Genomic DNA, 72089 nt, shown 5'->3' on the forward strand with positions numbered 1-72089 from the left:
ACAATGCATCATGATCGAGGTCATCGCAATGAGCGAACCAGCTCTCGATACTAGAATGAGAATAGCTAATAAGTAGCTGCTAATTCATATGTACGTTGTGAGTTGGGTTATCCCCATCGCATATAGGCCTACCTGATTAGTATTGTTGACATCGGTACAATGGGAATCTCTGATAACAGAATCTCTAGACATCAAACTGATAAACTGAATGCAACTTTTATACACTGGCTGCATAACTGCATTTTGCAGATGAAACAAAGCGTACTGAAGGTATTTCGACTGCCCTCATCGAGGCGGAATCGATCGTCAATTTCAACGAAAGCAACGCATCTCACAGTCGAAAAATGTGGGGACGGCATGCGTACCTAGCCACACAAGGAAGATGATTACCGACTTCCGGGTTTCGAAAAGAAGAAATTTGGATGCTACCGAAAGAGACTATTATTAAATGGGCGCCAAGTATGAGCACCATTTGGATAAGGTCACCATACCGGCCGAATCGACCGACAATCGTATATCGTGCATTTATGTATGAAGGAGGCAGAAAGGCATCTCCGATAATTGTGTTTACGCATCTTGAGAATTCGGAAGTTGTTAACTTTGGTTATGGTACGCCACATTCCAATCCGGAAATATAAACCAATTACCTGAATATCAAAACCAGCAGTTCTCAACCGTTGGTCTGCGGACCTCTAGGGGTCAGCAAAGCATTTTCAAGGGGTCCGACAAGCCTCTAAATTTGCACAAGGGTTAATACCTTAATTTGTATTTCTTTAAATTAGGGAAATAATGGGGCAGTTTCACTTCATCGCTGCTGAAACCTGAATACTCACATCTACAGAATGGACGTTTTGTTGGGATTTATGGTAAAATATAAAGGTCACAGTCGTGCAGGTCAATCAGAGTGACTTCAAAACGTTTGCAAAACCCAAAAAGACAAAAAGGTTGAGAACCACTGATCTGAACGCTTACATCCAATAATAAAAATGGGAATATTGCTGCTTCTATTTCTCCTGGTTAGCATCAGTAGCAATTTCAACATGTATTTTTGCAGCGAAAAACTGCAAATGGAAACGGAAAATTCTTTACTATGTGTGTACACGTTTTGAAATGAACAATGTTTAATTAGCAGCACACCTATGAATGTGGCGCGTGTGAATGCCAGGAAGCGTTTCTTCGCCCGGGTATCGACGTTATCCCGGATCTAAAGAGTGTTTTATGTAATATACATTACCTCTTTACACAGTGATCGGAACTCCGTGTGTCTTGTCTAACATTTTCTTCTATAAATGCCGGTAGCTGTGTTCAAATTTACCGCAAGTGGTAAAAATGATAACGTGATATTATTTTATCGCTTGCTTTGCGTCTACTGCAGAGGTGGCCAACCTGCGGTCGTAGAAGGAAATTTGTGCGGCCGTGGACACGTTATTCAATTTGTATGTGTTGGCGGCTGTCGACATGCAATTTTAATTTACGAATAGACTACCGATTTCTTGAGAGATTTTAACTGATCTTGAAATTTATGTCGCGCTTGGCGCGATTCAATGCGACTTAATTTTTTTATTTTGATTCATAGTAGCGCCATTTCCAATCATCAGCACAGATTCCAATTTCCAATCATCAGCACAGATTCGAACAGCAGAAGAAAATGCTGCGCTCCATTTTGAAATACAAACTCGCAATCGTGTGCTCCTCACTATACCGACAATCCTGATGGGAGGTCAAGAAATAACGGCATGCAACAAAGTGACCATTTGACCAATAACAATTTATAACTTGCCCTAAATTTTAGAAAACACCCCCCTCCATCAACTTTACCAGTGATACCAGTGAATCTGATCACATGGGCTAAGGAAGGATAATTTTTTTACAGCAATCAGTGTTGGGATCAAGTCACTACCTTCGGGTCACGAGTCATTGCACATTTTGACTCGAGTCACGTCAAGTCAATGGATTTTCGAAGGTGACTCGAGTCAAGTCAAGTCACTCGAATTTTGGAGATGACTCGAATCAAGTCGACTCAAGTCAAGTCAAGTAACGAGTCAAGTCACAATCCAAGTCAAGTTGCCTTTTGGAAGTAGGCCTATGAGGCATGATTACGTCATTGCAATTTGATACGTGTCTGAAATACAGATTGAGTGGTCATTGTTATTTTGAGCCGATGAACGAATATAGAGTAAAATATACACGAAATAAGGCGCTGTTTCGCTCACATATACGCATAATTTCTAACCTACGTGAGTAATTGCATAGCCTCAGTTTAAAGTTACCAGCCAATCTAGAGAATAGAGAAACTAATTGATAAGATGCAATACATTTTCCATTTACAAATAGATATGATACAATTCGAGCCTGCGCCAATGGTTGAGGACTATAATAAATAATATTCGAATTCAATTTCAATAAAACAATAGGTTTGGTTAAGGGGCTAAGCTACCCCTCGAATTGCAAAATCAGTCATACACCTATAACTTCGAAAATAGGAAATCGATCTTTCTGAAATTTGCACACAATGTGCTTCAGTGGATATCCTAACATTGGTTAAAATTTTGTGTGAAACGGCCAACTATTTTTGACGTTTACCGTGTTTCCGTGATTTTTGAAATCAATTTTAGAAAATCTTTTCGCAGAAAAATTTTTTGGTGAAATTTTTTCACGGTGCGATTTATAGATTCTAATTACTCCAAATTACGGACTCAAAAGGTTTTTTGATCATAATGTAAGTTCTTTTCAGGAAAAAAGTTTTTGTTCCGATTTTTTTTTTAAATCATCAATTTTTGACTTCGATGAACCGAAATGGAGGTAACCCTTACCTAAACGAAAAAATCAACCTTTTCATCCTGTTTCCACGAGGAAGGTCCATTACACTGTTGACAATTCACCAATGAATTAACAGTGTCCAAAAAAACAAAGCCCACTAGTTGAAAAGTTTCTTCACGGCAGATTTCATCAGTAGCAGATCTCATATGATGGAATGCCATGACTCTTTTTTCAACTGGGGTTACCTCGACTTCCTTTGGCTTCTTTCTTGTCCCATCACCAATTTTCTTCCCATGAAATTTCTTTTTTTTACGACCATAAGCTTTTACAGTCGCCTTCTTCCCACCCATCTTGCAAATAATAACCAATCTTTAGTACCAACATGCAGATATCGCAAAAAATCAGTCACTAAACCTGTCTCTCTGCACACAAAAACCGACTAAAATAGCCAAGCCTGGCTCCCAGCCTGTTGTTTTGATGTTACGCATGACCAGCTACACCATAGATACCCGAAATACCAAATTTAGTGACAGAGAACAACGTAGAGCCAAGGAACTTGGGATATTGTCGGCGGCTGTTGCTTGAGATGAGGAGGGAGGGGGGTTGTATAGGCTCAGAAAATATCGAATTTAACAAAGTTAGGATTATCCAATCATTAAAAGATTTGGATAGATGAAAGATCAAGTCGAATAGAAGTTATTTTACCAAAAAAAAAGAAAATCGAAATTTTTTCAATTTCGTGGGTAGCTTAGCCCCTTAAGGTAAGAGCAGAGTACAGAAATAGACATTTTGCTATTAAATTACTTTACTATACTGATTTACGACAACGTAAGCTGTAAGCTTCGATAACTTCGTTTACGGTCAATTTATTCGTGAGAGAACAATGGAGGCTCACTAAAACGCACGATCACTGAGCGATTGGTCGCTCTCACGGGTTACACCAGCGTTTCGCGAACAATCCTAACATAAGCAAGATACAGTGATTTTTATCGACACTGATTGCTTGATGACTTGAAATTGACTCGTGAATTTTGCTCCGAGTAACGAGTCAATCCACATTTCTTATACGCCGAGTCAAGTCAAGTCATACGAAAAAGGTGACTCGAGTCATCCCAACACTGATAGTAATATATAAAACTACTAATAATAATGACGAAATTCATTAGTGAAACTGAAAAAAATTTCGCGCTTCTCGCAATTGTGACCAGTATGTTACATGACCACGCAGACACCACTCTCGACTTTGTTTCGTATAGTAAGCCTGCGTGATTAAATAGCTTAGTTCGGAGTTCCCCGGAAATGGCCACAGACCAGACACTTTAGCTAGTTCATTTCGACTATCCCCTGGATTGCGGCCGTAGGCTACATCAGTAGACGAAATACAGCCGTGAATCGCAAAAAGGTTGGTCACCCCTGGTCTATTCGAAAGGATGTGGACTGATGAAGCAATTCATTATCGCTAAAAATTTATTTTGGCGAGTAAATGTTAACTCGTCGTTTTATGTGGAGCGCTTTGACGGTACAAATATTTACAGCCTGCCTGGGGTCATAATAGTTATGCAAATTGTCGTTTAATTATACGCCAGAGCCATGAACAACATATAATCCTATGACATACCCACAGTTCGCTGGAATAATGATACAAGCAAAACTAAGCTTTTAACCACAGTCATATTTTCCCAAATAGCTCTAAAGATTTTGCAAACCCCCGGTTCAAAACTTGTTAATTTATTCACAGCTGCTGATTGGACATGCATTGATGGATGTTTTATATTACTATTCATTTTCAATTGCTACCAAGATTTTGTATATAGCTCTAGCCGTTCTTTCATAACCTTGTCGGCTGGAATTTTCGGAATTAGCTCTATTTTCACGAACAAGAAGTTCAGCACCATCTTCCTATGTTTTTCTTGGTTACCGTTAATGATTATTTTATATCACCTGAGCTCAATTACGTAGCGTCATTACGACCATGAGGTTAAATGGGGGTACCCGCAATAATTGTTGCCCAATTTATCGTATTTGTTGCACACTTTCCATGAAGTATTTGAAAATACAGTGAAAAATTGCTTTTGGTGTTAAGGAACGGCATTTCGTATAATATACGACGTATGTTATTATTAATTTGCATGAATAAAAAAGAATAAATAATATACCCAATGTACTGCAACCGTTTCGTATAGGCATGCCAAGTAAGTATAGTCAAGATATATGTGAACATACATCTATACATCTATTCCAAGGCGAGGGAGCCTGCGACTTGCTTTATTAATTTGGCTTCAGTGACTATCTTAGTCAAGTCTATAGCAAAGCAATAACTTCGAATGTTGGGCGATTTATTTCTAATAAACATACCTGAGCTCAAGTTTATAATTTAGTCGCACTACTTATAACATGGATACAATAGATGTCGGATTATTAAAGGTATCATCGTAACGAGTAGACGGAAATATCCGGAACCAGCGTCGTGTGTATTTTACAGTGTTGGGATGACTCGAGTCATGACTTGACTCGAGTCAGACTCGAGTCACTTTTTTCGTATGACTTGACTTGACTCGAGTCACTTTTCTAAAATGACTTGACTTGACTCGGCGTATCAGAAATGTGGATTGACTCGTGACTCGGAGCAAAATTCACGAGTCAATTTCAAGTCATCAAGTAATCGGTGTCGATAAAAATCACTGTATCTTGCATATGTTCGGATTGTTCGCAAGACGCTGGTGTATCGCGTGAGAGCGACCAATCATTCATTCAATGATTGTGCGTTTTACTGAGTCTCCATTGTTCTCTCACAAATTTAACGTGATTTAAAGTAATTTAAGGTAATTCCATAGCCAAATGTGTATTTCTGTTCCCTGTTCTTGCCTTAACCAATAACCTCTTGTTTTATTGAAATTGAATTCGAATGTAGTTTATATAGTCCTCAACCATTGGTGCAGGCTCGAATTGTATCATATCAATTTGTAACTGGGCAATGTATTGCATCTCATCAATTCGTTTTCTCTATTCTCTATTTTAACTGGTCACTATAAACTGAGGCCATGCAATTACTCTAAGTATTTGTGAGCGATACATCGCCTTCTTGCGTGTATATTTAACTCTATATATTCGTTCATCGGTTCAAAATCAATAACCGATCAGTCTGTATTTCAGACAGCTAGCAAAATGCAATTACGTTAGCATGCCTCATACTTCGAAAATGCTATTTGACTTGAACTGTGACTTGACTCGTGACTTGACTTGACTTGACTCGAGTCACCTCCAAAAATCGAGTGACTTGACTTGACTCGAGTCACCTTCGAAAATCTATTGACTTGACTTGACTCGAGTCAAAAAGTGCAATGACTCGAGATGACTCGTGACTCGAAGGTAGTGACTTGATCCCAACACTGGTATTTTACCAGTGTATCACGATACTCAAAATTATCCCGAAACCATTTTGTATAATATGAAATCTATGATGTAAAAAGGAATTTATTTTATTCAGAAACAGCAAAGTAAAGTATAATCGAAAATAGATTCCGTAACTATCAGCGACAAGACTATTGTTTGCGGTTGCGCATGTTTTAGTTGTTCTCTGTTTGATGTTTTTAAAGGAATCAGTTTCCAATTCAACTGTCTTTTATTTCCATCTCGCTTTTCTAATCATTCTAATTGACTGATTTTGATCCTGAATATTTAATTATTACTGTTCTACTTTCCTATTCTCTTGCCTTTATATTTTCCTCGTGGCCGTTGCATCATTCTCCATTCCATCGAGCAACGGACGAGAAAGCACTATTGCGAATTGTTTCGACGCGGCACTGTTGTCAATTGCCAATTTACCAGGCGTCGAATCCTGTCTGCTCAGCTAAATCTGCTTCCCAGACTCAGCAAACCTTGCGTATCAGTCTTGTATTTTGCAGCTCGACTAGTAGGAATAACTCTGTAAATGAGTAGTTGCTTTCCACAATGATGGGTATCATGCATACCTATATATATTTGTAGCAGTTATCATGTTATTGCATAAACTAACATCCATATACTATTATTACTGATGTTGCCGTTTTGAAATCACACAGTAAAGAATTGTTTTCTCGGAAAGAAAATCGTTGAAAACGAATTTGCATGTTCGTCGTTGCCTATATACCGCTGTCACTAGCACCAAAGCCATTTGATAGGATGCGTGACTGTCATAATTTATTTTTTATTTCCTCGCTACGAGACATATTAACGGACTTGGCTTTTGGTGAATGATAGGGAGGGAATTGAGATTGAAAGTAATTAATGACTAATGTGCGACCAAGACATGAGACTCAGTCACAGTTTGTTACGAAAAAGTCAGTTTTAGGCACAGAAAGTGATATATGTTGCCTTATTGTTGTCGGAAACGCATATTTTATCGCGGAATATAGTAGTATTTCAAGCCAATTATATCATTAGTTACTTTGCTATATACCCAAAGTTTTCGGGTGTTATGTCATTTTCATTTCCCAAGAAAAACCCTAAAATGAAATAATTTACTAAAGATATACCAGATTCGTTATGAACGGGCGATATATCGGTTTTGTTAATCATTAGGGATGGTGCGAACCAGGGTTGTAACCAAGTCACAAGGCTCCTAGTCCCATGTCAATCTAACTTCTATAGTTTTGACTCGAGTCTAGTCGAGTCATTTTCAATTCACCTTTGAGTCAAGTCCGAGTCCAAGTCATCAAGCAGAGGGTCGAGTCCGACTTATGGTATTATGACTCGAGTCCGATCACAAGTCATTATGTTGACTGCTCAGTTTCGAGTTAAAGTATTGGTAAACCCACTTATATAACTGTGTTAGGCGATATAGAATGGTTCGCATTTATAATATACTAATTTTCCTCATTTTTCGCAATTTTGGTGGCGTTTTCAAGTACCATTACCAATAGACGAAATCCCAATAGGGTGGTTACTTTACTAATCTTCGAAATTACAATGAAATGTCGGTTTTGACCATCTGAGTCTCGAGTCATATGACTTGGTTCGAGTCATGCGCAATGACTCGAGTCCGAGTCGAGTCAATACACAGATTGACTCGAGTCAAGTCGAGTCATCAGAAAACCGTGACTCGAGTCATGACAACCCCGGTGCGAACCCCTGAAGGTTCAGGTTCGTTTGAACACGAACCTTTTTGAAAGGTTCTGTGTGAACGCGAACGTGAACCTTGTGACGTCATATTGCTAATTCCAACCCTACATGTCAGCGAAGTGATATATTATCAACTGAAGCAATCAAATGCTATAATAAACCCATAAAATTTATAACTTCTGCCGCTTTGCCAACAATTTGGACGAGGACCTGCGAGGGAATATGAGCTTACGCCTTAACGCTTCATTCCAGACCGGACAATGTATTTGGCATCTGACTATTACGACATTGGTATTGAGCAGAGTGTAAAACGGGTTTCTATACTTAACTGATATTACCCCATAAACGAGTTACACAGAAGCCAACACCCTAATCGCACTGATTTGGTTTTTATGATGCTGCAAACATATCAAATCAAGATAGATCCCGTATACCTGCTGGATTTTTCACATTAGACAACGACGTATTCTTTATATCAATTTCAATGATTGGTTGAATGAAAAAGCATCATTTGCTGACTACCTACATGTCCAGTATTTCGTTATTGATATTGTGTGATTGCGGGTCATGCTCCCTGCAGAGATTCACTAAATATTCACAATAGGAAGGCTGAATATTTCGAGCGAACCTTAATAACAATGCAAGTAAAATTTCTGAGATTGGCAAGATGTATGCTCGTTTCGTGTTGATGTTTTTATTCTGCCAGCGCCTTGCATAGAGTGGTCTGAAGTTGAAATTGAAAGAATTTAAACCAAAGATGTAATATTTATGTGATAAATTGTAATACATGAAAAAGGTTCACAATGCAGAACCTACCAAGGTTCGTTTGTGAACGCGAACCTCTAAATATCTGAATATCTTAGGTTAACATACATAACGCGAACGTGAACCTCACGTTCACACCATCCCTAGTAATCATAACACATAGTGCTAAATGTTCATGAGACGGATTAGCCGACAATTTCTATTCAGTATTCATATTGCAATCGCGACAAACTGGGTGTTTCGGTTCGTGTAGCGATCCCACCGTTACCAATGTCGCGACTTGGGCTCGGTAAATGTAGCGGGCTGAAGAAATGTGGTCATTAGCAATGGATGGGTTCCTCCATATATCGCCAAAGATTTATTCGAATAATTCGAAGTATAATGAGATGATTGCTAAAACTTTGGGCTGTGAAGATGTATATCATTGGATGGAACTAAATGCAGGATTTGGAAACGATAAACAGATTAAAATGAATGAAGCAAGCAATAAACAATAAAGCAAGCATCTTGAATGGTAATACCGATAATACCGATAGATCTAACGCCAAACTCTTGCGGAAAAATAGTGCATTATACTTGTGTTTCGCTATCCGCATAATTTTTAAACTGCTCTATCCAACGAGGATGACACGGAACTGGGATACCTGCTGGCTAAACCCGTTGTCGTGTCAATGGAATTTGGTTTTACAATGAGTTTGAGATTAGTAGTAGGCCTATTATTATGAGGATTCATATCGTATATAATGAATGCATTCACCAGTCAAAATGTAAATTGAAGTGATAACTATATGTACCTATCAATATGTAGCTATATCGGAATGATATAATCGATATCCCTACGGCCTACACACTGTATTATGGATATTGTTGATTGCAATCACAGTGTGCGGTGTTTATACGGTCAGCGGCACCTCTTCCTCATTAGCAAACATGTTTTGATCACTGAGAAGATTGAATTATTCGGTTACTAACCGTTGAACTAATGATTGAATCATGTTATGATCGTAGTGTTCCATTGGCAACTCATAATCTCTTATTGTAACTTGAACTATTATCCTGCTGTGCTCTATACTCTGTGATCGTATGTCCTATTTTCCTATAATTATTATATGTAATGGGCACGTGGATTAATTTCCGAGGCATTTTCTTACAGGTGGTAATGCAGACTGTCGTACACCAAACCATTCTGGTGCTTATAAGCGCCACTAGACTTTTATACAATAGCACCAATAATTATACCCGAGTACGCGAGAGCTAATCTAGCTGAAAGATATTTGCTTGTTGTGTGAGTTTTTATAACACTAATCATACCCGATTTTAATTGTAAGCTATGATTTTCAGCAAACATATATATATCGGGCATAACACAGCCCCTTGACCATAACACAATTTATACGGTGCGTATATGTCGGATCAATGCTTTGCCAGCACTATGAACGAAAGCTTCCACGAGTACGAGGAATATCAAGCTCCTGTTTGGATGCGGGCTGGAATCATAGCTTACATATCGCTGGTTACAATTTCTGGTACACTAATGAATGGTGTTGTTATTATTGCCTTCTACAAAAATAAGGTAAGTAAAGTGTTTCTGCCTGGCGTTACTAAAATTATATCTACAAACAATTTTCAAGCTGCATAAAACATTAATACTTGAGATTCTCCTATTAGAAAAGTGGATGGTATTATCGGATCTCAGCCTCTGTAACCACGCGATTTGGAAAACGGAAGTATAGTTGGCCTATGAACCGTCAAACGTTAGACACCAACATCTCGCAATGTCATAATAAGATTGAAACCGTGGTCGGTGCTAGGCTCAGTATAGTTTAAATCGTGGTTCCTAAGATATTCTGGTATTTGAAGACGATAAAACAAATATTCAGCGGGAATTTTAAAGCCTGCAGTTTTCGGCCATCATCCGGTGGTAAGGCAACAGTGTTTTGGCAATAGGTATGAAGTAATACTCTTATATCAATGTGGCATCGCCATACCTCAATTGCTCAGAATCAATTGTGTTCGAGAACCGGGATGATAAAATGAACGACTAAGATGTGACCTGCTGACAACAATTTGTCAGTTTTACTGATCAATGATCCAATTCGCCGGTGGTACCACAACGCTGCGCTACAACCCCACATTTTATTAGGGCTATCTTAGCAAGTTATCTAACAATCGGGAATAAGGATGCCTCTGTTCCGAAATTTTAATTTTGAAATGTGAATTAGGGTTGTCCAAAATTTGGAAAATCTTACAAATCCTCCGTTGTAATGTCTTATTTTATAGATTATTGATAAAAAAAACGACACTGGGTCTAAAAGAAGCTCAGAGGAAGGCCGTTAAGATTTCGTGCAAAGCGTTAGAAAGTAGCTGCCGAAGAATGGGCGTGCCACCGACCATGGAACGGCGAGAATACCAGTAATCACGAAACCACGGCTCTTGATTGGCTAATCGGCTATGCTTCAATGACCGCGACAGCAGCAGCTTGCTGATTAGGTGATCAAGGAGTCTGCTAACGGCGGCGATTGTGAAAGCGCATTGTATGTAGGTTGACAGATAATGATTTAAGATTGATTCAGAGTATGTTGAGGTACGAGATACATGATGAACAAACAACAGCTGCTTCACAAAAACGTCTGAAGCATGACCGCTTTATAGTGAAGGATACCGCCGTAGCCTATATGCCTTGTTTTCAACGAGGGAAAGCATAGGCGCTTAAGCAAGTGGCGAAAGATTCCTAGTTTCAGAAAGGATATATCATTTTTGAATACAAATATAAAGCTTAACAACGACACTATAATTTCTGTGATCTTATTGGGCTCAGGTTGTAGTACATGGTTGAAGTTTTGAATGCTCTAAGGATCGGCTGAATCAGCGGGTTTTGCTTGGCACTTATCAGATGCTCATATCAAAATGTATTCACTTGCAAGTGTTGTCAAGGTCCTTAATGATGACGCAGAAAAGAGGTGTAAAAGTAAGCACATACTATGCTGGATATGATATGTTAATGATATGGCAATTAAGTCCTTAATAATCGTGCAGAAAAGGGGGGTAAAGGTAAGCACAGAAAATGCTGCATAGTGCATAGTATCCAGCATAGTTGGTATATTATATCAAACATATTATGTGCTTACATTTACACTTCTTTTCTACGTCATCATTAGGGACTTTGACAACACTTGCAAGTGAATACAATTTTATGTGAGCATCTGATAAGTGCCAAGTATAACCCGCTGATTCAGCCAATCCTTACAGCATTCAAAACTTCAACTATGTACTACAACCTGAGCCCAATAAGATCACAGAAATTATAGTGCCGTTGTTAAGCTTTATATTTGTATTCAATAATGATATACCAATTCTCAAACTGGGAATCCGTCGCCACTTTTTGTGAAGCAGCTGTTGTTTGTTAGTCATGTATTTCGTACCTCAACATACCCTGAATCAATCCTAAATCATTATCTGTCAACCTACATTCAATGCGCTTTCACAATCGCCGCCGTTAGCAGACTCCTTGATCACCTAATCAGCAAGCAGCTACTGTCGTGGTCATTGGAGCATAGCCGATTAGCCAATCAAGAGCCGTGGCTTCGTGATTACTAGTATTCTCGCCGTTCCATGGTCGGTGGCACGCCCATTATTCGGCAGCTACTTTCAAACGCTTTGCACGAAATCTTAACCGCCTTCCTGTGAGCTTCTTTTAGGCCTAGTGTCGTTTTTTTATCAATAATCTATAGAACAAGACATTACAACGGAGGATTTGTAAGATTTTCCAAATTTTGGACGACCCTAACGTGAATGTCTCTTCCAAAGTGGTTAATTTACCGCCCATGATAATGAAGACAGTTAATATTTTAAAACTCGGCTGTTAAACAGAATCTTGTCTGTTTTAACTTCGGTAAATCAACCAAAAGCTTTTTCCTTAATAATTCAATGCGAGCAGTATGTCTGTAACACAGAATTCACAGATTATCGTCCATTGCCGGGATGAAAGAAACTCTGTTTTCTGCAATTCTTGCAATTTATCATTGAACCTGATGGATTCGATTTTTCCGCCGTTATAGAACCCGAAGTGCTTCTCTCACTTTTGCAAGACGAGAGATATATCGATGAAGAAAAATAGTTTTAGTCATTTGCTTTGTGTCAGCGACAACAACTCTTTGTATTAGATTCAAGATTTGTGACTGGTTTTTGAACTACATAAAAAATACTTTATAATCCACATACAGCCTACCCCAATCGAAGTGAGTCTGTACTGACTAATAAATGCTTAATTATTACCATCCAATATTTGATGTAGAGATTTGGGTATTTTGAAAATGTGAGGTCTGAACCACAACCACTACAGGATAATCAACTGTCTCAATCACGGCGCGTGAATATGTTGTCGAAGTCACATGGGGTCATATCAGCACATTCATTTCATACCTTCGTCTGAACCTAACTCATAATTATATAGCGATTATAAATCCTTCGTGACTACGTACATACCTCCGTACTTCCGTACCTGCATGTATATAATCTGGATTAAAATGTTGTACTCGATTTATACCGCAGTATAATTTGTGGTTTCGTGTAGAATGGGTGTATATTCACATCCGCATATTAGGAGTGGTACACGGGTGGAAAGACGCTCTATTCGAAAAGAGTCTACCTATTGGAAACCCATACCTCCACTTCGACCAGAGTAGCGAAGCTGACTATAATTTGACCACTTATGCGTTATTAATGCGCGATATGCCCAAATGTCGACACCCATTCTACTCGCCATTATCCTCACCATTACAGAGCCTTCGCACACCGCTGAACTACCTCATCTTAAACCTGTGCGTATCGAACCTACTCGGCACGACTGCGAGCGCGTGCTTGGTCATCCCGGTAAACGCGCTCGGGGAGCAGATTTTCGGAAATTTGGGTTGTATGATTTACGTTTTCACCTGTGGAATGTTAGGTGGGTGTTACCGATATATATATGGACAGATAAACCCTTAAGGCAGGGGACGCCAACTCAAAGCGGGTTGTGGTTCACTTTTCCAATTTCGCAATGGCCGCGGGGCGCAAGAATGCAATATTGAGAAAAAAGCAACAAGTTTAGCAACCACGTTTTTAAAACTTTACGCCAATACAGCGCTGATGTGCTCCTCAACATTGGCGACTGTAGTACATTTATAAAAGTAGTACAAATACAACAAGAAACATCGTGATAATCACTATCGTTTTATTTTGAAATATGAGCTGCGCACGATACCTGACAACAGTTTTCATCGAATAAACACTAAGGAATCAATATTGGGGCTGGCGAGATACGTTACTATAGCTGTATAGCAGAAAGATTGTCTCCTCCTAAAGCTTTATCATATGTGGGAAAGCCCTATGCCGTTTTCTTTGCGTCTTGGTCTTGGCATTGTCTGGGTCATTAAACTTCGAGGCAATATGCCAATTGATATCGGCAGATCCTCCCTCGATGGCATGCCGTTGGCAGCGTCGAAGCCGTTTCAGCTAGTGAGGAATATTGATATTTGGCACAGACGAATAGCTTATTTTGGGACAACAACAACAACCTTTTGGAACAAAAATAAAATTTAGTATTTCAAAATACTTTACTTGTCGTTCTTCCGAATTTCTAAATCAGCTGGCGGGTGACAAAATATGACCTCGCCGGCCGCGTGTGGATGACTCCTGCCATAAGGAAATATTTAGTAGTAGCGATGCTATGCACGTTCGGTTCATGCTCGTCTTCGGTATGCTGACATCTTCAATTCCAAGGTTGGCATTTTCAATAAAACTCCCATAACTCATCTTACCCGGTGAATAAGTTGGTGAAATATTATAATTATACAATGATGGTAACATTTTTATAGAAAATTCTTGTACTTCAACTTAATACCGCTCCATGCACGTCGATGACAGAGAAAAATAACATTAGACAAAAAAGTGAGCACTAATTAGCAAAACACCCTAATATTCTCGAGAATTTTGCTTGCAATAGCACACCTGATTTTGGTTGTAAATGATAGAATTAGTTCCCTTCCGTCACGGCTATACGTGCTTTACACATAAAATATATGCAACCGAAAATGATCGCTGCAACAATGAAAATTCAACGACTGTCTCCGGAATGTTATTTCGTGACGCGGAGTCGTTCTGTCGTGTGTCAGATATTTGTCAATCTGTACTGGCCCGCATTGTGTGTCAATAGTAGCGGTCTTCCGATCGGTAAATTCTCGAAATTAGTTTTTGCAAAAATAATTGTCGCTAATTTTGTCTACCGCTCGCATCTTCTAGTCCGTGTAGCACCTGGCGTTACTGGCGAAATGCGTCACTCTCTTCTGCAATAACAATAACAATAACATGCAGTAAAGCGATCTGTGTTTCAATTGGCATTGTGACGCCGTGCGTTGAAGTTCACACAAATCCACACATTTAGGTGGTTGCATCATTGCTACTTGGTAGCATTGAATACCTACGGACTATGTATGTTCAATGACTTTTCTCGACAACCAATAGCTATCCAAATATTATTTTTCTATAATTTTATTGGTGTTCTACATCTTTGCTTTTCAAACTGTTGGATGATACGGACGTGCATGGAACAAAAATTCCATCGAGGATGAAAAACGTGGTGCTGATGAAATCGTGCATATATTTCGTAATTTTTCTGACGTGGAATGATCTAAATAAACTTAATAGCAAATTTAGGTACAGTCAATCCCAAAGTTTTTCTTTGCGACACGAAGACTGTAATTTTGGGTCGCGACGGCACCAGAGCGATATTTTAACATGTATGTAATACTTCTTTAATTTCCTGCAAAAAAATATTTCTTCGCGTGATTTCGTGTGACATAAAGGTATGTCGTTTACGCCGACATGCGGATGTGCAAAGCGCGGTACCAGAATGATCGGTGATGATAAAACTTTAGCCAATATTGACCGTCGCTGGTGGGTCAAAACCTTCGATATTGATATGCCTAGTTGCCGAAATGGTTGCCACCGATGTATAGCGCCAGCCTTGCAATCTGAATAGACGGTAGGGTCTACACATGCAACCTTAGAGAAAAATGATGAACCCAATTTTTAGGGCGGAGATAATAAAGTTGGATTAGCAATGAAATCGATTATCCCGTTCGTCAGGATTTATCAACCCAGGATTAAGGAAATCGGTAAATCGCAGCGCATAAAGTTGGTGTTAATCTCATGATTTAACAAACCGGATTAAACTATCGATAACTGCGTACCATTCCTACGCAAAAATATTTCCGATAATGACCTACCGATTGTCAACTAGGTAATGGCTTCACCAAACAATCAACGAATTAAGTACCCGCGATTGCAGAGCGATATCAATATTCTATAATCCGTTTCTTAGCTGTACCGTACTAATTTGACACGACTTTCGTTTGGCGATGATGATAATTGTACCTATTACAGTGGCAGTATGGTTATCAGCAGGATGCTGTTTCATTCAACAAATCGACAACTGCCAGCCTATTACGCGTTTTCGCATTATGATGTAACGGATAACGCCACTTGATTGAAAACTCGGGACATATCGATTAGACGACTAACCATCGCGCGTAACCTTTTCCAACTTCTTGGCGTCGCGATTAGCAGTATTTATTCACGCGATTAGCATTTCTCCGGATCAGCCAACTTCATTATCTCCGCCTAAAATGCGACCCGATTAGCAGTGTATAATCACATGATTAGCATTCTCCCGGATCAGATAACTTTATTATCTCGGCTCTTAATCATGCCCTTCATTTATGTTCCCTTGAGCTGCTATTGGCTTGCAGTTAATCATTTTCGGTAGGTTATAGTGCGAACGATGTTTTTTTGCATAAAAAGTACGCATAGTGCTCAAAAAGGACTGTTCTATCTCATGCTATCCAACGATTGTTTACGGTGGCGAAAAACAATTTTTGCTCGCCGTGGTCTCAATCTCATTTTTATTGCAGAAAATCACAGCTCCCAAGCCCACCACAGAAATTTTATGTAGTCTTTAATTGCGAACCGTTACTTTAACTCGTTTGTGCGCGCACGATCTTATGAATTTTGTGTCATGAAAACATTGGAAAGCTTTAAATTATTATCGGAGTTTTAATTTGGGATGTATATCTAGTGATTCAGTGGCTAATATCGAGTAATAAGATTTAAATCATTTTGCGCAACGCTGAATCACATATTCGCCATTTTTAGTGTTGAAGCGGTTATATGCTAAGTAAGTTGCGTTGAAGCCTTTTCTAGTTTTATGCGTGCCAAGACAATGTGCCTCTTGGGTCGTAAATTGACACCCCGTGTTTATGCCAATGCATGCATGTCGGCGCTATAGGGTTGTAAATGTAAATTGATCGTACAAGGTAATAGAAACGTGAAATAGTAAATAGCAATATCATACGAAGATCTTGGATGAAAGGACGATTCGAGATTCAGATGAGTTATACTTATTCTCTCATCCAATTTCGTCACTCATCACCAATTCGATCTGGTATGGGTTGACGCTATAAATTTTGTCTTACCAGCATACCAAACTAAACCATCCAAAATATTTATAGGGGTCGCAAATCTATGGACGATTACGGTGTTGTCCATTGCACATTATATCGTCATATGCAAGTCCAGGCATTTCTCTCTTCGGCGACGTCACGTGATCTCAGGTGAGCAGCATAACATCGATTACGTAACCATGAAGACTATAGATTATCGATATAAACCATTGGAAGTCGTGTGCAACTGGGTAAGTTGATTCCAGTAAACATGATTGTTGCCTTTCGAGTCCCTGTCGCTGACCTCAAGATAGCATGATGACTCGGGTAAGTTGCTCTGGTGTACAGCCTACTGTGTTGAGTTCTGCTTTTGTAGCGGCCTTCGGAAAGTAAATAGGTCATATTAGCAAAGTGACAATCGATTACTTCGTCTTCGGGGTGCTGTCAAGAATCATAAGTCATGCAAATAAACTTGGCGTTGTTCCAATTCCTAAAAATAGCACAATTAAACCAGAAGTATATACTGCATTTTTCGAAAGTAGGTGACTCCCCTACTAGGCAAGCCAACTTGCTGTCACTCGGAAGTTGAAATAGCTGTTATGAAGAGAAATTCGTGACGAGCCGATTGACAATTTTCAGTCTCAGATATAAATCCTCTCTAGAGTGTTATCATCACCTTTTGAAATTTTTTTTCAACTGGTCTCGCTTGTTAGCTGCATCGTGGTCGGTTTTGAAAATTTAGTTATTGCCCTGAATTCTTAATTTTAGTCACATCATAGTTAAACATCGCTAACGCAATTATCCAGTCCGAATATATCGGTTAATTAGCGAATTTAAGGACTATAAGGACTATAATAATAACGCGGAACGCGTCCGACTACACATATCGGTATGATCGCAACAAATATGACACCAAAATGGACAAACAATTTTTTTTTATCTGGCAGCTTATCTTGAAATTATTACGGGAAAATCGCTATCTATCACAGTGTTGGAGGAGGAAGTGTTGGAGGTTTACCTAGGCTCCTCCTTGTCTCCTAATCCGCGTAAGCGGTGTCTTAAAAAAGCCTAGAAGCTGATCGTGCTAAAAGTCGGCTGTTACGGAATAAATATGAAGAATATTAGCCTGGTGTAAATGACCATAGTAGTCGACAAACACCATAAATACCTCAAAACAGACAAACAAACAGGAAAAAATGGATTGTTGTAAGCATTTCGAAGTCACCGTTATTGACCTTACTCATCTAACTTTTCTTCCCCACGATCCCCAATTAAAATCTTTAAACAGCAAAATATTTGTATCAGTGGGCAATTTAGTAATTAAAATGGAAGGAAGGAAGGATGGAAGAACGTAGTTTGTTTTTGTCCTCGATGTTTCTGCGGCATATACACCGACTCATAATATACATACGCACAATCTGTGCATATGCATACCATGTGTTTATGATGTGCATATGCCGCTGGACAAGGAAGGTACAGATATAGCCTTTTACGGCTTTCAAGGTCTTGCACCACCCCTCCATGCTATCCCAATGCATGAGCGCCATCCGGAAAGTCATGTATACCAGTGTTACTAGTCAGGTCTTTGGTCTGACCCGGCCGGGGATCGAACCCACTATCGATAACTAACCTGCGTAGGTTAGTTATCTATAAACCCACGATCTACCGAGCAAGAAGCCGGACTCTTCACCATTACGCTATCTTGTCGGTAAAATGATCTGCCCAGTAGGATATTTCATCTCAGACGGCCATTCTGTTGATTTGAGCTCTGGATTTGGCTTGGTAACAGATAATTGTCGACGGATACATCAGATGGGTAAATATCGTGTTCCAGGAATTTTCTTCGTCTGGATTTGGTCCGCCATATGGAATGGCGTGCTTGTCGGCAGTGGTGGATACGGATCCGACAAAATGAAGTCGGACTGCGGAATTGTTTGGAATTCTGTTGATAAGAAGATTGTCCAATATACGCTGTATATGGTTTGCTGTTTCGTCGTGCCACTGATATTTCTCTCGTATTGTTACGGTTCGATCATCTACGAAGTAAGACAGGTATACAAATATCGGTATAGAGTCGCATCTACATACGTAGGGTTGCATTTAAAACAAAAAACCAATTTAAAACAGACAGGTTTAAATCAAGGCCATTGTTTAAAACTTTTTTAGGCCATGACGTCATGAATATTTAATTGTGACGTCATAGTGGATTGACATTGACAATTGAAGATATAGGGTAAATATAGCTACTTTGAAGAAATATCTGTACCATGGCTGTTGAACCGAATATTTTGAGGATTCCAACCATCCCGCATATACGCCAGCTATATCGGGTGATAATTGTCCGTAGGTTCAAACAATATGTTTGTTTTTTTCGAAAAGCATTTACACAATTATGGCATAATTTTACAACTTAAAAGTGACACAATTTTTTAAAGGCCCTAGTTTAAAACACTGTTTAAAACATGATTTAACAGAGTATTTTAAAACACCGTTTGTTTTAAATGCAAACCTAAACAAAAGTATATCGTCGTAATAAGTTCTGTAGTTGTGGCTAGGGGTGTATATCAACTGGATGATATATGAATAGGGCGACAACTCATTTCAGTGACATAAATACAATAGATTTTAGGTATATAATACTAAGTGTAGGACATTAAATCGTTTGAATGATAAACGATGGAGCGAACGAATACTGTTCTGTGGCAAAGACATTGGATATTGGTTTAGAGCGAGACTTTGGCACGTTCCGCTGTAATCTCCGAGTATAAATCCTGTCCTAACCAAAGTTGAATTATTCGTAAATCAAATGATGATCACCTGCAACGTTGCGCAATTGAAACTGGCCTCAGCCTGAATTATTTGCCACTCGATTATGTTCTTCGGCATTGTCACTCAAATGAACAGTAAGTCAAATAAAATTTTACAGTAAGAGTGATGTTGTCGAAGGATACACTGGTCATCATTTAGTAGGGTTGACCGGCTATTATTTTCCGCATCTTTGAACAGCAAACAAAGTCGTCCAAAGCGTCCAAAGATGCCCTACCAGAAGCGGCGAAGATGGTGTTCGTGATCATGGTCGCGTTTCTGGTCTGCTGGTGTCCATACGGCTGCGTCGCTATGCTGACCATGATCAAGCCAAACTATAAGGTATGGCTATCTTGAACTGGTTGGATTCAGCCAGGTCAGATCGGCTCTATTGATCCGTCTTGCGAAATTTTGTTAGTTCGACGGACCGGTTAGCATGACTGTTTTACTTTCGAAATGTGTAATGATCAATTTTGAAGTCGGCAGGTAACATTCCTGCATCGTGTTAATTTATATAATTGCAGCAATTTCCCATTTCAGATTTCCCGTCGCAAAATGGAAGAGTCGCATCATAAGTACCATTTATGAGACGGCGTCTGCTTTTTAGGGTGACTCTTAACATTGATGAAATTCAGCCAGTTCGCCTCGATGCGCTGGAACATTTAGTTACATCCAGTTCTTGTAACTACTTTAGTATCGAAAATTTGGAATAACGTTAACCACAAAATTACTTATATCTCGGAAATCGAAAATGGCTTGCTATTCGTAAAACGGTGTTATATGGCATATCCATAAATAATATTCGGCCCATTTGCCAGAAAATATGAAAGCTGTACATTTCGACTGACGAACAATTTCAATCGTATCGATGCTTTCTTCCATTTAGCTGACTTATAATGTTGCCTGCTAACACGACTTACTTGCTTTTCAGACGCCAATTTTCATGGACACTGCGCTGTCTTTCTTTGCGAAATTATCCTTCATCACCAGTCCCGTTATCTATGTGGCTATGAATACCAAGGTATATACCATTCTGATTTAAATATATCCTACAAATACAACGTGCAGACAAAGAACATCATTCAATTGACCTCAAGCAACCAATACTAAGGTCTGATCGAACGTCATACATTGTTGGTGACCGTTGTAAGTTCGAGTTGAATGGGGCACTTGGAGTAGCGCCGATTACAGGGCGCAATAAATGCTATCTTTCCTAGTCCTCGTATACATTAGGGTTACCATACCTCCGCCTTGTCCTCTTTTTTGACTTTTCTGAAAGTGTCCTCGCAAGACGCCCCAAATGTGCTAATTTTTGAGATTTTGTCCTCTTTTTTGAGTTACAGTAAATCAGCACCGAAGTAACGCTCCGGCGGGTATGTCGGGAACTGAGCCGGAAGGTTTACCTTTTTTTTGTTTAGTCAGCCAACTGATAACGTGAAAGAAAAACTGTATTTCGGGACTTAAGCTGGAAAGTTTACCTTTTTTTGTTTAGTCAACCGACCACGAGGTGGGTAAAATTTAACATTTTCTCATGATTTTTTTTCCGTTTTGCAAGTCCTCTTTTCACATTTCCAAAATATGGTGACCCTATTATATATCTGTGTTTTTAAATAAATCATTGCTGTGGCATCCATAAGCATGTCGTGGATATAATATTACGTGACACAAGTTGCAACGTGATGTTGTAAGGTAGATATTCTCCGAAACGTAGATAGTATAGTCTTAAATCTTGTGTTAGCCTTAATCATGACGGGGCACGCCTAATGTATTTCAAATGGGTGGTAAACGGCATCAGGAATCGGGTTTGTCTATTTAGTATGAATGAATAAATCAATGAAATGGAGCACACTAGGTGCGGTCGCGCATAGTAAACTGCATCTAGCCTATGCTTATGGCCTATATTTGAACACTTTCAGATACGACCAATACGACTGCGGGCATTTCATGTTAATTTTAGGAGGTTCCATAATTTAGGAGCCATTACTTGTATTCGCTAGATGGCGTATGCTTGACGACGCTTCTTGTTCTGATCTGAGAGAACCTTTCTGGATTTAGCTATCATCGGGTACAGTTTGTCAATAGTAATTGGCCCACCAGGCGTTCCCCACTGTATCTACCGATCTTGTTGAGTCAATATCTTATTCGTGCTACTGCTGTGTCGTATTATAATTTGAATATAAGGAAACTCGATCAATTAGAACTTCAAGCAATATACTGTTACTACCGTACTCAAAGAACGCGGTTATTAGCATCATGAAACTTATAAGACTTTGCGGCGCTGTCAGTTGAAGGGGGGACAGCTTACATATAATCATATAGGCAGTTTAACGACCAATGACGTAATTTTGATCAAATCTACTGTCACATTAAATCAACTGACTTAAATTAACCGCTTCTTCTTCATGATATTCCATTTTCAAATCTGAAGGACCTAACTTGCGACATTAAATAAATTATTGAGTGACAGACGACGTGACGGATTTCCCGTTGAACATAATTTACTCGTGTGCCTTTCCGTAACACTTCCAATAATATATTGACTCGTGGAGCAGTGTCAAGATGTTTGTAAGTGTAAATACATAGTTTGCTATGTTTCGCCTTTCCCTTGCGTACACTTTTTGCAACATCATTTTTGAAGTGTACTCACATGTGCAGTTCATTCGAGAGGTTTGACCACCCCTGGCCAAGCGAGGTGACCAGTTGTAAACCATCCGCGACCGCATCATTTAAATTGGTGCGAACTTCAGTTGGACATTAAATTACTTCATAATCTGTAAACCGCGGTGCGCATCGACAGAGTCTTCAGAGTAGACCTGGATAGTCGGGAGTCGCGACCAGCTTCCAGTGTTGGGATCAAGTCACTACCTTCGAGTCACGAGTCATCTCGAGTCATTGCAGATTTTGAATCGAGTCAAGTCAAGTCAATCGATTTTTGAAGGTGACTCGAGTCAAGTCAAGTCATTCGTTTTTAGGAGGTGACTCGAGTCAAGTCAAGTCAAGTCACGAGTCAAGTCACAATTCAAGTCAAATTGAATTTTCGAAGTATGAGTTATGATTCAAAGTCATTACATTTTGCTAGCTGTATGAGAGACAGATTGATCAATCATTTATTTTAATCAAATAACAAATATCCAATTAAATATACATGCAAAAAGATGGTGTATCGCTCACGCACAGGTAGAACAGCTAATAAAGTACGTGATTAACTGTACAGCTACATACTACAGTCAGTTCTTATCAGCCAAAATTTAGGACCTAACACGAATCTTTGAGAAGTTGAAACAAATTGATATGGTACATAGCCTACACTACCCATCTACATATCCGTGAGAATATAAACGCACACAATATATTCGTTCGATTTAAATCATACAAGAAGATTGGTAAATGTGAGCATGAGCACTGGGTAACGTAAACATTGAGCCGTCTAAGAAACAGAGACACATTGCTATTTAGGGTAATTTTCTACTTTGCGGTCAATTTTTTGTGATCTAACAATAGTGGAACCTTTGTAACGTACAATCAGTGAATGATTGGTTGTTCTGACAAGTGACACCGGTGTATCTCGAACAATCAGAACATACACAAGATACGGTGATTTATTCGACACCGTTTACTTGATGACTTGAAATTGACTCGTAAATTTTGCTCCGAGTCACGAGTCAATGCACATTTTTGAAGCTCCGAGTCAAGTCATGACTCGAGTCATCCCAACACTGCCAGCTTCTAGATTAGTAAAGCTTTCTATAGCTAGAATCCCAACAAATATATAACCTGTGTTCGTTTGACGAGGAAACGAATAAACGTGTGTTATATGTATGATCGCGATATAATAAAAGTATCGAATTTTTGAAACTTCTTCGTGATGTATATTATCAGGCTGTTACATACTATTCCAGTTCACTATTCGTGGTATCACCTACATACGTGATTGCCAACCCATGCTCCAGAAATGAATTCTGCTTTACTTTGCAGATGCGAAAACGGGTACTGGAGGTATTCAGACTACGAGTGAGGTCTGCTAACAGCGAGTCGACGATGTACAAAGAGACTCATTCGGCTGTAAAATATCCAAACAAACTGTACAGTGTACAATTGTGAATAAGCGCAAGCTCATGGGCATTGCAGTCAATGCAAAGCTCAATAATCATCAATGCAAGTGAAGATCTCCCAATCCTGGATCGAGAAAGCACAAGGAACCTAGATGCCGAGAGTTGTGACGTTTTCAAAATTGAAGACTAAAGAGCAGATCAAGGCAGTCCAGGGGGATACATGGACATCGTGCGCATATGAAAAAGTTATCGACTGTTCAGTTGTTTTTATCAAACGACACAGCAAATAATGTAAATTGCGTATTCGTGTTTGTGGGGTTTTTCATGACGATACAGGACTATACCTTTGTCGTATCAGAAACATTCTCGTCACAGCACCCATCAGCGTTACACTGTAATGTCAATATCTTCCGACTCGGCATTTTCAATGCCTGGACGCTCTATCACCCTTTGATCCTGTAGAATTTACTCTTTCCCTGTCGTACAAGGAAGCTGTTAGCTTTTTAATATTACATCCAAAAGTTGGTGAAGTACTGAGAGACGCCAGACAAGTAAAGTACTTTACTGCGGTAAAAAGCTACCCGAGAACAAGTGAAAGTTTGTTCATCCCAATCAACTGCAGGCAATTCAAGTTGATATCAAAATTAAATGTCTATTAGCCTCTAAGTATCAGGGAATGTATTTCAAAGGAAGCTTGTTGAAGGACACTGGAAACTTACAAAGCATCAAACTTGCATCATCCATCCCTTGTAACTACCAGCGGATGGATAAGATAGCGGTGTGTTGGAAAGTGGTGCTTTTTTGTCATTTGGTCACATGCTATTGCGTTATTATGAAGCATTCACCCCTAAACACTTATTTTGACATTTTCGATACAGAATAACTTGCGGAATCGGAGCAGTACGATAAGTCCTTTTGCGAATCATAGGGTTATAAATATGTTTTATTTTTTATTTCATTTTGAACAACAAAAAAGAAACGTTATTTTAATTCTTTTATTTAAAAAATGTTGTGTACAGAAATTCAAAGAATAAGTGTTCAAATTGTATAAACGCAACATAGAATAAACTTGATAGTGCATTAGTTAGTTATTAGATATTCAATTGATGTGATAGTTGAGGTTATTTTTGCACCGTATATATGTAATAATTGTTGTTTTGGTGATGGAAAGAGGCAACCGCATGGCATAATGAATACCTAAGCCACTAACCACTGGGTTGCTTTATCTTAAGAAATAACGACACACAGTGAATGGACAATTTTTGTGTCACCGTATTTTCTTGTTTTCTAGATTTAAATATTTTTCTTCTGTTATAGTGAGGTAAAATTACAGATAATAAATTTCTTTTAATTTTTTCTTGTGTCCTGAAAATACTCATGGCCCCCTAGGGTAGGTCATGGCCAACTTGTCGGAAATCTCTGTTGTAACTTTAGCATAGTTTGCTCGTAGGCTATATAAGCCATGCTTGGAGGATAATCATCGCAACATTTACAAAATCATTTTATTCAATTTAATAAACTGGTTTATCTTAACGAACTGCCACTTGTTTGTCTCATACACGTGTGGAAATGTTCCCTGGCTGAATTGTAATGTAGTAGCTTACGAATGCGGTAGCTTATAAAAGCCAACGGAAGTGGGCCATATTACAAGAAGGTAGCTCGAGAAACATAAAAAGTGATATCGGCCAAGTTGTAAATGACTATAGTAGTAAAACATCACAAACAGCAACATCAATAACTGCTCTTCATTGGGATATGGGTAGATACATCGAATTTGGATCTCACTCAAATATTAAAAGATCATGCTTTCCAATAGTCCCCATGAAAATGGCGAATGGAATTGGGGTAAACGTAAACATATGTGTTAGCTAAAGCACGAGTCACTAAAATTGGTGGTATAGCATTTCCAAATGACGTCCCGCAATTCATCATCAAATATTATGGTGTTACACACATATGCAGTGCAGTGCTTTTCAACCTTTTTGGGCTCCATTCGCACCTTTTTTAAAAAAGAAATTCCATTCGCACCAACCAGCCGGAATTTATTAAACAAAATGAAAATGAAGAAACTTATCACTTTTGTATTCGAAGAGCTTCTTGGAACTACAGAGCGTATCGTATTATTTATTATCAAGTACCAAAATCACTCAGTCGAAAAAGCACAGGTATAGCATTCCCGTTGTTCTCAAGGTGTTCGTTGTTTCCAGGGGTACCGAGCAATGATTTCCGTCGAAGCTTAAAGGGCGAATCCAAGAACAATATTCACTCGCACCAATATCAATTTTTCACTAAGTCGAAATGTTACGTCATCGCGATGTAAATGTGTTCGCATTTAGAACGCACAAAATAGTGAAGCTGCACTAGCACCTTTAATTCATTTTCTGACATCATTCGAAAAGATGCTTCACCGTAGTAAGGTATGTTAGCCGATGGCATGGTACGGTGGGCGGTAAACTCAGGAATGCATTGCTATATAAACCCACACAATCCGAGTATTGCATGGTACGGTGGGCGTTAAACTCAGGAATACATTGCCATACAAACCCACACAATCCGAGTAATTGATGACGGTTATTTATGGATTGGCTTAGGCTTTATTCCCTTCTTATCTATGCAGTACACAAATCAACATATCTTTCAAGAACAATTTGCGGTATCTTTGTGTTGGCTTTGACAACAAAGCCAACACTTACACCTTCTTGAATAATTACAACTTGAATAAGATTCAGGATTAACATACAGTTATATCGGCCCGGGTTGCCAACTGCGGGATGGCTCTTAGGGCAATCGTACAACATTGGCGAACTGACTGAAATAATGCCAAATTATCTTTATTATCACAAATATCCTTGGACATGAAGAGTACTAAGTTTCAACAGTCTAATTAAGCATAAATTAGGCTGCAGAAGGAACATCGTAACAGCCACGTCTTGATGGATTAGATTTTGTTCTGCAGAGGGTGCTCAAGCTAAATCGGTAGAGTTCGGAATATTACAAAGTTTGTAGCACAAAGGCGGTGCGAATACGAACTAGGCAAACTTTTCCTATGGATCAGCAAGCTTAGTTACATCACCAATTAGTTATATATAGGACTATGCCTCCACGATCTATAGCAGGGGCGGGCAACTTCTCCGGTCGGAGGGCCGGATATGGGAAATGAAGCACTTGGCGGGCCGGATTACATGGTATATACATTATTCGCATTTATCCACTTGCATTAGGAATAAATCGTATTTAATGAGACCATTAAGTTTAAAGCATGGACTGGACACCAGTCCAGAACAGAAACCTGTTTAATGAGTTTATTACCAGTAGCTGTTGAAGTCAATCGAACATCTGTGGCGGATCAGAGTTGTCAACAAGTTCTTTGGACGCTGGCTGCATGTTGTACGTAGAAACCCTTAGTGAAGACTGCACGCTAACATCAGTTATATTTGAACGTGGCCTTGTCTCGTTAATGTTCACGGTCGAAAATATATATACTATATACCAGTGGTTCTCAACCTTTTTGAGCTCGCGGACCGGTAAAACTTCAAGAAATAGTCGGCGGACCGGTGGATCTTCAAAAATTGAATAAACCCGAAATGCAGTTGCGATAAAAGCATGCAACCATATTTTGCAAGAATGCTACTGGAGATTGACATTTTGAGGGTTTCATTTGTATTCATGACGGCGTTCATGAAATTCTGTGGTAGTGTGTCGAAGGGCGAAGGCCGTGCATTAACCGGCTACACCAGGGATTCTCAAGCTTTTTATGGTCGCGACCTCGAGACACCTAATTCCGATTTGAAAATGTTCCACGACCCCACCTCTCAATTTGGCGTGCTGACCACAAAAAATGGTGAGCACCCCGCCCAAACCTACGCCTGGTCAATATGGAAAGCTGACGACCATGTGCAGAGTAATAGCAATTATGCAATTTTGGACGTGTCAATCTCGTTCCCCGTCCAACACTATATACCAATATATCGTTGTTTTTGAACGATTTCTATCTATATCGAATCAAAGTAGTCGAGTACTGCTCCCTGAAATTTTGCGTCGCGTGAAATGCAGACAACAATCTATAAGTTTCCCGACCGCGCTCAGCGTGTTTGGTTGTTCTGTTAACTCCGTGTTTCTTACACTTATGGGAAAACTTCACGAAACGGTCCCTTAGCAATCTTTGGTATGACTCACGGTCCCTTACTCAATTAACACAAAACACCCCAAAACGGTGGTCTTGGTCGTCATAGGGCGATCAACTTAATTCCCGGGAAAGAATCCTTCAGACCCCTCTTACCGCTTCCAGTAATTTCAACACTACCCTTTATACACCCAATTCATAAACGGTATTACTACGCGATTCACGAACGAGCCGAATTAGCAAACAGCATATGTGAAACTTGTTTTTTTCGGCTTAGTATAAGCACCAACCAGTGTTATGAAAATCAGTGTACAGCTAGTTTCTTGTCGCGTGAATCGCGAAATTTTTTAAGGAGTAAATTTTGTAAATATTAGGCTACAGTAATTCATTTGTTGAAGCATGTTGTTATCTCGTGAACCCAGGTAATGATTGTAGCTACTCGAGTAATATAGGAGTCGCTCACACGCAACAGACTAAAATAAAGGAAAAATATTCATTTTTCAAGTCGCATTTTAACACTGGGATAATTATTTTCCTTCGCTGGTAGCATTTGTACCGCGCGCGGCTTAGATTAGGACTATTAGGTGTCGACTATTTCCGTGCCTGAACATATCAATATCGAAGGTTCCGGCCAACATGCCGCCAGTGATCTTTTTGCCAGCGCACTTTCGTGAAGTCGCGCGTTGGCCAAACCGCTTTATGTCTTGGTGTGTCCTGGCGCGGAATCGTTCAGCGCCGAAATGCCGACAATGCAGAAGCTCTTTACGCGCCCCTTGATTAAAGTATTTCAGCGGCCTTAAATGATGCTCGCATAATTGCAAATGCAGGAATATTCTTTATATTTCAATTCTTCAAATTTATGCGTATTTTGTTCCTGGGTGGGCATACGCGCCATAAAATCGAGAAATGCATAGTGACACTAAAGCGCGCGTGGCGAGACTAAAATTTAAAATTGAATAATTTTGCACCAAAATATTCCACTTTAAGTTGATTAATCACCATCGAGTTTGATTTAACAATAATTTTCCTGAATTTTGTTATATTCCAAGAATTAGTTATTTCTAGATAGTTTGAATTTATCGGAACGTGCTTCGCGGTCCAAATAATTGTCTGACGGACCCCAAATGAACCTCGGAACCCGGTTTAAGAACCACTATGTTAACTCATAGCGCTATCGGTCGCTTGTAGTTTTCCAGGAAGGAAAATTACCATCCCATTGATTTCTAGGCTCACGACATTGTAATTTTAATAGAGGTGGCCAGACACCAACCTTATGTTATAGTGGGTGGCGCTTCAGCACGACGCTTCGACTGATCTGATGATACCTTGTTTGCCGAGTTCGCATTTTGCAGAGGTCATTTATAGTTTGCAAAATGAACTAAAATATTCAGAAATGAACTGCCGATAGCACCCGGTTCAATGGCATTCTTGTAATGGCCATTGCTATTCCATTTCTGTCTTCGCGACTCCGTAGAATAAGCTAACTGACCCGTCGGGGTCGCGACCGCTAGGTTGAGAACCCGTGGAATACACCATCTTGAATGTTATTCTTCTATTCGATAATATCGACAAAAGAAGCGTTTCGGAGTCGGGACAAACATCTTTGCTCATTCCCCACTTCCACCAGACGTACTACGAAATGCGTAGTACGAATAAAATGGGGACGTTTTTATTCAGTTTTAAATGTGATGCGTCGCGTCTTTTATCAATTAAGAAGCCTTCAAATTATTTTATTTTGCAATTGAAGTATAAAATTACAAAATGTCTGGCGGACCGGCAGAACAGTCGTCGCGGACCGGCGGTTGAGAACCACTGCTATATACTATACACCCGATCAGAGCAACTAGTTTCATGTCCATCTATCCCAGGTTGGCACTCTTGGATTCCTTTTGTGACGCATAAAATTTGTCAATACTTTTAGATTAAAGAGCTTCTTGAGGGTACAGAACTTCAACATACAATTCAATAGCATATTCATATTGAAATGTACCCGAATATTTTCGGCTGACACTCGTCAGGGGTAATCGTCAGCAACTAGTAGAGAATTGGAAAGAACATTGTATATCAACAATCGTATCACAGAATATGACATCATCTACTTGGAATGTTATCCCAAATAAGAGAGCGTTCAATGTATTATTTTAAGATGGTAGACGAGCTCTTTTTCTAGACAAAGCTTGGGCTGATGTATTTTGATAAAGGTCCGCTCCAAGGCACACAGATGAAAGTGTGAGCGGCCCCTTCCGATGACGCCAAGATTATTGTCTCGATTATTTTTTGCACAAGAGGGACTATCCAACAAATGTTTGCCAATGGCGGAGTTTCTGGCCTTTGATCGCTGAGCATCAAGCTTGAGCGGATGAGTCATGGGCGAGCTTTTCACCAAGCGTGATGCACGTTTACTACCATTGTTTACATACAATGTTCTTTCCTATTCTCTACTAGTTGCTGACGATTACCCCTGACGAGTGTCAGCCGAAAATATTCGGGCTCATTTCAATATGAATATACTATCCAATTGTAGTTTCATATTATAATTTCACTTTCACGGTAGAAACTCTCTGCGGGCCGTATGTTGCCGCTTCTGATCTAGGCTACTCGACGTGAGATCATCAGTCCAACAACAGGAAAGCGTGTCAAAGCCTAAATGGTGCAGTTCATTTTACAAACACGCCATTGCAATGGTCGGTAGATAAACTGCCCTGCGACTTATTAATTCGATGTAATGCAAGATAAAGTTTATAGGACGCCGTGGTCGTACATGTAGGCAGGCAATGCGGTAAAAATGGTTCATTGTTGCGTTATAAATAAATTGCAGGCGCGCTATACTGCAGTAATTGGCACTGATCGCATGAAACGTAGGAGAGTTATGCATTCAGCCTAATTGTATGCACAATATCTGATATCAAGCGATTGAACAGTTACTGAATATTGTAGTGTTGTGTAATAGGCACATTCAGGATTAAAGCACTACAGTATTTCTTCAAATATTGCGGTAAGCCAGAGGTCTCAAACACGCGGCCCACGAGAATATTTTGTGCGACCTGCGACGGATTTAAATTGCAAGTATTCTACAATGTATTCATGTGTCATATATCTTTTTAGATATAAGAACTTTAAGTTCACCCTAAAACTACTATAAAAATCACTCTCAACATACTTCACTATCACATCACTTTTAAAATCTACCATGCGGTAGAAGATCAGCTATTACGTCACATCTCTAGTTCATGATGATAAAACACGATCCGTCGAAGATTCGTGATGGAAAGTTGTGATATGGTTTGTAAAATTACTCGATTTCAGATTGACTGGGTGATTAAAGAAAAATCGCTTTAGTTGAGTCGTGTCAAACGTTGAAATCAGAGAAGGGCTTGCGACTCGGAACGGTGACTTGGTAATCCTACGGGCGAAACAATCTATAAAACTGTCACGGGGAATAGTAATATATCAAAAGGCCGTAGCTTGCGTTGTCTAGAATATATAGCTATATAATCAGGTCAGTATTGCAACCATTGGCATTCTGTGACCGCCGTGACGCATAGTTGGTTACATGCTGGGCGTTATTTGTTCTCTTTATCCATTTTATTATCAGTGGCGAGTAAGGTACGCTCCACAGCTGTAACACCAATGAATTGTTCGGCGCTTGGACATTTCTATACAAGGGGTTCTTGACCAGGTCCTTATAGAGATAGACCACTTAGGGGTACGAAGCACAACACTAGGGTAGGAGATTAATTGTGGAATTAGGCCTATCTGTTGTGGAATATTTTCGTGACCAATTTATTCAACTATGGAAAATAGTCTTCGCGCTACGCGCGATTTTATGTGAATGGGTTTCTGATTTTAATATTAGTACCATCAGAAATTGTGTTGAAATGGGACAGGGGGCTACGAGAAATCTTATAGGAAGCACAAGGGATATGGTCGGTAAAGAGGTTAAGAGAGAATGCCATTACTATAGCTCAATAATATTTATAGTTAAGTTATTATTGATATGTTCCAATAAATCGAAGGTAAAATCTAAAACTGATTTAATTTGACTTTGGCAATGTCAGTAAAATTAGAAATAGCCCACTTCTCGCGAGTATATCAAAACCCGGATTAGGCTACACCGCTCAAATCCTCTAATATCAGATTAATCTTCAGTAGATTTCAATATATCCTACATAAAATAGCGGAACGTCAAAGGTCCTCTAGCTGCAATATTATAATCCGACAGTTTTACGATGACGTGATGCATCCTCTTTCATGATGTCTATAACTCATTATTTCAACAAATTATACCCGCCAACAAAACAATATTTTTCAAATATTTGAAAATATGATTTTTTTCGTGTCAAGCGTGAATAGTACAATAGTGAATTACATTTTCACAATGTTTGTGGAATGCCTGTCTGCTAGGTCCTGTCAAATAAGGCCTACTTGGAAATTGTACATTGAACATCCCCATCATTGATGCCGCGGCCCGCGGCGTCATCAAAACTAGGAAATTTATCCGCGAGTTCAAAACCTCTGCTGTAAGCCATGCAGGAAAGGCTGAAACGATATTTACAAATCAAAATGCTTTCACGGACCCGTACGTTTACGCTGCGGCAGTGGCTGAAATAGGGCGTCCTGTCAAGTTTGAATAAATGAACGATGATGCTAATTTTCTTCAAAAGCATTAGCCAAAAAAATCTATCATTCAGTTATACTAGATCAGGGGTTCTCAGCCTTGTTGTCGATGTGGACCGCTTTTGGACCGTTAAGGACCCCGCCGACTCCACACGTTTTAGTTAAAATTTAGCTGAATTATCGTATAACCGCTATCTGTCCTGTTATTGGTATTGACTGTAGGATAGTGATTAACACTATAACCAGCCACAAGTTGACCTTTTTTGTAAATTACACCATACGATATGCAGAAATTCGGTACTTTTACTATATCAAAGCAATTTCTTAAATTTAGAAATAGAATTTCGATTTCCGACGACTGTTCATTCATTGACAGTGACTGTCAACTTCGACTCTAAGATGTTTTGCAAACATTTCGATTTCATCCTGATTGACCTCACCACTCCAACTTTTTTTTATTAATTTGTCCGCAAACGCCAACAAAATATCTCTAAAGAAAAATATGTTTGTAAGCTATTGGCAATTAAAATGAGTTCGCACAGTAGGAAATTTCATCTCAGACGTCTATTCTGTTGATGTGATTCGTGAATTTCCGCAGTTATGAAGCGAAACTGTCTCATAGTTTCCCTATTTCAGATAAACACATATTTTTACATATAAATACATATTTTCACTACACGGATCATCTCTGTTTCATCGTCATCCCTCATTTTGTGTTAAAACGAATAAAGCACTGCTTATGTCTACGTAACGAAACGATATAAATAGCGAGACTGTGTCCGAATTAAGCGGAGAATTGTTCCAATTAGTCGGTGTTTTTTTAATGTGCCATTATAGAGGATGCAGGATGAAGTGCTAACTCTCAAAACTGTGTTATGTATTCATCCGCTTCATCGATAGTAACTTGTTATTTTTTCTTCAAAAAGCGTTATTATGAAGAGTTTATATGACATTCATCATTCAAAAGCATCATATGATGTGTACGAAACATCAAAACACATATAGATTACAGTATATTACGTGCATAGTTCGGCGAATAGTTGGCAGACGCAAATGCCTTCAGAATGGTCACGCTCGACTTAGGCGACTCGCTGTGGTATTGTGACGCATCAAACGCAGTGGTATCGGGTTAGTAAATATTCAATCCACAACCCTATTTACGGTTATCCCCTTTCGTTGTAGGTTATTCATGGGACTTGCTGCACGCTCATCATTTGATGAAAAATGTTAGGCGACTAAATAGGATACATAAATTCATCTCTGTCCTTAGAAGGTCATAAAGCGCTACCTACAATCCATTCGTGTTTGATGTTATTATCGTCAGCTATCGCCATCGACACGTCGTCTCTGAGGAAATTCCTCGACCCTATCGCCCGCTTTCAACAGTACGCGAATGACTAAAATTACTATTAGGGTAGTGCAAACGTTGTCAGCAGTTCAAACCCCTAGTAAATCACAGATCGTCTACCAGCCCTGACTCTTCTAATTCGTAAATACTAGTCAGCGCCCGAGATTACTGACCACAATCTCATTTTCCGACCACGCCCTTCGTCGAATGCCACCTCTGGATGAGTTACTATTTGGCAATTAAGAATTTAGAGTCAAAGTACAAATATAACATTTTTCTCACATAATTATTTAAAACGATGATAAACAAGAAACAGCGGTAACTCTTTTTAGTCACACCAACCCAGAAGGCCAGAACCCATTGACACGTAATTCTAATAAGACACCCAATTGTATGAAATGTTGCAGCTTGGTCACTATCCCGAGCGGTGTGTGGCTAAAATCGTCGTGTTGTTTTGGTAATTTCGATGGCAGGTTTTTCGAATTCGTCTTCTCGCAGCCACAGCCGAAATACTGCGTGCTTATGTCATAATCCCGACTTACATTAACCCGTGTTATATCGACTTTATTATCAATATAGATTACGCCAGGGATCGGCTACCTCAGGCACGCGTGCCTAAAGTGGCACGTATGATGATATTTCATGGCACTCTAAATGATTTGATGTGCATAATCATGTTTCTTGCGAAAAGTGAAACAAAAATTTTCAAAATGGAAAAAGCTCGAAAGTGAATCCAAATTATTTGGTAAATCAACATGAATTCGGTTCTTTTGGGACAGATTTCATTTTTTTGTCAAAAAAAAATTGAGTAGTTCTAGTTCTAGTTCTAGTTGCGCTCCTGAAAATCCAGTAGTTTGTACAAGTCTGCAGAATGCATGGTGTTTTCTCTCCTTCTCACCCCTTACATACTACGGCCTCCGAACTTTGAAGAAGGATCTGACTTCGTATTTATCTTTACATCGAGACCGAAAATAGCTACATCCGGAAATTGCACAATTATTGGCCGCATTTTTATGTACTTATTGTCTGTATGCGAGATTCGTTATACGTAAATTGCTCCAACTGCAGTTCAGAATTTGTCATTTTGGCGAGTCCCATTATGTGAATGTAGTTATTCTACCAATAAAACTATGACAGGATGCGGTACCGCAAACTCGTTATTACCTTGACTCCCCTGCCATAGATAGTACAAAAGAGGTGGTCTGCTGTAACAAATATTACATGGCAAATCCCTAATTAACAACCAACGCCAACTTTCAGCACCTATATTCGCTAAAAACTAACATCTTGATCGCCAAACAATCTCTGCAGACCTGACGTAAACAATAAATAAGGTAGTGTAGCGAGTCGCCGAAGTCAAGCGTGACCATTCTGAACAGCGAACAATGGGTTTGCACTCCAACCTACTTCCTCTAGAGTGCCATTTTAACTTTGATTTCTTTTGGAAGCATTTTGGTCGAATAAAGCGATTGTCCGGATTATCAGGAGTCCGAATTAAGTGGATACGACTGTTGTTGTTGTTGTATTCATGGTGTTTGTCGACTACTATGGTCATTTTCGCCAGGCCAATTTTCTTCATTTTTATTTCGTAGATGCCAAATTGCCGACTTACCAGGGTTGTAACCAAGTCACAAAGCTCCGAGTCACAAGTCATTCTCACTTTTACGGTTTTGACTCGAGTCAAGTCGAGTCATTTTCAATTCACCACTGAGTCAAGTCCGAGTCCAAGTCATCGAGCAGAGGTTCGAGTCCGAGTCATGGTATTATGACTCGAGTCCGAGTTCAAGTCATTGTGTTGACTGCTCAGTTTCCAGTTAAAGTCTTGTTAAAGCCACTCTTATAACTCTGTTTGGTGATATCGAATGGTTCACATTTATAATATACTAATTTTCCTAACTTTTAACAGTTTCTGGTCGCATTTTCAAGTACTAGTACCAATGGTCGTAATCCCAACAGAGTGGTTACTTTACAGTTCTTCGAAATTACAATGAAATTTCGGTCTTGGCCGGCTAAATCTCGAGTCATATGACTTGGTTCGAGTCATGCGCAATGACTCGAGTCCACGTCGAGGCAATACACATATTGACTCGAGTCGAGTCGAGTCATTTCCTTATTTTGAGAAAATGACTCGAGTCAAGTCGAGACATCAAAAAATCGTGACTCGAGTCTGACTCGAGTCGAGTCATTACAACCCTGCGACTTACTGTAGCACGGCCCACTCTACAAGACACCGCTTACGCGGATGAGATAGCGGTCGGACTCGAACCCGCAACCCATTGGTGTTGCAGCTGTTGATTATACTACTACGCTATCACGCCACTGGATACGACTGTATTTAGTCGCAAATCAAGCAAGACCTCTCGGGGTGAAGTCTATCGAATGATGTAATCGAAAGCAGTGCCTGAGGCGAGGGAAAGATTTATTCAAGAGTTTATGCTAACGCTTTGGATAACGCTTATTCATGATGCTACCGAGATATTGTAGTCAATAGATATGAATACCATAATTCCTGTGCCTAAGGCGATTATGGAATTCCTTCGTTGTAATTTTGAGATTATGTAATTGAAATAGGTAAGTGCTGTTGCAGAAACATAACATGTGACACTACATTTATGCAAATATGCCCCATAGTATTGATAGAGACGGAAAAGTGCCATGCGGGATCAATTGTAACCCGGGTTCCTAGGCCTGCAAAGGAAATCCGCAATACAGCCATGTGGTCTCAAACTCCGTGTTTGGTGATTCCAGAATCTTGAACGCGAATGTTAGTCTAAAGATGACATTCAAGTTTTGCGATTGGCCGCTCTAGCGCGATCGGTGTATTGAGAAGCTGTGTCGTAAAAGATGTGGCGGAAGTATTAATTGAGATAGTCTCTGAAAAGTAATACTATCCGTTCCAAAACATGATGTAACCCCTCTTACTCGATAGATAAAAATTATTAGTAGAAATGAAGAGTTTGTTGCAGGTACAGAACTTCAGTGTATAATTGAATACAATGGTATATTCATATTGAAATGAACCCGAAAATTTTCGGCTGACACTCGTCAGCGGTAAACGACAGATACTAGTAGATAATTGGTAATAACATTGTACATCAACAATCATATCACTAAATAGGACATCACCAGCTGGGAGTTTCGAACAATCCGGGCGAAGAGATCGCATAGGCTCTATATACTATTTTAGATGGTAGACGAGCTCTCTTTGTTTGCACGGACTTTTTTGGCGCATTTCGATTAAAGTCTATACCAGTGGTTCTCAAAGGGTGGGCCATGGCCCACTGGTGGGCTACAGGAGCATTTGAGGTGGGCCACAAAGCTATTTGGAAGATTTTAGAATTAATGTAAGTTTAGTTATATCTGTTATATTAATCACTAAAAATATATTCATATAATCTAATTATACGTAGGCTACGTAAAGCTTTTCACCCGACTCTGATGAGACGTAGTGGCACGCATGGAGTCAGCATGTACATTGTACACGTCGAAAACGGGAGGGAGAAACGGCGGCTTTTCCACTGGCTATGACAACCTACGGCTAACAGCAACCAAAATAATTTCGAGTGTATAATAACTGGAAGGTAATGCTGACGTAACCAAGTATTCCGGTTGGGTCATATGTCGTATATGCCGTTGAAAGGGGTGTGCAATAAACTAGGAATGAAGTGTAATTGCGATATAGATATACTGTACCTAGGCAAGTCGTATTATTGTAAGATAAAAATAACCATAATCGCAAATTATTAGCAACTTCTGGTGAAGATTTAGCTGAGTGCATTAATCTCTGGAGTCGGTTTAAAATGTTCGCCCGGAAATCATTGTACATAACGTAAAAGTCTCATGAATTGATTGTATCGTTGGATTGAATATTCTGACATCGCAACTTCAGTTGGTATGGTACAAGACATAGCCTACAATTAGCATTATACAGCATGCATAATAAATAAATATTTCTCCACTTCTCTGTTGTACCCCATTGACCAATGAAGTTTTTGTAGCCGACCCAGAATGATTATATTATTCCCCACAATAGTGGAACTAAAATCCCAATCACACAGCGGATGAGTGGATTTGATCATTGTGTTTCGCGACGCGAATGGAGCAACAGACGATCATAATATAGGCCGAGTTTTAGCCTATGATCTACCAGGGCCGTAACTGCCGCACCCAAACCACCAATTGTGGGAGCTCGATGGGGCCCAAGATTATTTCGTTAGTCGTTTGTTGGCGGATATTTAAAATACATGAAAATTTTTGTCGCGCTTCGCGTGATTTCATGGGCCGAAAGGTCTACCTTTAAATATCATCAGTAAAATAAGAGAAAAATGCGCGTCGATTATCACGCATTGAACAGGATTATGACTCCAGGATTAGAGGTGGGCCACAGCACATTTTCAAATCGGAAAATGGGCCACGGCCAAGAAAGGGCTGAGAACCCCTGGTCTATACCAAGGCCCCCAATGGAAGTGTGAATGGACTTTTCCAACAACGCGAAATATGTCGTGTCGATAATTTTTCGCACAATCATGGTTTTCTGACAACCATTTGTCAGTGGCAGAATTCATGGCTTTTGCCTGGTGTGAATCAAACTCGGGGATGAGATTTGTTAGAAAACGTGAAAAGCGCTCGAATTAAAGCTCACGATTGACTCATCTAATATTAACGAAGTCAAGAGCTATTATAGCGCTGCTTTTAATTACTATAGTATTTTACCACACATTACAACAATAAAAACACTCAATAATATCAAATACTATGGACAAATATTCGGTTTTAGACTCAGCATATTCACTTGGAGTATACAATAAAGCATGAGGACGTATAAGTCAGGGTTGTGCAACCGTCTGCCTGTCAAGAGCATCGTTTACGACCAATTGTCGGAATGTTGATTTTGGTTGATGTGCAGTAGGGCTGTTCAAAAATAACATTTTCTTCCGGATTACGGCGATTCACTAATTAAATTGTTAGGTTGCCTGAAAAAACGCTGTTAAACAAATTTGGCCAAATTCCAACAAGTAAAAGCGGCCGGAGAGCCAATTTAAATGTTTGAATTCATTATAAAAAAAATTCTAATTTTACTGTCAACCCGTCAAGTTGTTAAGTTGCCTACATGAACGACGCATAACAATGCCTGCTCACTTTCAACCAGCAGACGCGAAATTATTACAGCTGAAACTTTTGAATATGCAAAATAGCCTGGACGGCGGTTAATCCTAGAATTATTGATGTTAAACACAAATGACTTCGCTTCCATGGGTTGAAATTCCGTCAAATTTGTTTTGCATTGTTTTTTGTAGATAATTCCACGATTTTATTTGGTTGAGTGTAAAATTAGAAATTTTATTTTTTTATAATGAATTCCTAAATTTAAATTGGATCGGCGGCCGCGTCTACTGGTTGGAATTGAGTCAAATATTTTTTGCAGCTTTTCTTAGGTAATGTAGCAATTTAATCAGTGAAACCCGGGATCCGAAAAAAAGTTATATTTTTAACAATCCTAATGTGCAGTCGACAAAACGTCATGCATATCATTGCGTCTAATAAAACAGGAATTTAAGACATTATTTAATTGATTCATTAAAGATTTTTGATGATAATATATACTAGGTTGCATATGTCGTCATGCTACTCATAAAATTAAAAGTATGTTGGTACTCGAGTGGATTTTCGGATTAATTTATCTATTCAGTCGTACGTCACTGAAGACAACTGGAAGTGAAATCTATCCCGTGATGTAATCAATACCAGAGGTATAATTCATGTGCACGGTGGGCGTGATACCCTTAAAACTAAAATTTCCCCATCATTTTTACGCATCACCCTTAATCATGATTTGATCCATATATTTGAGTGAATCAATGGCGATGCAACTATTTCCCGACCCGGGGCAATCATAAAACACATCTGAGAGAGTATATAAACTTATGTGCATTGCGATTTTGCAATTGTGTCATTGTCATAGGAGAGCGTCGGTGCAAAAATGAAGTTGATTCTGTTGGTCGGATTGTTTGTGTTCTCTGCACAGTCGCAGTTCCCTTCAGCTGCAGGTAAGTTTGATGTAAGATAGTAGGCACATTAAAGTGAATAATGAAGTTAACTGCTTCAAAAATTCTGTGTGAGTTCAAGGACAATATAGCACTCGGGTGGGCGAACTACGGCCCGTAGGTCGCATGCGACCCGCAACACCATTATGTACGGCCCGCAAAAGGCTCGGTAAACGTATTTGAATATTTACAACATGCGTAGTGAAAATCTAATCACTGCAGGGACTCGATTGAACTTTTTATGAATATATTTCACCAAGATAAATATATGTTACATTCTTTCTAAAGTATATTTTTACATCATTCCTGGGCGATGGCCCAGCCTCCTCGAGGCCCACGCATTTAACAAGGCGTCAACTGCTAAACATCACAAAAAGTCAAAACGGGAATGACTATTGGATCACAAGTGTGATTTAACATTGGTTACTCCAGCAAGCTAACTACTTTTACTGCTGTACTTGGAAAAACCGATTCGCGCGTGTGTTAGGTAGATTCGTTCTCTGTATGTGCAAAAGCATTTACATATATAAAATCGATATATTTTAGCGGGAGCGTATTTGATGCAAACATGATTATGAAGCTGTCAGCATTGTGCGTCCTGGAGTTGATCCAAAAGTAGAATCAGCAAATCTATAAACAGATCACACTGTTCACAGATTCAACTCGCCATCATGTTCGAAGAATCGGGACAACCGACTCTCATCCCTGTATAGTTTTGAAAATTGGTTATTGAGGTTGACCAGCTTGTGAAACCTCGCAAATGTTTCTGGCGCGTGCATGATATCATCAAACCAATGGTTGATTTTTTTGAATAAACATCTATAATATTTCAATATCCTCAATAGATAATCAAATATCAATATTGCGTTTTGGTTTATAATTCCACTTTTATATAGTTCGACCCGCGAATAGATGAAAATATTGAATGTGGTCGTCAGGGGAGAAGTTTATCCAGCCCTGGAATAGCATATATTTCAGATTCCACACCGTGTCTCACAATGAGAATACCTGGATCTAGATAAAGTAGCCCATAGTCAAGCAGGACAGAATATACGTTTTTTGTTTAGTGACTTTTATTGCAAATATCAGCGAGTCGATGTCATGATTGATTTGCAAAGGCAAGGGACCTTATCAAATCATCTCCCTCGCTAAATTAGCTTCGTCAACACGAAGAGATGACTATCTGGAGGGTGGGTAATCGTTACAGTGACATTCCACGAACTATGGTGCACATGTGAACAATAAATCGGTTTAGTTCCATCAAAAGAACAGTGATTGTGGGGGGTCACCAGTCCAACATGCGGCCTCCACAATCTTTCAGTGAAAAGCTGGCAAAAGTACCTCTTTTTAAAAATAAGTTGTGGTATCTCATAACCTGCCTATGTTCGATATTTTATTTTAAACAATCATGAATTTTCGTCATTGTATGTCCTATATTTAATGTTGTGTAGGTCTCAGGTTCTCATAAATATCACATACCGTTTACCATTCTTTTAGCAGGAAGTGTAACAATCTGCGAGCATGGAACGATGAAAATATCTTGTGATAAATCTACGGAGATCCACATAACAGATGCAAGCTACGGAAGACAGGACGGTGCCGAAACGTATGATGCCTTGTTTGTTATATATTCTCACGGGATAGAACGACGGGCTAATCTACTGCATAATTATTCTCCAAAAGCGAACAATTATTCGATGACATCGTCCGCGTTACATATATTGTCGTTTTAATGATTTGGTCTTTAGATCTTAAACTCTATTCGCTATTTCCTATATGATTCGTCAACGCAATGCTGTTATTCTCCAATAGTAACAAAGCAAATGGTGTTCAAGTTACTGCTGATACAATAGCCGTCCATTTCCAGACATATTGATCTTCATGTTTGACGACGCATGCGGAACAGAGACTTTATCTTGAAATATCCGATCACAACATGCTGAATTATAATTCTATCAACATAGGTCACTTGAGTAAGTAGCGCTGATAGCCAAAGCCTACCGGAGTACCCCAGAATAGTAGAAGCATACTTCGTTGCACATCACCTGTACAACTACCGCTAGCAACTCAGTCTTTAGCCTGACAGTATGCAAATCCATATTGATATTTTAATACGACGTAAGCAATCCGCAGTTCTCATACTCATTGTATGTATTTCAACCTGTGGAAGCGGAGTTATTGCCGTCGAAAAATTTGGATTTGAATAAAATAGTATTTACGGTGAGCACAACTATAATAAATAAACAAAGAATCGGTCACCGTAAATACTATTTTATTCAAATCCAAATTTTTCGACGGCAATAACTCCGCTTCCACTGGTTGGAATTGAACCAAATTTGGTGAGCATCGTTTCTATAGACAGCCTAACATTTTCATGGAGTGAACAGAAAATTTTCAAATTTTTATTATTTATTTTTATATAATAAATAGAAACTTTCTTCTCCTGTAGCAAAGCGGTTACTGGCTGGAATTGAACCAAATTTTGTGTTTAGGCTTAAATTAGGTAACCTAACAATTTTATCAAGTAGCCAGTACGATTTGAGAAAAAAAGTCATTTTTGAAGAGCCCTATTGTACATACATGAAAATTCACCTCGACACTTCTTTCAACTACAGATGCCCGCATCCATCGATCAGGCACAAGACGTACGATTGTCACGCTGAATCAAGTGAGCACGTGCTCATGGAGGCCTGCGAAGGAAAGTCGGCATGCCTTGTCGACGCCAAGAATGGTGTCTTTGGTGATCCGTGCCCCGGTATATTCAAGTATTTGCGGGTGTCATATCAATGCATTGAGCCAACGAGTAAGTACAAAATTACGAGTGATATATGCCTAATATGCGGTAACTGAACAGGCGAAAATGACCCGTGACGATGTTCTCTTACGTTTTCGGGTTAGTCAAGTGGATTTTGAAGACTTTGCACTATTTACTAAAGTGGTTACGTTTTGGTTAACTTCTGCTTTCACTTCAAGAGTATTTTAGGCTAATCTACTTGCGTTTAGTACAGGGGAAGGGAAATATACCGGGATTTTGAGCGGGAACCAGGACAGTTTCCAACCTGAGAAAGACGCCGAATAAACTGTATACTTGTTACTAGGATATACATATATTTGCGTGCGAATATTTCCGTCAATGAACTTTAACTTTATTGACGTTCACGTGAAGTCTCTGTCATAGGGGTTTGCAGGGACATGCATCCAGAATTCAAAGAACATGTTGACAACTTTGATCGACCACAGATGTTTCGTTGAAGTTACCACCTACTGAAGTACATTACGTTGATAAATTCATTAAATACTGCGACTGTATGCTTCAAACTTAAAGTTTATAATAAATACGATTTATTACTTGTATATGTGGATAAATACGCGATCAATGTACCAATTCAGGAATCCCATATCAGGCCCGCCAACTAGGAATGTTGCCACGCTTGCTTTAATACTTGGTATCTGGTAAAGTGTGGAAATAGTATTTCTGTTATGAGTATAGAAATGTCATAGATTTTACATATGGATAACGGTAATAGTAATTTTGCGAAACTGGTTTTGCAATTTCGAAAGTAGTCGTTTTGTTCACCCAATGAAAACATACGACCTATGCACTCAGTCTACTCCACGAAACTGCTTACCTAGCAGTTTTCATACGATCATATTCTACTTCCGCTTGAAGTAGGTTTGAAAGGTCTCGTAATTTGGTACCTCTACTTATAGCTGCGTAGAATCCACGTCTACTTGAGTAGAAACGCAAATTATTTTGACTACTTCTCTGCATTACACAACTATGGTGACATTAAAGATATCTGTTTTTTCTTCCATATCCCTGCCGATCAATAGGTTAAGTATGTCTCCTTGTAGTCCCCCTAGCCCAGGGGTCATCAATATGCGACCAGGGGGTGTATATCTAGGAACGTATGCACGAACAGATACTGTACGAAACGTTGGAGTTTTTTTAATATTGCAGTGTTGCTTTGATGACCATGCTATTTAAGATTTTAAACTCGTATAGGGCATACTCCAGCTGGCTGATCCATTTTTGTTACGATCAGATCTAGCCACATGGTGTGCCCAAGCCCATGATCGTCTCCGCTCCGCTGTGAGTTTTCCATTGCATTCCATTCCATTTAAATTATGCCTTTGTTAATAAACAATACATGGACCTAACGGACTGCTCTCTTATGTTTTCAAAGTAAAAAGCGAAACCGTTTGCGAACATAAGAGGATGAACATCGCTTGCGGAGATTACAAGAAAATTAAAATTGAAGGCGCCAGATACGGAAGAACAGATAATAGAGAAACGTATGTTGGCTACACTCTACCTTCACATGCTCACGGTACATTACTTCAAGACTTAAAAATTCGTGAAAATTGTCCTCGTCATTTCCACTGAATCAGTGGTTCCAAACCAGAGTTATTGGGCCGATGTCATCGGTTAGCAGAGTTAATGACATACAGCGACTCATACGGAATGAGTCATACTGATTCGCAGTGAATATTTGATACAGGCCTACTGTCTTTCCTTTTGAGTGTGTGTTTTAATGCTATTTTTTGCATTTATCACTGTCATTGGTGCATAGTTCGTTTCGTACGCTGGTATTCTATAGGAATTCCAAACAATTTGTATTTGGACTAGACAAAAATTAACGTATCGCCAAGGGGTAACCGTGTGGAAGCCATGAGTTCTCCATATTAGGGAAAATTAAGAAGTACAGCTTCGCATCCACCAGGTGTCCGCATCCCTCAGTCACGTCCAAGACGTATGATTGCCGCGCTGCGTCAAGTGATCGAGTGCTATTTGAGGCCTGCGAAGGGAAGTCCCGGTGCCATGTCGACGCGACGAATGGTGTGTTTGGTGATCCGTGTCCTGGCCTATTCAAGTATTTGCGGGTCGCATATCGATGCGTAGTGCCACCGCGTAAGTAAAGCACGGAATTCAGAGTGATTAATGCCTAATATGTGTATTATGCGGGTAGGTTAGCGGTGCTTAATGCATTGTCAAATGTATCGGGAGTTCGTCACAAATGTAACCAATTCAAATTTTATTAATAATGACTAGGGCAAGTTTTTGCAACTTTTGCAACTTTTGCAACTTTTTTTACAGCTTCCTGGATACTGAGATTCTATATCTTATGATGATTTAAGCAGTTTGGAGGGATTTTATATTGCAACTTTTTGCAACTTTTCTCTATTTTTCCTGACAATTTTTCGTCAAACTTTTATCAAATATTGTGTGAAATTGTAGAGGAGTGATCGAAAAAGATGCTATAAACTAATTCCAATATGGTTCTATTATCTTTGATTTGCATAACAAAGAGCTGGGCTACAGCTGCATCTCACTGTTATCTATGACACAATGGCTTGTAAGCAAGATGTTCAACTACCACTGCCAAGCACGACCGTGCCCGAAATATATATATAGATAGAGCGCTTTATCAATGTTGTCGTTTAAATTTGAAAACAGTGTCCCATTTCACGAACGCCCAGGCGAGACTGCCAAAAATTACATTTTCACCGTGTCACCTTTTCCGGACAATTGATTTTGTTAAGGTCGCCAAGAGTGAGTTTTTATGTGATGCCTTGGGTCACGTTTGCAGACCTGAGCGTTTGGGTTGTGTTATTCGACTTGTTTTAGAAAGAAGGTATTATCGCTATGCTGGTTGGCTTTAGAGGGAAATTATTCCCGCATTGCGTAATTTTCTTGCTGTGAGCCGGAAGATGTAGTTTTTGGCGGTCTCATCAGACCGTTAAATGGTGAAGTAACAAATTTGACAGATCTGCAGGAGCTAAGTTGTACAACGGAACCTTTCCAGTATCTCATACCCTAATAGTTCAACAAAAATTATGAATGCAACTTTTTACTGCAACTTTTGTTAAAATTAAATGCAACTTTCTCGCGATTTTAGTGCAACAAAAACTTGCCCTAATGATGACTATAGGGAAACATTTTGATTCTTGTCACCGATACTTGTATTTATTGGTATGGACATGTCTAATCTGGATGACATACAAACCAAGGAACGTCATTCGTGCATAAATCATCTATTGAAACAACAAGTTTGTAGATGATAAACTGGACCTTGACCTTTATATTGAAATCTGTGTAGGCAACGGTGTGTAATAATGATATAATATAAGGTGAAAAACAGAGTTGATCGGCCGAGATGTAGGGGAGATGTGGTACCGATGAATCAAAAATTGCAAAATGATCTCTGGCCCTCAAATCTTCAGCCGAGAATAGCGGATCATTTGCTGTCTCAACACTTCGATACAAGCTCTACCTATCGCGGACATTTATCTGAATATCCGCCTTTTCAAAAAATATTTATAAACGTTTAAAATTTGTTGCTCGAACGTGTCATCGGTCCCCACCCGGTGGGTCCAAAGGCACACGACCATGGGACCAATGGGTCATACGCTCAAAAACTCAAATTTGTTAACTTTTTTTGTTGTCTACTGTAATCTAAGCTACAGCAAGCCAATGAAGAATGTTTCGTCGCGACCTTCAAGAATAAAATAGATTATATCATCTCAATTGTTGGCATAAAATCATGTTTTGATTTACGCCTAAACTTACAAAATTAATGCCACATACATATAACCCGCAAATCGACATTTTGACTTTCAAATACGTCGTAGTAGCGATAAAACACCACATGTAACTATGATTTACAGCGTATATATATGTCGGCGAGTTTCTGTTGTTAAGTGATTAGTTGGTCCATCTATTTTACTTGATTTCGCTATGTTACCATGGGTCCCCCACCCCATAAATATTGTAATTGACTTGAAAATAGTCCACTCGATGATGGTTTTGATTCAAAAAATATGTGCCATTATATAACCTGATTCAAGCCCTATACTTCACATCAAAAATTATGACGGGTTTGTTAGTCTGAAAGGTGATATAGAAAAATGTAAATGTCGATCCAAATTTACTTTACACCCCCTAAAACGTAAATCATTCGTCACAGACCCCCTAACTCACGCAGGTCGAATTCTTTTGCATGTGAGGAAAGATTCTGTCAGCATGTAATTGTAGACAAATTAACGGAGTGTCATCATGGAATTATCATGGAGTATTTTTCAAGTATTTTCGGTCCCAGTGATCCATCGGTACCACATCTCCCCTACTATTACTCTTGGCATTTTTAAGTTCTCTCATCTGATTAGCTGATAAAAGTATGCAACCACTGGACCAAAAGTAGTTTCTGAAGGTGTATTTGTATCAGAAATCGACGGAACTACATTTACCTTTTATCTCTGCCGTTCCCCTCTCTTCCTCGTTTTTGTTCCCTTTTTCATTTCCTTACGTTCGTCTCTTTTATATCGATTCATTTTTATCTCTCTCAGAAGCATGATGTTTAGAAGTGCAACATCGAATAACTGGCATCATGTAGCTTCGCGCTCATGTTCACTACGGCACGAACAATATCATTATTATCGAATACTAATTCGTCTTTCGTTTTCGACTATTTCATTGGTCAGTTCATTGCCGTCTTAACTCCCACATATATTCAAGATCGGGTATATCGACTCCCCCTTGTGTTCCTTATGCTGCGTCCCCGATAATGTTTCGCATTTACTAATGAGATGTCGTAAATTTGAATTTCATCGCCGCTTTTTGATTAATCATTTTGTCAATGAAAACGTTGTTTTCTCTTTACAAAATCTGTTGACCCTCTATTGCTTAACGATACCAGTTGTGGAATTTATTCTCTCCTACGAATAGTTTCTCTAGATTTATCTATTTCCTTTTCTGAACGTTTCATTGAGTATATACTGAGCGTGGCGCAAATAACCATCATCGATTGAAAGCGGCACCTATTTTTTTTTCTTCGTATTAATAATCATAATAATGTTTACTACGAGTTCGAATCCGTAATGCGTTAGCATTCCTTACGTTCAAATTAATTCTACAGCAAAATCCAAGACCGTGTGTGAGCATCAAAGGATGGATATCCACTGTGGCGAGTCGAAGAAGATTATAATTGAAAGTGCAAGTTACGGCAGAAATGATGGAGAAACGTAGGTCCACTATTGCTTGCCCCGACTAATTGGCGTAGAATACTTAACTTGTCATTACTACTGATATCGAGAATCTAACAACTTCATATAATCGAGAGTATATTATCAAGTATTACGTAATTTTGTTGTATACTGCAACTTAATTATCATGATCATCAGTAATCATCATATGATACGATATCCCAATAATATAGTGGAAGAAATTACAAGTACTGAGGTGGATTATCTTGGATTGGAAGATTCGAACTTTGAGATAAATTGGAATATACCTATATAAACAATGTACTCGTCGAGTACAGAGTCTTATGAAGTATGAAAAGCGGCCCGTCTACTCATTTTAATCCATAGACCTATGATTTATGCTACTAATTCGATACCCTCTAATAACCGATATGATTAATTATATTCGTTTTTTTATTGAGCTAGTTTCAATGTTAACAACTGTAACTGCGTATTTGTATGCGATATAATTTAACAATGGCATGTTCATTCATCTACAGATGTCCCCATGTATCGATCAAGACCAACAACTGTCATGCCGAGTCTAGTGAACGCATGGTGTCTGATGCATGCGACGGAAAGTCGCAATGTCACCTCGCGGCTTCGAATTCCGTGTTCGGTGATCCGTGTGGCGGTACATTCAAGTACCTGCGAGTCAAACATCGGTGCTTCTGAAGCGCGGACGAAATTGATGGATATTACGAATCTTTGTGACTTAGTAATCACTTCGTAACATACGGTCTTTGACTATTATCTTGTTTCGAATAAAACTGTCGAAAAGCAAGACAATCTAATCGTCGAGTCATGAAATCGCTTCGGTTGAGGAGTCAGTCGTAGAACGGGGCTCGAACACGATGCCAGCATGCTATAGCTACTGCAAATGCATATGCCCTAAAAAAACGCTGTATGTGAGTTTTTCGATGCTAATCCTTGGATTATACTTGATCGGTGGATAATCCGAGAATTATCAATGAAAAACTCACATAACACCGCTTCTACTGGTCGGAATTGACTCAAATTTGCTTTACACCGTCTTTGAAGACAACTCAACAATTTCGTGGGGCTGGCAAAATAATTTGAAATTTATTTTTAAATTTTACCGAATAAATTAAAAATTTTAGTTGGATCTGCATAGTCTTATACTTGTTTGAATTGAACCAAATTTGGTGTGCAGCGTTTTTTAGGGTAACCCGACAATTTAATGACTGAATGGATGGAATCCGGGAAAAAAAGTTATTTTTGAACAGCCCTAATGCATATGCATAGATCATGTGTATGTATATCAGGAGTCGTTTTATATGCGGCAAAAACATCAAAGACAAAAATGAACTATGTCCTATTCCTATTCCTACCGCTACCTATATGAAATATGCCTGTCAAAATGATATACCGACACACCAACATATATCATTGATTCTGTATGGTATACTGTATATTTTGTTACCAGTCAATTTTATTCTGATAGCTTACCGTTTTTAATCAGTTGGAAAGCACCAGCGAGGGTCGAATTAGTCACTGATGGTACTAAAGTCTCCCGAAAAGCAGATGAGGTCAAAGAAGTCACCATTGTTACTCAAGTAGTCGAAACAATATTAATACTTCTTCTTTCTACTCAATTCGGCCTCTAGTAGAAACCGCGGCTTCAAAGGTATTTCTAATCTACTTCAAGCGGAAGTAGAAAAGGAAAGGTCCTCAAAGTACTCATGTTAGTAGTTATAACTAGTCTAATTGGTTTGTTTGTGGTTTTCAGTATGTTAGTCGACTACCATGGTCATTTACACCAGACCAATTTTTTCACTCTTATTCCTTAGCTGCCGACCTGTAGCACGACCCACTTCTAGGCTTCTGTAACACATCGCTTACACGGATGATATGGCGAGGAGGAGTCGAGAGGTCGCATACTTTTAGCTGTTATTGGGAGGTTACTATACTTACAAAATTGCAAGATGGATTTTTGCGAAAAATATATTGACATTGATATGACATTGAGCTAAACTGTAATCCAAACTAATTACTGCGTTTTGAAATCCAAAATGCAGAAAGTAAGTAGTTTTGCTAGAGAAACTGTTGAGTAGCCTACAAAACTTCTAGATATAGTCTGAAAAAGTATCTACCTGACTAACTTATAGTTCATGCAAGCTGAACTTGCCTTGGGACTGCAGAAAGTTTAAATTCTTCTGCGCAGACAGGGATGTCAAACTCACTTCGAGTCACGAGCTGGATTCACACCTTTCTATTCCTTGCGGTCCGGACGATTGTATTGATGCCAAAATGGTACGTTCAAATACATACCTTACTTTATCAGTTGGGCGTTAGTTATCAAGCCTCTACATCAGTGGTTCTCTTTTTTGGCTGACTCTCATTAGTAGCGAACGTCAGTGATAGGGTGAATCAAATTCCAAATATGAGAACTATTTTATCTGTATGACGTAATAATAACAGAAACAAACAACTAGTAGACGGGCAATATACCGTAATAACCAGGGCTTTGGAGCAGCCGCAAATTTGCATTGCTCCAGCTCCGACTCCGGAGCTTTTTTCTATCATACATTAGCTCCGGCTCCAGCTCCGGAGCCGCATTATCACCACTGCTCCGGATCCAGCTCCGGCTCCGGCTGTGAAAACTATCGAAGGTGTCTGTCTAAATCAAGGGTGGGCAACCCGCGGCCTGCGAGCCATATGTGGCCCGCGAGAAGGTTTTGAGTAGCCCGCGAGCTAATTTCCTATTATATTATCGAAATTCTGTTATATTATCGAAATTGAATTGCTCAGATTGTGAACTTGCAAGGCCAACCAAAAATATGATTAGTATGGCTGCGACACTTGGGATGTTGATGACTAAAATATCAGTTCCGACGCATTGGCAGACCCAGGGTCCAGTCACATTTTTAGTAAATCGTCGCACATTACAATAAACTAAAAAAGTAGTAAAATTTTTCTTCACACTTCGCGTGTTTAATTTTGACACGATTTCTTTCTCTGTAGCTTACCCCCACCTGAAAATAAAAAAATCCTGATTTAGCCGATTGAGTCTAACTATATTCGCCATTACGAGAGAAAGCCTTCTCGCGTTCACGCTCGCAGAAAGATCGTCGACGATGAAATATAGGCAAAAAATGATTGTCGTATGTTAGCGGAAATCTTCGATATGGATATGTCCAGATGCCGAATAGTCTTGAGCTGAGCACAGAAAGCGATATACAGTCTACCCACAATATACTCAAGTAATAATAATATTACCTTTGAAAATTTTACGCGCCTGGCGCGGCTAATGGGCAGCGCACTCGTTCGTCAATTTCATGTGGCCCTTTAGCCGAAAAGGTTGGCCATCCCTGGTCTATATAGATTACTAATTTACCCGTAGGTTTGTTATCTATGGTAATCTAGAGTCTGTCAGCCATCAGTAACATCGGATGCAGCAACAAAGACATGGGTGGCCTGTGACGTCATAATGAATACTTGGCAATTGTCGATAACATGACAATTGCACTAGAACGCACTTTATACACCATGCCATTGCTGTGTACAGCATTAAAATTCTGATGGGGCGCTTTAACACTGGCACTGCACTCGTTAACATTAAGCCATACAGCTCAATTCAATCTTTAAATGTGCGATTATATTATTCAACTGTAACTGTGGTAAGAGCAATATGGGCGGATATCACGACATCATTAATAGAAATTCGATTTATACCAAATTGTTCAAATGGCCAATGGTTTGACGTTCGGTACTGGTGCACTCGTTACCAGTCCATCCGGTGTCGATCAAGTTTATTGGAATATAACATTTTCCCGTTTAAACGAATCGGATAATCGAATTAAACACTGCGCCATGCACATTGCACCATGCCCATAACGAATTAAACTATGCAGTAAGCACATTGCACAATGCACATTTACAAATCACAGTGCACGATAATCCGGGAATACTAGAGTATCAAGCATACATCAAGAACGAATTGGAAATCGCGATTCAAATCAGTAATTTGCCTCCAACATAAAATACCATGGGGTCCTGATATCGCATTGAGTAGCTCGCACCGCTACAATTGTTTGCTGAGTGTAAAGGCGTTTTGGGCTACTCTTCTGCCATCCCCTATTCACGCTCGAAAATCCTCATTGGAGTGAATGACGATCATGCGCAGTAATGAATTCCAATTCGCATGTATAAATGCATACACAATGACACTGTCCAATGTCGCTGTCCGATTCAAGAACTATCACGAAAGAACGAGTATTTGCTCATCCGATTCCTAGCAACGATGAGATGGAATTTCTCGGCTCGTGCTCGTCATATTTACATGTGCAACGAAATCACGTTTTTATCCTGTCCCATTTCGAATAATACATAGTGATCATTATTTTCGAACCGTACAATTGGCCAACAAGGTTGTACTGGTGATGAAATTGCGGGTATGCCGAATACCCAGAATATTCATAGGCATATTTAGCATACCAAGGTTCAGCAGTCATGTAGGAAAATTTAGCATTGAAAATATGACTGTTCTGCTGTTAAATCCCAAGGAACACGGTTAGTCGGAAAAGGTAGCGTCAAAGAGGAAAATCTTAATTTCGCGATGGTCTGCTGTTGAATTATCTGAAGTCAGCAGATATGGTTGTTGCATATAATAGCATCTTTTGAAATAAGTCGGAGCCGGAGCTCCCCCTCAAATAACTGGCTCCTGCTCCGGCTCCGGCTGAATTTTATGTAAAGCTTCGGCTCCAGCTCCGGTAAAAATGCACGGCTCCGGGGCTCCGGCTCCGGGCTCCGGCTCCAAAGCCCTGCTAGTAACGGTACAAAATAAACGTTAACGAGTACATATTCGGTTATAAATAACCGAGAACACAACACACAACATTTATGAAATATTTCAAGAGTGTAGAGGCGTTATGAGTTGATTCATCCGGAGCGCGAAAAGCTTTTACGACTAAACGAAACATAACAACCCAATGGTTACGTGACAATTACCCACATCATCGGCAATGCCATGGTCACGTGTGTATATTTATCAGCTGTGAAGCAGTTCGAGCGATTTCAAGCTGCATATGGTAGCATGGTAGCATGTATACCTCATTTAAAAATGTATGAACTATTTTCCAAAATTACAAAAATATTCGCGGCACACCGGAGAATCTGTGGTGGCACACTAATGTGCCGCAACTTACAGTTTGGGAATCACTGCTCTACATAATAATTTTAATATTCATATTAAAAACACTTTTATTCGCACACAAATCAAATGGATCAAATGGATGAATGGCCGATTGAATGCAGTTGTACACCGGTAATCGTAACCACAAACCGCGTCTAACTTCCGGGCAGCCACGATATAAGCTGCCATATCATTATGATCCCGTCGTTTCTGTCGCAGTGCGGCGAGCTGGTATTGCGTATGCAAATTGACGAGTACAAAATATTAAACTGTAATCAAATTCGTTCATTATAATAAAATTACCTATCAGGATGCTACGGAGGCCGGGTATCTTTTGAATTACAAGTTATACAGCAATACGACCACATATATTTGCATTATATCCTGTATGTAACTATCATAATGTCTATTTGTAATTTGGATACAACGGTTCCGGATAGACGCCTACGCCTGTGTAATTTCCCGTGTATAATTGCCTTTTGGTCAGTTTTGTTAAATCTCTGAACCACATGGGCAATTTTCACCACTAAATTTGGTGTCGATCAGCCGCTTATTACTAAGGACGACTAGAGTTAGAATTTAATATTGCTTTCGGGTGGTTATAATGTGGCATCTAAGCTGGGGTTACCATATTTCGGCAATCTGAAAAGAGGACACTTTTTCAAAATTTTCAGACTTGCAATACTGGAGTAAAATCCTGAAAATGGTAAATTTTCACGAATCTGTGGTTGATTGAAAAATAGGTCAATTTCCCAGCTCAAATCCCGAATTCCGGCTTTCTCTGAAATATTTCCGTTGGTTGTCTAAAAATAAGGTCATTTTTCAGGCTCAAGTCCCGAAAACCCCGTTGGACCGTTCCTTGGCCGCCGATTCCCTATATCGCTGTCAATTTCCACGCTCATTCAACCAAAATTCTCAAAATAAAAGACATTTAGGCGGCCTCCGAGGACACCTTCAAATAAGTCAAATAGGGGACAAATCCTCGTAAAAAGGACGTATGGTAACCTTAATCTAAGGGTTCGACATTTGCTGTCTTGCGGGTTTATCCTACAACTATGCCATAAAAATGTTCTGTATAATACAAGTATTTTTTTCATTTACTCAGAATTCCGATCTCGGGCCGCAGGAAATCTTCTGGAGGGCCCTATGTTTGACACCCGTGGCGAAGAATTTTCGATTGCCTTGCTAATCGTTCAAGCGTCATGTAGTGTTGCATACAACTTATGGTAATAACTCCATTGTTTTATTCTGTACAGGCCCAGTAATATGGGGGCGGTAGACGTGCCGTCATATTTTATGGCAAAGGGGATTTGATCAACAGAAGGTAAAATTACACTGTTCTATAGCAAGGAAATGATTAATTAAATGAAAATATATATCTCGTGCATGGTTTCGAGCAACTAAAACCCAGCTCTATACACCGTCCGCTCATGTCAATATTCAGGTTTTTATAATGGCGTATTTATGACTGCTCTTCAAAACTAACATACTTGCTTGATTAATTTTCCAGGACCGCGTGAAGTTGGCTTCTGCATGAAGTACTTTTAGACTGCTTCGAAAAGCTCTACTTCTACTCGTACTTGAGTCGAATTCTGCGTCACTATACTTCTAATTGAGTAACCTCTTTGATTATTTGACCACCAGTGCTTAGGCTTGATATTCTTACATAATAGAAGAGAGAGAGAGAGAGTCTTTATTAACATCGAACCAAAATACATAACAAACGGCAGTGATGGTGGTACAGAAAATATGCGTGCACAGTATTCGGTATTAGATAGGAATGATCGATTAGACCGTGAAGGTCATCTAGTCTGATCACACCAGCATCAAACAGGTACACTTGACTCAGAACAGTCTGGCTGTAAAAAAATGTTTAGTTAGGAAAGGAAAATAGAAAAAAATTAAGCAATGGTAGCAAATGATCAATGAAGCAATGTCTGGGCGAGGTAGGGCAAGAAATAAAAACGAATTCATCCGAACCATCTAGGAGTGGAAATTCTATGGACGATAACTGTTATTGTCAGCGCGTTGTGTCGTCATATAAGCACGTCGAAGCATTAAGCGACGCCATCTGATCTCAGATTAGTGGCGAACGAAATATCGCATATGTAATCAATGCTTAGATCGAATATGTAATATGCAACTTCACGCTGTATCACTGGTAAACCCGTGTGTATAGCCGTGATGAGCGGGTAGTGCTTTTCGAGACTTCGAATCCCTCTGACAACTTTAGTGTCTGAGGAAAACTCCCTCCGACTCCGAAGAGTTCAATCCCAGACTCCGAGATACTCCGATGAATCTCGTCAGTATCCGAAACACTGGCAAGCATGGTAATGTGTTTTACTAAATTATTGTGATAATTGGGTCGGCCTCAAAGTATTGTCTACTCTCCAGTCCCCGATTGCAGTGTAGATGGCTGATTTTTATGCACTTGGCAATCATTTCTGCATGTTACCCGTCATATTACAACTTTACAAGGTGTCAACTGACTGTGTTTTGGTTTGTAATCATATTAAAGAGTGTATTCTGGTCAGGGCTATCCAAAGATATCGGAGACAAAAGTTAAATTATTAATTAATTGGAATATACCTATATAAACAATGTACTCGTCGAGTACAGAGTCTTATGAAGTATGAAAAGCGGCCCGTCTACTCATTTTAATCCATAGACCTATGATTTATGCTACTAATTCGATACCCTCTAATAACCGATATGATTAATTATATTCGTTTTTTTATTGAGCTAGTTTCAATGTTAACAACTGTAACTGCGTATTTGTATGCGATATAATTTAACAATGGCATGTTCATTCATCTACAGATGTCCCCATGTATCGATCAAGACCAACAACTGTCATGCCGAGTCTAGTGAACGCATGGTGTCTGATGCATGCGACGGAAAGTCGCAATGTCACCTCGCGGCTTCGAATTCCGTGTTCGGTGATCCGTGTGGCGGTACATTCAAGTACCTGCGAGTCAAACATCGGTGCTTCTGAAGCGCGGACGAAATTGATGGATATTACGAATCTTTGTGACTTAGTAATCACTTCGTAACATACGGTCTTTGACTATTATCTTGTTTCGAATAAAACTGTCGAAAAGCAAGACAATCTAATCGTCGAGTCATGAAATCGCTTCGGTTGAGGAGTCAGTCGTAGAACGGGGCTCGAACACGATGCCAGCATGCTATAGCTACTGCAAATGCATATGCCCTAAAAAAACGCTGTATGTGAGTTTTTCGATGCTAATCCTTGGATTATACTTGATCGGTGGATAATCCGAGAATTATCAATGAAAAACTCACATAACACCGCTTCTACTGGTCGGAATTGACTCAAATTTGCTTTGCACCGTCTTTGAAGACAACTCAACAATTTCGTGGGGCTGGCAAAATAATTTGAAATTTATTTTTAAATTTTACCGAATAAATTAAAAATTTTAGTTGGATCTGCATAGTCTTATACTTGTTTGAATTGAACCAAATTTGGTGTGCAGCGTTTTTTAGGGTAACCCGACAATTTAATGACTGAATGGATGGAATCCGGGAAAAAAAGTTATTTTTGAACAGCCCTAATGCATATGCATAGATCATGTGTATGTATATCAGGAGTCGTTTTATATGCGGCAAAAACATCAAAGACAAAAATGAACTATGTCCTATTCCTATTCCTACCGCTACCTATATGAAATATGCCTGTCAAAATGATATACCGACACACCAACATATATCATTGATTCTGTATGGTATACTGTATATTTTGTTACCAGTCAATTTTATTCTGATAGCTTACCGTTTTTAATCAGTTGGAAAGCACCAGCGAGGGTCGAATTAGTCACTGATGGTACTAAAGTCTCCCGAAAAGCAGATGAGGTCAAAGAAGTCACCATTGTTACTCAAGTAGTCGAAACAATATTAATACTTCTTCTTTCTACTCAATTCGGCCTCTAGTAGAAACCGCGGCTTCAAAGGTATTTCTAATCTACTTCAAGCGGAAGTAGAAAAGGAAAGGTCCTCAAAGTACTCATGTTAGTAGTTATAACTAGTCTAATTGGTTTGTTTGTGGTTTTCAGTATGTTAGTCGACTACCATGGTCATTTACACCAGACCAATTTTTTCACTCTTATTCCTTAGCTGCCGACCTGTAGCACGACCCACTTCTAGGCTTCTGTAACACATCGCTTACACGGATGATATGGCGAGGAGGAGTCGAGAGGTCGCATACTTTTAGCTGTTATTGGGAGGTTACTATACTTACAAAATTGCAAGATGGATTTTTGCGAAAAATATATTGACATTGATATGACATTGAGCTAAACTGTAATCCAAACTAATTACTGCGTTTTGAAATCCAAAATGCAGAAAGTAAGTAGTTTTGCTAGAGAAACTGTTGAGTAGCCTACAAAACTTCTAGATATAGTCTGAAAAAGTATCTACCTGACTAACTTATAGTTCATGCAAGCTGAACTTGCCTTGGGACTGCAGAAAGTTTAAATTCTTCTGCGCAGACAGGGATGTCAAACTCACTTCGAGTCACGAGCTGGATTCACACCTTTCTATTCCTTGCGGTCCGGACGATTGTATTGATGCCAAAATGGTACGTTCAAATACATACCTTACTTTATCAGTTGGGCGTTAGTTATCAAGCCTCTACATCAGTGGTTCTCTTTTTTGGCTGACTCTCATTAGTAGCGAACGTCAGTGATAGGGTGAATCAAATTCCAAATATGAGAACTATTTTATCTGTATGACGTAATAATAACAGAAACAAACAACTAGTAGACGGGCAATATACCGTAATAACCAGGGCTTTGGAGCAGCCGCAAATTTGCATTGCTCCAGCTCCGACTCCGGAGCTTTTTTCTATCATACATTAGCTCCGGCTCCAGCTCCGGAGCCGCATTATCACCACTGCTCCGGATCCAGCTCCGGCTCCGGCTGTGAAAACTATCGAAGGTGTCTGTCTAAATCAAGGGTGGGCAACCCGCGGCCTGCGAGCCATATGTGGCCCGCGAGAAGGTTTTGAGTAGCCCGCGAGCTAATTTCCTATTATATTATCGGAATTCTGTTATATTATCGAAATTGAATTGCTCAGATTGTGAACTTGCAAGGCCAACCAAAAATATGATTAGTATGGCTGCGACACTTGGGATGTTGATGACTAAAATATCAGTTCCGACGCATTGGCAGACCCAGGGTCCAGTCACATTTTTAGTAAATCGTCGCACATTACAATAAACTAAAAAAGTAGTAAAATTTTTCTTCACACTTCGCGTGTTTAATTTTGACACGATTTCTTTCTCTGTAGCTTACCCCCACCTGAAAATAAAAAAATCCTGATTTAGCCGATTGAGTCTAACTATATTCGCCATTACGAGAGAAAGCCTTCTCGCGTTCACGCTCGCAGAAAGATCGTCGACGATGAAATATAGGCAAAAAATGATTGTCGTATGTTAGCGGAAATCTTCGATATGGATATGTCCAGATGCCGAATAGTCTTGAGCTGAGCACAGAAAGCGATATACAGTCTACCCACAATATACTCAAGTAATAATAATATTACCTTTGAAAATTTTACGCGCCTGGCGCGGCTAATGGGCAGCGCACTCGTTCGTCAATTTCATGTGGCCCTTTAGCCGAAAAGGTTGGCCATCCCTGGTCTATATAGATTACTAATTTACCCGTAGGTTTGTTATCTATGGTAATCTAGAGTCTGTCAGCCATCAGTAACATCGGATGCAGCAACAAAGACATGGGTGGCCTGTGACGTCATAATGAATACTTGGCAATTGTCGATAACATGACAATTGCACTAGAACGCACTTTATACACCATGCCATTGCTGTGTACAGCATTAAAATTCTGATGGGGCGCTTTAACACTGGCACTGCACTCGTTAACATTAAGCCATACAGCTCAATTCAATCTTTAAATGTGCGATTATATTATTCAACTGTAACTGTGGTAAGAGCAATATGGGCGGATATCACGACATCATTAATAGAAATTCGATTTATACCAAATTGTTCAAATGGCCAATGGTTTGACGTTCGGTACTGGTGCACTCGTTACCAGTCCATCCGGTGTCGATCAAGTTTATTGGAATATAACATTTTCCCGTTTAAACGAATCGGATAATCGAATTAAACACTGCGCCATGCACATTGCACCATGCCCATAACGAATTAAACTATGCAGTAAGCACATTGCACAATGCACATTTACAAATCACAGTGCACGATAATCCGGGAATACTAGAGTATCAAGCATACATCAAGAACGAATTGGAAATCGCGATTCAAATCAGTAATTTGCCTCCAACATAAAATACCATGGGGTCCTGATATCGCATTGAGTAGCTCGCACCGCTACAATTGTTTGCTGAGTGTAAAGGCGTTTTGGGCTACTCTTCTGCCATCCCCTATTCACGCTCGAAAATCCTCATTGGAGTGAATGACGATCATGCGCAGTAATGAATTCCAATTCGCATGTATAAATGCATACACAATGACACTGTCCAATGTCGCTGTCCGATTCAAGAACTATCACGAAAGAACGAGTATTTGCTCATCCGATTCCTAGCAACGATGAGATGGAATTTCTCGGCTCGTGCTCGTCATATTTACATGTGCAACGAAATCACGTTTTTATCCTGTCCCATTTCGAATAATACATAGTGATCATTATTTTCGAACCGTACAATTGGCCAACAAGGTTGTACTGGTGATGAAATTGCGGGTATGCCGAATACCCAGAATATTCATAGGCATATTTAGCATACCAAGGTTCAGCAGTCATGTAGGAAAATTTAGCATTGAAAATATGACTGTTCTGCTGTTAAATCCCAAGGAACATGGTTAGTCGGAAAAGGTAGCGTCAAAGAGGAAAATCTTAATTTCGCGATGGTCTGCTGTTGAATTATCTGAAGTCAGCAGATATGGTTGTTGCATATAATAGCATCTTTTGAAATAAGTCGGAGCCGGAGCTCCCCCTCAAATAACTGGCTCCTGCTCCGGCTCCGGCTGAATTTTATGTAAAGCTTCGGCTCCAGCTCCGGTAAAAATGCACGGCTCCGGGGCTCCGGCTCCGGGCTCCGGCTCCAAAGCCCTGCTAGTAACGGTACAAAATAAACGTTAACGAGTACATATTCGGTTATAAATAACCGAGAACACAACACACAACATTTATGAAATATTTCAAGAGTGTAGAGGCGTTATGAGTTGATTCATCCGGAGCGCGAAAAGCTTTTACGACTAAACGAAACATAACAACCCAATGGTTACGTGACAATTACCCACATCATCGGCAATGCCATGGTCACGTGTGTATATTTATCAGCTGTGAAGCAGTTCGAGCGATTTCAAGCTGCATATGGTAGCATGGTAGCATGTATACCTCATTTAAAAATGTATGAACTATTTTCCAAAATTACAAAAATATTCGCGGCACACCGGAGAATCTGTGGTGGCACACTAATGTGCCGCAACTTACAGTTTGGGAATCACTGCTCTACATAATAATTTTAATATTCATATTAAAAACACCTTTATTCGCACACAAATCAAATGGATCAAATGGATGAATGGCCGATTGAATGCAGTTGTACACCGGTAATCGTAACCACAAACCGCGTCTAACTTCCGGGCAGCCACGATATAAGCTGCCATATCATTATGATCCCGTCGTTTCTGTCGCAGTGCGGCGAGCTGGTATTGCGTATGCAAATTGACGAGTACAAAATATTAAACTGTAATCAAATTCGTTCATTATAATAAAATTACCTATCAGGATGCTACGGAGGCCGGGTATCTTTTGAATTACAAGTTATACAGCAATACGACCACATATATTTGCATTATATCCTGTATGTAACTATCATAATGTCTATTTGTAATTTGGATACAACGGTTCCGGATAGACGCCTACGCCTGTGTAATTTCCCGTGTATAATTGCCTTTTGGTCAGTTTTGTTAAATCTCTGAACCACATGGGCAATTTTCACCACTAAATTTGGTGTCGATCAGCCGCTTATTACTAAGGACGACTAGAGTTAGAATTTAATATTGCTTTCGGGTGGTTATAATGTGGCATCTAAGCTGGGGTTACCATATTTCGGCAATCTGAAAAGAGGACACTTTTTCAAAATTTTCAGACTTGCAATACTGGAGTAAAATCCTGAAAATGGTAAATTTTCACGAATCTGTGGTTGATTGAAAAATAGGTCAATTTCCCAGCTCAAATCCCGAATTCCGGCTTTCTCTGAAATATTTCCGTTGGTTGTCTAAAAATAAGGTCATTTTTCAGGCTCAAGTCCCGAAAACCCCGTTGGACCGTTCCTTGGCCGCCGATTCCCTATATCGCTGTCAATTTCCACGCTCATTCAACCAAAATTCTCAAAATAAAAGACATTTAGGCGGCCTCCGAGGACACCTTCAAATAAGTCAAATAGGGGACAAATCCTCGTAAAAAGGACGTATGGTAACCTTAATCTAAGGGTTCGACATTTGCTGTCTTGCGGGTTTATCCTACAACTATGCCATAAAAATGTTCTGTATAATACAAGTATTTTTTTCATTTACTCAGAATTCCGATCTCGGGCCGCAGGAAATCTTCTGGAGGGCCCTATGTTTGACACCCGTGGCGAAGAATTTTCGATTGCCTTGCTAATCGTTCAAGCGTCATGTAGTGTTGCATACAACTTATGGTAATAACTCCATTGTTTTATTCTGTACAGGCCCAGTAATATGGGGGCGGTAGACGTGCCGTCATATTTTATGGCAAAGGGGATTTGATCAACAGAAGGTAAAATTACACTGTTCTATAGCAAGGAAATGATTAATTAAATGAAAATATATATCTCGTGCATGGTTTCGAGCAACTAAAACCCAGCTCTATACACCGTCCGCTCATGTCAATATTCAGGTTTTTATAATGGCGTATTTATGACTGCTCTTCAAAACTAACATACTTGCTTGATTAATTTTCCAGGACCGCGTGAAGTTGGCTTCTGCATGAAGTACTTTTAGACTGCTTCGAAAAGCTCTACTTCTACTCGTACTTGAGTCGAATTCTGCGTCACTATACTTCTAATTGAGTAACCTCTTTGATTATTTGACCACCAGTGCTTAGGCTTGATATTCTTACATAATAGAAGAGAGAGAGAGAGAGTCTTTATTAACATCGAACCAAAATACATAACAAACGGCAGTGATGGTGGTACAGAAAATATGCGTGCACAGTATTCGGTATTAGATAGGAATGATCGATTAGACCGTGAAGGTCATCTAGTCTGATCACACCAGCATCAAACAGGTACACTTGACTCAGAACAGTCTGGCTGTAAAAAAATGTTTAGTTAGGAAAGGAAAATAGAAAAAAATTAAGCAATGGTAGCAAATGATCAATGAAGCAATGTCTGGGCGAGGTAGGGCAAGAAATAAAAACGAATTCATCCGAACCATCTAGGAGTGGAAATTCTATGGACGATAACTGTTATTGTCAGCGCGTTGTGTCGTCATATAAGCACGTCGAAGCATTAAGCGACGCCATCTGATCTCAGATTAGTGGCGAACGAAATATCGCATATGTAATCAATGCTTAGATCGAATATGTAATATGCAACTTCACGCTGTATCACTGGTAAACCCGTGTGTATAGCCGTGATGAGCGGGTAGTGCTTTTCGAGACTTCGAATCCCTCTGACAACTTTAGTGTCTGAGGAAAACTCCCTCCGACTCCGAAGAGTTCAATCCCAGACTCCGAGATACTCCGATGAATCTCGTCAGTATCCGAAACACTGGCAAGCATGGTAATGTGTTTTACTAAATTATTGTGATAATTGGGTCGGCCTCAAAGTATTGTCTACTCTCCAGTCCCCGATTGCAGTGTAGATGGCTGATTTTTATGCACTTGGCAATCATTTCTGCATGTTACCCGTCATATTACAACTTTACAAGGTGTCAACTGACTGTGTTTTGGTTTGTAATCATATTAAAGAGTGTATTCTGGTCAGGGCTATCCAAAGATATCGGAGACAAAAGTTACAATACTCCGAAAGTCTCCAAAAAAATATCTGTAGTAAACTCCGACTCCGCTCCGACTGTCACAAAATCGTCAAAACTCCGCTCCGAATCCACTTCGACTCCGCTCCGATGCCCATCAGTAGTGTATAGGTGTTGGCCAAATTGATGCCTGTCGACATGGCAGCTGAAAGTATGTTAATTTTCGAAACGCCCCGTTTATGTCCATGGAAACTATTATGCTGACTATTTTCATGGTTTTTGCATTGTAGGCTCCTGTTGCTGACCTCCATCGATAAGAAACGGATGCAGGCAGGTGCCTACACGGATGAATATTATGTTTTGCCTAGGTATGTTATGTTATGTTGTGCTATTTTATGATATGTTATAATATGGAAATGAAAGTGGGAATGTAAATCAGCCGTATACACGCGGTAGGCGTGAAGGATCTAAAACTAATATTTTTCCGCGGGTTAATTCAAATATTGCAGTCAATCAATAGGTAACAATATCATGATTTCTGGGCCCACGGTAAGCAGGGAAAATATCGGATAGAGTACATAAACGTCAACGCGTTACGATTTTGCAGTTGCGTGATTGACGGAGGAGAGTGTTGGCACAAGATGAAGTTGATTCCGTTTGTCGGCGTGTTGGTGTTCTGTGCACATACACAGTTCCCTTCAGTTGCAGGTAAGTTAAGTGTATGATACGATGAGCATAAATGTGAATAATTAAGTTGTATGCGTCGATAACGGTCTCTGAATAAGGGCCTTTAGCATATGTTTCCGATCTCACAGCCTCTCACGCAATGAAGATTCGTCGATTAAGAGGCAGAATATTTTTTCTTTTTACTGACTTTTCATCGAAATACGCCCTATTCCAACCCACGGTATGTTCGATTTCAAAAGACAGGGAGGCTTTTATGGTGGTTTCATCAACACATTTCCTTCGATGAATTGGCATATAGATAAAACGTAAAATAATAATTCGGCGCATGGATTTGTTACAGTGACACTTCGTGAGCTCACTTCGTTTGTGAACAAGAAGCAGCTGTTTAGTTTCAACAAAATATCATCAATGAAATGGCGTCAACTGTCCTATACATAGACTTCACCATCTTAAAATAATAATTTCCTTTTTTACCAGAAGTTGAGGCCTTTCACAACTTTCATATGATCCACACTTTTTAGAACAATCAGACTTCCTGTCATTGCATCTCCTAGTTTTGATTGCATATGCATATATGTTTCATATGGATAATAAATATCAAATACTTTTCTTTTAGCCAAAACCAGAACAGTCTGTGAGCATCAATCGATGACTTTATCTTGCGGTAGATCTTCGAAGATCCACATAATGCATGCAAGCTACGGGAGACAGGACGGTGCACATACGTATGATGTTTGTCATATATTCGAGCCGGATAAAGCTAACTGCTAATATTACCGTATAAGTATATCTGAAAACCACTAATCATTCGGTGAATGCGTGTATGTTAAAGATATGATACCGTAAGGAATAATTTTGGATACGGGACTTAAGTTCACGTTACTGTACCAAGATGTTCTGTGCACTTTAAATGAAAATGTTATACTACTGGCATCACCAAATAGCGCGTCTGCAAGGCAATATATATCTGCAATTTCCTTGTCCAGCAGCATATCGAAATCATGCACTAATGGTAGTCATATACACTGATCGTGTGTATGTGTCTACGATGAGGCGGTGTATGTGCCGCAAAAACATCAAGGACAAAAATAAACTACGTAATTGACTAACCCACAATTTCCTACCTAGCGTCGAGCTTTTATATCCATTCCAGTACAGAACATACAACAACAAAATATAACAATCGATAATCTGGTATCTCATAAGTGTAATATATTTTACAATGCCTTTTGGACTAGGGAATTAGTCTAAAGGTGGCCTAATTAGACAGCGTTGACACTCGAGAAGAAAATATACCGTCGATTTATACTTAATGACAAGTAGAATTAGCAATCCGGTAACGAATATACTTGAGTACTATACATAAGTACACAACATGGAAATTTCCTATAATCCTAATTTGGTCTTGCTTCTTCAAAATGGAATCCGGCACACATCTGACTTCGGCCGAATCAGTAAAATATGAAAATATATTAATCTGGCGCCAATCCGATTCCGGTCGGCAATTTTTAAAAATCCAGCGAATATCAACCCACGCTAAATCTTGCACACTACTCCCTAGTATTACAGCCGTATCAGAAAAGGTACGAACCGGCTCCAAGCCAGATCCAGCCGAATCAGCAACAGGAACAAGCGCCGGATATCCACTCCATGGACTATCCATGCCCCACTATATTATATACTCACTACGGTTGGCGAATTCACTGATGTTGTCGAAGTGATGAACGTTTATACGCAAGTGAACGTAGTGGCAGTTACGTAAATTTCCACTCAATCACAAGTAGAGTTGCCTAATTCCGAATAGTGTCAGAACTACGTCAAGTCAAATTAGAAAAAGACGTTATGAAAACTACTGAGAAGGTCATTTCAAAGAGTTCGTTGAGTCGAGCGGTCGCATGCTTTTGTTACGTTAATCGGTGGTGGGCACTTTGATATTGCTAAATGCACCTTCGCGACTGAGGCAAAGTGATAAGGGACGTTACAAATAGGGACTACACCTGAACACATTGCCAGTTACCGCAACATATGACTGTTTCATGCTGTTCACATGCTCAGCAGTAGATCCGGCGTACATCCCATTAGTGGTGAGCGGATCAGAACATTTCCTGATTCCACTCCAATCGTATTTCTCCAAAACGGAATCCGGCTGCGACCCGACTCCGGTCGTACCTCAATAAAAGTATTAATCCGGCTTCGATTCTGTTCCGGACGAAAATGAAGAAAATCCGGTTAACACCCACTGCGACAGTTGCCTCTAGCTTTATGCCCAGCCCTAATATCCACCTGTGAAAATTAATACTAGCAATGCTCACTTTCTTCACAGTATGCCAATCGAAATTTACATTCGAATGCGCCATTAATCATTATTAAGGCTGGACAGATTCGAGAACCTGAATGATTTGATTCTGAATCACGTAATATGCTTCGAGTCGAGTATTCGAACATCGATCATTATGACGTCATAACATAATGTGATATTTCAAAGATCAAACGAGTACCTTGTACCTTTTACGCCACCAGCCACCACAGAGAATATAATACTCGTTTCAGATTCGAGTACTCGAATCATTGTGCCCATGCAGTCCTAATCGTTATGGCGCTGCGAACCGTATGTTAATCTGAGTGTTGAAGATACAAAATAAAATTCATCCCGATATTTCGTTCCATAGATGCCCGCATCCATCGATCAGATCCAGGTCGTACAGATGCCGCGCTTCATCGAGTAAGCGCGTGCTAATTCACGCCTGCGAAGGAAAGTCTCGATGCCGCGTCGAGGCCAACAACGGTGTGTTTGGTGATCCGTGCCGTGGTTTATTCAAGTATTTGCGGGTCCAATATCTATGCATACAGTCATCAGGTAAGTGAATCACATTATTTTGAAAGGTATATCTCCATTATGCGCAATGTGTTGGCGGACTCGTTCCCACTTGTATTATTACTCAAGTGGTTACATTTTAAGCGATTTCTAGTTCTATTTGAACACAATTGTGGAAACACTACCTACCTTAAGTACTTTAGATTTTTGGCAAACCGTAGAAATATGTTTTCTAGATAAGTGTGCATCACATTTTTCAGTAAAATTGTCACAAGAGTCGCGTAAAATAGCCCTATATCACGGAATCTGTCTATATTTTGATAGATCCTACGTATCTGTCATTTGACGTTAATCGTGAAGATGAATCTTGAAACTTCGAGAGTAGTCACATCCGTTTAATTAATCAGAGCATGCTACGCGTTGAATCAAACTACTTGTCGTAACTTACACGCAACATTCTCATGCATTCCCGTCCACGGAATTTGTCGCGGAAGGAATAACACTGGTCAAGAAAATAAAGCAAATTTTTTTGCAGAACATCTAGGAGTCGATTTGGGGGTTTTCAAGGTTGCTGTTTACGAATATCACATTACTTTTGCCAGATTGGCTCTAGAAAAGAAGATATTTATACCCCTAAAAAGTCAAGCCCAAACCTGTACTTTTGCACAATGGAAATATATATTCTCCTGTACCAATTGGTCATTCTACCAAGATGAAAGAGGAGTATAAAGCTATCGAGTTTGAGTTTGTCCCTCAGGATAGCTTAACTAAAATACTCATATGCGTCTCATCTCTTTTCACTTGTAAATGGATAATTTTCCGTTAAGCCAACAAAGTGGGTATGGGTATACCTAGTATCCATATCAAACGAGAAGCTTTAAATCTGAATTCTTTGATGGATCTCAGATTCGAATATGGACTAAGGATTACAATTTCCTATTAAGAAAGGTGCTCACTGCATGGAATCTCTTCTAGTATGAAGTAAATAAAAGTTTTTGGAAGATCACAAAGCAACAAACTACAAACAGGTAGTCCGAGAATTGGTATCTGCATATGGAAACCTTGAAAAAAATATGAGCATTAAATCATACTTCCTGTTCCGTCATCTTGATATATTTTCTGATAATAATGCTGATTAGAGGGAATGGAAAGTGGAAAGGTTCCACCAGTACATCAAAACAACCAAAGAAAGATATCAGTGCAGATGCGACGAACATATTATGGCAGACTATTGCTGGAACCTTTCGAAAAACTGCACCAAATTGCTTACAACAGAAAATATTACAAGAACCTACTTTGCTTTGATATCAGTTATTAATATTATATTCCAACTGATTATTTGAAATTTGAAATAGGTGGTTGACATGAAACTGATTCAATTAATGCAACGTTATTTGAGTATTTAGGTAAATACTAATGTACATTATTGAAGTTTATTTATGTACATGATATCCGTTAAAGTCTCCAATTATGATAATACTAATACCCCGAAATATAATTCATTTTATGTATTTTGATTTAAAACAGTCTTCAGCGTGCCAAAATAACAAGTAGATTAAATTTCTGAACTTTATAGTATGACTGAGCCTATTTTTTATCCAGCCCATACAGCAAACATATGAGATTTTAGTCAAAATAGCCCCATGGATTATCTCAAAAAATAGAGCCAATTTGAAAAAACGAAGGTCATATTCGGAATCAGTGCCCTTCAGATCCCCCAAAACCACTCTTACTTTGTCTGCCAAAAATATGTGTTGACCAGTGTCATCAATTATATTGCGACCAGGACCGTAACTGCCGCACCCCATCATCCCCCCCTCCACACACACACACACACACACACCTCAATTGGGTGGAGCGAGCTAGAAGTGGGCCCTAAAGTCAAATCGTGAATAAACATAAATCATAGCGTATTCCTTTAGAAAGTGATACAACTTTTTCAAACAAGTCCGGAAACTTCAGTATATTTACAATAGACATGCCGGGATATGTTTAATTGTCCATAGGAGCCTAAATGGCTGGCGCCGAATGTGCCTGTCCTGGCGATCTGGGCCCCACAAGACATATGCCATCCCCCGCAGGGGACATTATTTGCCTGAAAACAAATACAAATTCGAAATCGCGCGCATCTTTTAGTTTAGTACGTTTGGGCGATTTCAATATATTTTGACATAGCAGATAAGAGGTCACGAAACACCTTAATGTACGGAAGTCATTATACCAACGTGTCTGTCCCAAGACGTTTAAATATTATTTAGGGGTCTTACCTTTTCCAACACACCTCACTAAGCTCTACCGATAAATCTGATTACGTGAGTAGAGAGAGTATAAAAAGTGATACCGATATATATGCAATTCCCAATTTTTAACATAGTGGTGACTTTGCAATCTGAGCCACACCGTGTAGATTCGAACCCTAAAGTAAAATGACGGGCCCCATGTATAAATATCAATTTGGAATTTTGTGCGCCACACTAATGAAGGTTTTTCTTGTACCTTTGGGTGACTCCTATTAATATTTTGACTACACCGACATTTGTGTTGGGAGGACAAGAAATAACGACATGCAACAAATTGAATACTAACAACTTGAAGATGAACCATAATTAATTTTGTGCCTAAAATTTTTGAAGGCACCCTCTCCCTAAGAAATAATGGTAAATCTGTTCACCTGGGTGGGGAAAGGATAAATCTGTAAATAGTAGTATGAAATGTGCGTTATGCATCGTGCAACCACCAATATTATGGACGAAATTCATTCACGCAGTTGAAATATTTTTCGTGCTGGGCGCGACTAGACAACGAATTTCAATAACTTTTCATAAAATTAATACTAGCGATTTCGGTGCTTAATAAGCCTGCGAAAGCGTTCTGCTTCTACAATTAGTAACTTTTATAGAAAGACCGATGGCGCAATCCGCGGTACGAAGTCAACCAGTAGCCAATTTACCAAGTATAGTTTCCGACCAGGTGAACCATTTCGACTGTCCGCTGCAGTGCGTTCGTATGCTATATATGTATTGAGAATGCGCCAGTCAATAGCAAAAAAGTTGAACACCCCGATGTAAGCTAGTCGATGAATACACGGCCTTCGGCACGAGAGACTGTGACTGAGTCTCGGTGGTGCCGCGTTTATCCACGCAAGGTAATTTTACCTTGACTCTGCAGACGCATACTACGGCAAAATTACATGATTACTATCATGAACATCAAAATATCACTTTCCAGTACCATACTTGCAACAAATGGCTGCATACATTTGTAGTAATTGTATTTTGGGTTGATTTCAAGTTCTAGATCATCCTGTCCATCGAATAGTTTTAAAATATTACCGGTCCATGAGCTAAAAAAGGTTGAGAACCACTGTATGTGTACGCTATACATGCAGTTAATTCTTAAAATACAAATCTTAAAAACCCCGGATCATCTACACAGCCCACGCCTGACTTTTACATTCTATCCCCCTCAACATATAACGTATATCTATATTGCACCAAACAGCGTTTGCCATGAGACAGTGAAGCGCCGGATCAGGTGTATGTATAGGGATGTATTATTGAACCAACACTTTAATAATATATTCATAATAAAATATATTAAAACCCGAAGCTTTTCGAGCTGACACTTTTCAAGGGCAATCGTCAGCATATGGAGGATTTCAAAAACATGCATCTAGCTACATTGCAAACAACCAATTATGACGTCATAGAAACAAACAACATGAAATACAGGCAAACCGCGAGCGCAGCTAGTGGCCAATTTTTAGATTCACTAAAAATTCCTTCTGCTGACACAAGCGCGGTCGGTGGATTTTAATATAAGTCGATTCCAGTGCAGACAGATGGAAATTAGTGCGGCCTCTGCCTAATATAGAAATCTTTCATCGCGATAGTTTTTAGCGCAAGTTGCATTCTCAGCCAAATGCTTGCCGATGGCAGAGTTCATAGCCATGGCCTGATTACGTTCTAGTAATCGCAGATCAGTTAAAGCTGCGTCTTCGCGAGAGTCCAATGTGCGTGATCTAATAACGCTAGGAACATGTTGTTTGATGCGTTCCTGCAAGCGCTGAGTTGTTCTTCCCACGTACCGACAATCACAGTGGCACTTGAAATCATAGACTATATTGCTTTGTTGAGAAGCAGGAAGAACATCTTTGCGCGTTGCAGGAAGCATTTGTTTGGTGGTAAACACAACATTAGTTTTTACATTATCGTAACAGCGATTTACAGCAGAAATCAATTGCTTTTCAAACCGGGAAGAGATGGGGCCCAGCCACGGTAAATGGCTATGAACTCTGCCATCGGCAAGCATTTGGCTGAGAATGCAACTTGCGCTAAAAACTATCGCGATGAAAGATTTTCTATATTAGGCAGAGGCCGCACTAATTTCCATCTGTCTGCACTGGAATCGACTTATATTAAAATCGACCGACCGCGCTTGTGTCAGCAGAAGGAATTTTTAGTGAATCTAAAAATTGGCCACTAGCTGCGCTCGCGGTTTGCCTGTATTTCATGTTGTTTGTTTCTATGACGTCATAATTGGTTGTTTGCAATGTAGCTAGATGCATGTTTTTGAAATCCTCCATATGCTGACGATTGCCCTTGAAAAGTGTCAGCTCGAATAGCTTCGGGTTTTAATATATTTTATTATGAATATATTATTAAAATGTATATTAAAGTTCTGTACCCCAAAGAGTCTCTTGAACCAACACTGTAAGCAACAGTGAAGCCAACTTGTAACAGCACAGTTTCGCTGTGAGCACCAAGTTATTATGCTATTAAGGATTCCAGTCTCCTAGAGGGCGAACTGCAGTTGGCTGGATCATTCTTGTTGTCATCATCTCTAACGATACGCCCATTCATGACCATATCCGCTGCCAGTTTTCAATTGCATTCCCTTTCAAATGCGCTTTTGTTAATATGCAGTTCATTGCCGTCACGCAATTCAAAGAACAGAAAATATCGAAACCGTTTGCGAGCATCATAGGATGAACATTGATTGCGGAGATTCCTTGAAAATTAAAATCAAAAGCGCCATGTACGGAAGAAAGGACAATAGAGACACGTATGTAGCTTATACTTTACATTCACATATTCAGCGTCTAATAATGCACAACTTAAAACTCATGAAAATTCCCAAGCTCATTTTCTTTAACTTCTAATGGTAACCAATCAGGGTTTACATGACCCGACCGGTTCACTGAGCCAGTGTCACGGATTCGTTGTAGGTTAATACACACGCCTCAGTCATACGACAGAGTTAACACTGAATTTCAGTCAATATTCATTGTATTCTAGTTGCGATGTGTGTCAATCATATTC

At 39.5% G+C, this 72089-nt stretch overlaps 4 protein-coding genes across 6 annotated transcripts in view; all 4 read left to right on the plus strand.

Annotated features, from left to right (window-relative positions):
* The window catches only part of LOC145434506 (pinopsin-like), an 8909-nt gene extending 7222 nt beyond the window's left edge, over positions 1–1687 (plus strand). The window contains exon 7 of the mRNA XM_080311861.1: positions 250–1687. Coding sequence (XP_080167987.1) covers positions 250–369 — 120 coding nt within the window. The 3' untranslated portion in view covers positions 370–1687. The remainder of the gene's footprint in view (positions 1–249) is intronic.
* Positions 1688–9955: 8268 nt separating this feature from the next.
* Positions 9956–24026, plus strand: LOC145458586 (green-sensitive opsin-2-like). 2 transcript variants are annotated; one of them, XM_080337002.1, is made up of 7 exons: positions 9956–10198; positions 13408–13570; positions 17172–17273; positions 18937–19154; positions 20109–20249; positions 20839–20928; positions 23883–24026. In XM_080337002.1, exons 1-7 carry the CDS (start codon positions 10031–10033, stop codon positions 24006–24008), a joined length of 1008 nt encoding a protein of 335 aa, XP_080193128.1. In that variant the 5' UTR covers positions 9956–10030; the 3' UTR covers positions 24009–24026. The 2 variants fall into 2 exon arrangements, with proteins under 2 accessions (XP_080193128.1, XP_080193136.1); XM_080337010.1 differs by having other exon boundaries at positions 13408–13534.
* A 15911-nt stretch (positions 24027–39937) lies between these two features.
* Positions 39938–48902, plus strand: LOC145458628 (L-rhamnose-binding lectin CSL3-like). Of its 2 annotated transcripts, none has more exons than XM_080337057.1 (7): positions 39938–40094; positions 41589–41697; positions 42707–42894; positions 44279–44387; positions 44816–45003; positions 48008–48113; positions 48614–48902. In XM_080337057.1, exons 1-7 carry the CDS (start codon positions 40028–40030, stop codon positions 48786–48788), a joined length of 942 nt encoding a protein of 313 aa, XP_080193183.1. In that variant the 5' UTR covers positions 39938–40027; the 3' UTR covers positions 48789–48902. The 2 variants fall into 2 exon arrangements, with proteins under 2 accessions (XP_080193183.1, XP_080193191.1); XM_080337065.1 differs by having other exon boundaries at positions 39978–40094; positions 41592–41697.
* Positions 48903–63813: 14911 nt separating this feature from the next.
* The window catches only part of LOC145458610 (L-rhamnose-binding lectin CSL3-like), a 13888-nt gene continuing 5612 nt past the window's right edge, over positions 63814–72089 (plus strand). Inside the window, exons 1-4 of the mRNA XM_080337033.1 lie at positions 63814–63974; positions 64570–64678; positions 66623–66810; positions 71694–71832. Of these exons, the coding sequence (XP_080193159.1) occupies positions 63908–63974; positions 64570–64678; positions 66623–66810; positions 71694–71832 (503 nt within the window). The 5' untranslated portion in view covers positions 63814–63907. The remainder of the gene's footprint in view (positions 63975–64569; positions 64679–66622; positions 66811–71693; positions 71833–72089) is intronic.

Source organism: Botryllus schlosseri, chromosome 2, assembly GCF_051294905.1.
Source record: "Botryllus schlosseri isolate E-star chromosome 2, Bs_hap1, whole genome shotgun sequence".
NCBI lineage: Eukaryota > Metazoa > Chordata > Ascidiacea > Stolidobranchia > Styelidae > Botryllus > Botryllus schlosseri.

What these genes read in the sequence shown, in the direction of transcription:
- LOC145458586 (XM_080337002.1), top strand. Translation starts at nt 10,031, where the DNA reads ATGTCGGATCAATGCTTTGCCAGCACTATGAACGAAAGCTTCCACGAG. An exon ending in TCATCTACGAAGTAAGACAG is followed by an intron (nt 19,155 to 20,108) that starts GTATACAAATAT and finishes ATCTTTGAACAG; the next exon opens with CAAACAAAGTCGTCCAAAGC. An exon ending in ATGTGGCTATGAATACCAAG is followed by an intron (nt 20,929 to 23,882) that starts GTATATACCATT and finishes TTTACTTTGCAG; the next exon opens with ATGCGAAAACGGGTACTGGA.
- LOC145458628 (XM_080337057.1), top strand. Translation starts at nt 40,028, where the DNA reads ATGAAGTTGATTCTGTTGGTCGGATTGTTTGTGTTCTCTGCACAGTCG. An exon ending in AGACAGGACGGTGCCGAAAC is followed by an intron (nt 41,698 to 42,706) that starts GTATGATGCCTT and finishes TTTCAACTACAG; the next exon opens with ATGCCCGCATCCATCGATCA. An exon ending in TCGATGCGTAGTGCCACCGC is followed by an intron (nt 45,004 to 48,007) that starts GTAAGTAAAGCA and finishes TTAATTCTACAG; the next exon opens with CAAAATCCAAGACCGTGTGT.